The sequence below is a fragment of the Eupeodes corollae genome, chromosome 1 (assembly GCF_945859685.1).
Source record: "Eupeodes corollae chromosome 1, idEupCoro1.1, whole genome shotgun sequence".
Taxonomy (NCBI): Eukaryota; Metazoa; Arthropoda; class Insecta; order Diptera; family Syrphidae; genus Eupeodes; species Eupeodes corollae.
Genome location: NC_079147.1, coordinates 132693666 through 132765754, shown reverse-complemented (window position 1 = coordinate 132765754; position 72089 = coordinate 132693666). Strand labels below are relative to the sequence as shown.

Below are 72089 nucleotides of genomic sequence, written 5' to 3'. Positions count from 1 at the left end.
CTCGATGTTAAAAAATGTGTTTATTAGTCAATTGAGTTACACGATACCAAGTTTTAAATTGATTGATACATTTTTTCAGTGTTAAGCCCGTTGATCCTCAACAATCGCAATAAGGATGTACATTTGTTATACATTTACTATGGAATGAGATTGGACACAAAATGAAGAAAATTCAGTTAGCTTAAGATCATATAGTGCTTTAAAAGTCGATCGTTAAATCACTTTCAATAGGTGTCTTCGAAAAATTATTCTTTTTCAAAGACGGGTAAAACTTCAGTTCCTTACAAAAAAAAAAAACTTTCTACTCCAATACACAAAAGAAGGAATTAAATGTTTGTAAAATTTTAAGCATATATTTTTTACTCGCCTCAATAATCTTTATTTGCAATTTGTTTTTCTTTATACCTTCCATCAAGATTGCTGAAATTCGATATGCACTACGGCAGATGTTGCCGGTCTTTTGTTTTTAAGAAAAGAAGATAAAGACTTCGAGATGTGGGAAGAAGAAAAAGTTTATTTATTTCTTTTATTCTTATATTAAATGCATGCAAACGCATTTTAAATAAATGACATGAGAATAAGCAGAGTAAGGAATTGATTTGAAAAATGGAAACATCTGTTTTCCCTGGATGTGATTTCTTTATTCGTATTTAGCATTGATGGTAGATTGAACTTTATTTTGGTTTCTTGTCAAAGGAAAAAATAGAAAATATTCAAAATATAAGCTCCCTAACTATCAAGTCAATTCCACTTACATACATATGTCAAACTGACAGCTGATCATAGTTTTTAATTCAACTCAGAGCTGAACTTTTTCACCCGGTGATTTACATATGTATTTTTTTAGCACAATTCTATTTGATGTTTTATATAAAAGGGTTCTTCGTCAAATTTGAAAAGAAATTAGCAATATTTCCTCAAAATACAAAATTCAGGTCGAGATGGAATTGTTGCTTGCTTGATAGGTGTTTTTGTTTTTGCTACTTTTTGCACGGTGAATTGAAGGTTGAAGTTGGTGAAGTAAAATTCCGAGTTTGAAGTTTATGAGTTTATGACACTTGCAAAAATAACTAGTTGCCTTGGTCTAAATTAATGTTTAAAGAAATTTTTATTAATTTTGTAATTTTTGTGCTTTACAATGATTTAATTCACGATTTTATAAAAAAAAAAAACTAATCCAAAGGAAATAGGGGTTTTGGAAAAGTAGATATTTTATTACAAAATTCTATTTTCCACATTGATTTTTCTAAATCAAACAAGTGTTTCAAACCAAAAAAACAAGTGACTTGGTTTTGAAACATCAACCATTGCTTCTTGTTTATTTTTCAGTGTTTGGTAGTATTTTTTTCAAAATTTTACATATTGATAGAACGATTTTGCCTTTTTAAGATATTCGGAATAAAATAGTTGTAGCCAACTTCACTATTAAATCACACTACTGACATTTGGCACATTTTTTATTAAAGAAAGCAAAAAGCACAAAATCGATCGTGCACATAATTAAAAATGAACCTTATTTTAAGAAAAAGTTATTTGTGGACATTGTAACTTTAAGTTATACTTTTTTATCTACTTTTTTCCACAATTAAATTTAAATAGTTTAGTTAGGTCATAAAAATGGGCAAAAACAAATCATGTGACGTAAAGACTCGAAGTGAATTTTTGAGCCATCATGAAGACGGGAAATCTTATAGCGAGATTCCTAAAATTTGAAAGTGTTCAAAAAGATGGTTTTTAATGCTATTCAATTTTTTAAGAAAAATAACACCATAGAAAAATACCCCGAAAGCCGAGACCAAGGTCATCCTCTCATAGAGAAGATGCGCTCATTGTTCGGGAAATCAAATCACTGTCAAAAGAAGATTGTGTGAAGCTGGACTTTTTTTGGGTTCATAGCAAGAAAGAAGCCATTACTGACTGAACGTCACAAAAAATCCCTTTTGGGATTTGCTTAAATGTGTATGTAATGGTCAATCAGTTTAAACATACGTTTTTTCGGATGAAACTAAAATTAATAGGATTAATTCTGGTGCAAAGGCTTGCGTTCGCCGTCCGAGATCCCAAGAATATAATCCAAAGTATACTCGCCCAATTGTAAACACTTGCTAATAGGACTTCAAAATTATCAATAACCTGAAGCCAGTCAATATTTACTGCCTGGAGATTGAGAACTGACCTTCCATGTTCACATACAAAGCATCACTTTTCGATTCACCATTCAAAATACAAAAACCAAATCTCTTAAGTAATTCGATTAATATTCTCTCGTTTCTATTTAGTGCTTCATCTTAATGAATTTTGAAATAGCACATAGTTTTGGCATGAATCACCTATCAAAATGGTATTTTTTGATTTAAAATCATTTTAAAAAAATCGTGCAATTCCCAACAGTCATTTAATAAATTATGAAAGTTTGAATATAAAGGTACAATGGAATCAGTTTAATGGGTTGTATTATCATCTTAATATTTTTAAAAATAATTAACTATCAAATAGACCAAACTTTACAAAATCACTAACTTTACTTTTTTAATACCACAAAATATTAATGAAAATTATTATATATTATTACTTACTTTCCAGAATATATCTGGTATTAAAATAAACTAAAAACAAAAATATTTAGTAATTAGAATTCATATGTGTTGAATTCAAGTGTGTTGAATCGAAGCTTAAAGTACTGAATATAATAAATATTCTATCCGTCCTTGTTGTTTTGCAGGCACCACTGTTCTCATATTTGTTAATATAATTGTACACTGCCAGCCACTAGGAAGAGGCCACAAATTTTAAAATCGATTTTCGCTTTTTATGTCTCGTGGAAGCTTTGTATCCGCAAAACGTTTACTGCCTATGAATAGGTACCTATACATTGAAAATGTATAGAATTAAAGGTCAAATTGAAAACGGGCGTTGGAGTTTCCCAAGATCAAAAATCGTATAAAAAGTGTTTCACAAGGATGATACCATTGCAAATATTTCCGTGCAGGAATTTAAATGCGATTTTTAAAAACTTTTGAATAGCGAGTTTTGTAAAAAACTGTTTTGATTTAATTTGAGTTCCGGAAAGATTTTGGTAGGAATACCAACGGTTCAAATTATAATGCAAAAGAGTGATATTATCGTTAGAAGGAAACTTAGGATCAAATATGTTTTGAGGCAAGTACACAAGAGAAAATGTTGCATTTAGCAGTGAATGAAAACGCGGTCTTTTGGAAGGAAAAAAGTTTAACCCATTGTATACAATTTGAAGACAAAGACCAATTAATCGAAGCTTTTCGTTATTCATTGGTCCAAAATTTCTGTGATTGTTAAAAAAATGTAACTATTCTATTACAAACCATTTTATAGATGTTATGTCTAATTAATAATATAAAAAAAACCCTTATAAATCAATGTTGTTAAACCTGAAAATGCAAACATTCTATAAATTTGTTTGTTATTTCTAAAATATATTGCATGTGTCCTCATTCTAGTGACACATATTTTATACCCTTTTTAAGTTCATAATTAATATTTTCATAATGGGGAATTCTAACCATTGTTTCCTATTTACACTTATATTTTATAAATTTGTGTTGGAGAAATACGTTCCTATTCACAGGAAGTAAACGTTCAGGGTACAAAATTTTCACCAGGTGTAAAAAGCGAAAATCGATTTTAAAATGTTTGGCTTTATTCTAGTGGTTGGTAGTGTAAATACAGGTGGTGGCACTGCTAAGGGGATTAGGGCATCCACGAGGATTTTCTCAAAAAGTTCAAGGGAGTTCGAGGTAAATTTAAGAGGTACATCTTTTAAAGATCTTTATTTTGTTCAGTAAAATGATGGAATTATAACAATGGCTTACAATGCAAAATTAATAGAATAATATTTTTTCAATAATAATGGCCAGGGATAAATATTATGTAGCTTTGGTTTTAAATTGCTACTTCAATTGCACTACATCTCACTGCTTTTAAAATTTTAAATTATGTGAAATAGTATATTGAATAATAACTTTTAGTTTCCCAATGAATAGTTTCTAAAAATAAGAACTCCCTAGTTCCTGCATATTTTTTAAATTTGTTGTCAATATTGAACTGAAGAAAGGTATTAAAAAAGATCAGCTCAGAATAATATGCATGAGCTTATTTTTTAACACTACATTATCAAGTCTGTAGTCATATTGTCTCTGATATGTTATTTTTAGATCAATTCTTCAAATCACAATAAAACAAAAATGGAAAAACTACCAAAATATTCATAATAATAACAATAATGGACAACCATTAAACAAATAAAAAAGTATAGTAAGGACTTTGTATTTATTCTTGAAACCTATATAACCAACGGAAGTCGTAAACAATGGGTAAGGTTTTTTCCCTTCGTCTTCTGTTTCTCAATAGAAGACGGTGCTGGCTGATGCTGTACGATCATACAGACAAAACGTTTAAATCTATAGAGTATTATCCAATATACATACTCAAGAACTCAAAAAGGCAGAGATGATGAGGATTAAGAAAAGAATCTCAAAGAGGAAAGAGACAATCGCTTGAAAAAAAAGGAGCAGATGTTAAAGCCAAATTTTAGGTTCACAAATACAACTCTCAGTAAAGTTTTTATGAATAGTCTATAGTATTTTGTGATGCTGAAAGAGGTATTGAAAGTTTATTATAAAATTAAAACATAAAGACTACTGTTTGGTGCGCTCAGACTGATTTTAGTGTACGCTGTGGCAGTATGGGGAATTGCCTTATCTATAAACCGAATTCAGTTTGTCTATGTATAAGCTGATCGCTTCACACGACCTCTTTGGCACTGGATACCCTACCTAACACCTCTTGATACACTTAGCAATCAAATAGCTGCAAGCTCTGCTATTCCTCTCAAAGCTACTTCGCAGTGGGTTAACAATAATATTGGCCACTCCATAATTATTCCAAAGCACGCAAACTACACCATCCCTCAACATTAATTCGACAGAAACTTCTGGATTTCTGTACCTTTTATATCTTTCGGGAAGATAGGGCATTCCTGGAAAACGAGTCAGTCCACTTTTACACAGATGGATTAAAAACAAAAGAAGGGGTGGGTGAAGGTATGTGCTCAGAACTCCTGATTTAAGTCTCTCATTCCACCTTCTTAATCATAGTAGAGTCTTTCCATATAACTGTCGATAATTTCTAATGGAGATGTCACAACAGTTTACTATTCACCTTTGCTGGTTGCCGGGTCATAGAGACATTTCAGGAAATTGTAAGGTACATACATGAACTTGCCAGAAATGGTACAATACAACCCAATCAACCAAGTTTGGCTAATGATGGCATACCAATCGCGATATGTAAACTATTGCTAATTCAAGATGCCATGAAGAAGGCAAACATCAGGTGGAATAACATCACCACGTATCAAGTGTCGCATCGGGCCTTCACTAGATTTAAAGCGATAAAGGTACTTGCTATCTTTAAGCAGATCGCATATAAACTCGCTAATAATCAGTGTATAATAGTAAACCATTCCACCCACGCAGCTACGCGTATTGTCAAATGACTTTTGCAAAAGCTGTATGGATGAGAAAGAGGAGGAAACAGTTTTTCACCTCCTCTGTATATGCCCTACTCTAGCTAAAAAACGCAAGAATTACCAATGAACATTTGTCTATAATGATCTAAACGATCTCAATCAGTCTTAACAATCTCATTTCAACTCTAAGTTAATTTATATGTGGCCCACCACAGGTATTGTTAGGGATGGAGGGGATCCACAGTTGTTATGTCGAATTCAAAATGCTTGTTTATGAAGCACTAAAAATTACTCTTGGACTACTCCTCAATTCCTTGAAAGAACCATAGTTACCGTGAAATATACGTTTTGATGGCACAAGCAGAGATTAAACCCAAACAGTCTTAAGTACTTCCCACCGGGTTCCGTAAAATAAAGGCAAGTGAAATATGGCTAGTTGGTCTTATTACACATAAACAAAGTGAAATAATCCAAATTGGTTTTATTTCACCTTCAACATTTGTCATAAATTCAAAGAGACTTTGAAAAGACCCAACCTCGCACCTACCCCAAATTGCATAATGTGCCCTAGTAGCGAAGCACCATGCACCCCTATATTATTCACAGTAAAAATAAAATAGTCTTATTTCTTAAAATAATTTTGCCCTATTTCACTTGGTCAAAGTGCAATAAGACCAACTGTTAAAAATTGGTCTTAGTTCACTTTTATGAAGTGCAATAAGGCTAATTTCTTTAAGCTGGTCTTATTTCACTTGGCCTATTTCACGGAACCTACCCATTACGCCTCGGATACTTAAGTTCCACCTTCAGAATCCTATTGTGGTCATCCAGTGCTATGCCATCTTTTAATAGTAGTTTGTATTATTTTCAAGCCTAACATATCACTCAAATACCATGAAAAAAGCACTGTTCGATTCTCATTATAATTTTTATTGAATTACTAAGATTTTTATAGGATTTTTTTGTATCTACTTTATAATTCCAGTATATAGAATTCAAAGTCTAACTCCTTTATATTTAAATTCATATGCACTTATATGTAAGCGAAAATATAAATGACTTCAATTAAGAATTCAATTGCTTATATCTTATATATACTTCATGATTAAAATAACCTATATACATAAATGGCACAACTATAAACTTATATATCTAGTTACTACCCGCAATGTTTTTTCTTTTTTACTTCCCATAGGTCCGATTTGTCAAATTGAAAATTTTGAAATTTCTCGACGTTTCAAGGTCCCTAGAGTCGAAATAAAAGATTTTTAAAAAGATGTCTGTGCGTGCGTACGTTCGCGACGTTTTTTTCGTTGTCCATAGCTCAAAAACCATAAGAGATATCGACCTCAAATAAATTTTGTTATACAGATAATATGGCAGAAAGATGCAGAAAGGGCTCTAAAGAAAATGGGTGTTTTTTTTACCATAGCAGTTTAAAAAAAAAGGTGAACATTTTGGTAAACCCTTAATATCTTACGAACCAACAACGCTAGAGACTTAAATTAAATTGTATATAATTTATTGTAACGTGATACCAATCAAGTATAATTTTTGAAAAAAATCCAATTAAGGGTTTTTTTATTAATCAAAAAAAATTGTCACGTCGAAAATTTTACGAATAAAAAATGATTGTGTACAACGAACATAAAATTTTTAACATCAGGTAAAATTTTGAGAAAAATGGAATTGACGTTTTTTTATAAAAAATAAAAATCTAAAAAAACATACCTCACAGTTGGTAAAAATTGATTTTCGACTCAAATATTTTCAAAAATTTGCGATATTGGCCTTAAACTACTTTTATCTTTTCAAAAATATTGTTGGCAATATTCAGAAAAATTTTGAGAAAAATCGAATTGACAGTTTTTTTACAAAAAATAAAAACTTAAAAGAAAATTTAACAAAAGTTGGTATATCTTTTCAAAAAGATGGCTTCAAACTAATTTTAACTTGTAAGAAATATTGTTTTCAACAGTCGGAAAAATTTTGAGAAAAATCGAATTGACAGTTTTCTTACAAAAAGCAAACACCTATACCAAAAAAAAAAATTAACAAAAGTTGGTAAATATTGATTTTCGGCTCAAACATCTTTGCAAAACTTTGAGATATTGGCTTTAAACTACTTTTATCTTTTAAAACCTAAAAACCTTTAAAACCTAACAAAAAAAAAAAACAATACTAAAACTTGGTAAAAATTTACTTTCGATCCAAATACCTTTTTTAAGATTAAAAATATTCTCTTCAAACTTGTTTATTTCACAGAAAATATTATTTGCAATATTCACTATTTTTTTTTTTTTTTAAATCCAATAGTTCGTTTTTTCATAAAAATATAAAATCTACAAGAAATAGTACGCAAATTTGGTAAAAATTGATGTTCGTTTTTTTGATATCTCTCAAATTAATTTCATTCATCCAATTTGTACAAATTTAAGAAATTCTACTAAAATTGTTAAAAATTTGTTGTCGACTCAAAATCTATTTAATAAAACTAAATTTTCAAACCAACCTATTTCTTTATATGAAAAATATTGGTGGCAATTTTAAAATTTTTACGAATATTTCAACTAAGAACTTTTTTAACCCAACACGAAAACCCACAACTTTTAAGTAAGACAAATCGACAGCCGGGATGGAAAGTTATCAGTGTGGGTCGCATTCCAACCTCTTATTTACGTTTACATTTAAAACCGCAAAATGGATAACCCTGTACGTTTAAAAGGCATAATAATAGGTGATGGTAATCTCCTAGTTTAATCTTTTTCAGTAGTCTGCATGACTTATGCACCAAAGTGGTAAGTCTTATGCAACTCTGAACTAGTCTGCTTTCTCCCCGACATCAACCAACTCACCTTTCATGTCATTCTTGGACCTCTACACCATTCAGTTAGCCTTTAGGCATAATTATAAACATGTGGCCAAGAACTCGAGCCATTTTATTTTTTTATTTTTTCATGTGGAAGAACCAAATCATCGGAACATCTTTGAATTGTCTGCATCTGCCCGATTATTGAAACTTGTCCAAGATGTTGCCTTTTCTTAAATTATAATTAAGTTATAGTAAAATAGTCAAGTAGGAAGGAAGCAAGTATTTACTTTTACTTCTAAAGGGGCCTTACAATGACCTATAAGTAGTTATATCTATTTACGGAAACAATGCCGTTCATTTATTATGCTTGTAAACATAAGTTTATCAATGAATTTTGTGATAAAGTGTAGCAAACAGTGATTCTGGTGTAAATGATATAGGCACACCCTTTCGTGGGTGTTGAACTTATCTAATCGCAAAACCGTCAATAATTTAAGAATTTACCTATCATCTCCCTCTACTCTAAAGTCACCGATGAAGTCATTGATCTTAAGGAATTTGCTTTGCCATCAAAGACAGCACTTAATATTGATAAATAGAAACGAAGAGAAGGAAGTAGAAGTTGTATCCGTATCGTTCACAGTTTTACAAATAAATAATACTGAGTTGATCAAACCACCTGGCAATTTTAATAATCAAAACAAAATTTCTTCTTGATAAGGTGTCTGCTGAACCATGGAGGGAAGTGTTTGCTTCTAGCAGACAATATTTTATTAGACTATCTGAATTCGTTTCATTTTGTTTAGATGTTCTTTTTGAGCGTCGCCGATGTTAACATATAAAAATGATTCACAACCTTGCATTTTTTTGATTACAACACAATTTAGCATATTATGAAATATTTTGATTTCAAAATTTATTTTGTTTAAATGAGACCTTTAGTCCAAAACCAATTTCTGACCATTTTAGAATCATTTCTTGAAAGTTTTTTATTTCTTATGTCCACATTATACAAATTGTATTTTTCTAAGAAAAAATATTTTACAATACTTATAACAGAATGAAATCATTCATTAAAGACTTTTATTTATTCAAGAGATGTCGAACATCAATTTTTACCAATTCTGCGTACTATTTTTTGTAGATTTTATTTTTTATGGAAAAAAATTGACTGTTTTTTTCATAAACATTTTACTGAATGTAGAAAACTATTTTTTTGAAGTTTGAAGCAAATATTTTAAATTTTTGAAGAAGTATTTAAGTCGAAAATCAATTTTTTCCAAGTTTTAGTAATTTTATTGAATATTTTTTTTTGCAAGAAAACTGTCAATTCGATTTTTCTCAAAATTGGACTAGACGTCATAAACGTTATTTTGGAGATAAAATTATTTCTAGTTTGTAAAATGTTCGAGGTGAGAGTTATTTTTTTTCATTTTTTTATTTAATTGATTTTTTTTTCAAAACTGTATCACGTCACATTATATAATATTAAATTAAGTTGAAGTCGCTGGCATTATTGGTTCTTGAGATATTTTGGGTCAAGCTAAATGTTCACTCTTTTTTTAAATTGCTATAGTAAAAGAACCATCCACTTAATTTGTTTGCATCTTTCTGTATTATTAATCTGTATAGCAAAATTGATTTGAAGTCGATATCTCCACTGGACCTTGAAACGTCGAGAAATGTGAATATTTTTAATTCGCCAATTGGGTCCGATTACATTACAATAACTTCCTATAGACATTTTAAAATATCATAAACTTCTTAGTGGTATTGTTTTCGAAAGCTTTATTGTAAGAAATTAAATTCCTAACTAAATTGTTTTTAAGTTTGTTTTCTTTAGGCCTTGTCGTTTCCTACAATATAATTAGACGATCCAGATTTTTTGTTTTAGGATTGATATTGGACATTAATCATCGCTTATTTCGGGGACAGTGCGATAACTTGGCCGCCAAGATTTGATAATGGTTTCTTGTAGAGAAGACCAAAACAAGCATTTTTAACATAAAATGATGAGCTCCTTTCCCCACGTTTAGGAGTTAGGGGCTCTTAACAACGACAATACTTACAGTAAAGATCTATACCAGTTTTGAAAGCCAGAAGTCTCTCATATACTCGTAATCCAAAATTAAAATCTAATTATTTACATCAATAGTAAACGAACTGAAAATATAGAAATAGTTTTTTACTATAGCACTTTTAATAAAAGTTAGAATTTTGGTTAACCTAAAGTATCTTACTAACTAATAATGTTAGCAACTTGAATTAAATGTTATCTATATTATATATTTTGACGTGATACTAAACAAATATATTTTTGAAAAATATTTCAACTAGCCGTTTTTTTATAAATTAAAAAACTGGAAAAAAATTTATTTTCCTGGAATATTTACGACCGAAAAAATAATGTTATCTCTTAAATAATTGTTTGAAACGAAGAATAACGTTTTTGACATGTAATATAATTTAGCAAAAATCGAATTGACAGTTTTCTTACAAAAAATAAAAATAAGATTACTATAGCTTAATCAAAATTGATTTTCAACTTAAATATCTGTTTGAAAACTTAAGATGCTGGCATTCAGTTAAAAAAATAAGGAAAAATAGAATTGACAGTTTTTCTTAATGATAAAAACCTAAAAAAAAGAGGCTGGGATGCGACCCACACTGATAACTTCCCATTCCGGCTTTCGATTTGTCTTGCTTAAAAGTTGTAGGTTTTCGTGTAGGGTTAAAAAAGTTCTTAGTTGAATTATTCGTAAAAATTTTAAAATTGCCACCAATATTTTTCATATAAAGAAATAGTTTAGTTTGAAAATTTAGTTTTATTAAATAGATTTTGAGTCGACAACAAATTTTTAACAATTTTAGTAGGATTTCTTAAATTTGTACAAATTGGATGAATGAAAATAATTTGAGAGATATCAAGAACCGAACATCAATTTTTACCAAATTTGCGTAGTATTTCTTGTAGATTTTATATTTTTTATGAAAAAACGAACTGTTGGATTTTTAAAAAAACTTCTGAATATCGAAAATAATATTTTCTGTGAAATAAAAAAGTTTGAAGAGAATATTTTTAATTTTGAAAAAGTATTTGAATCGAAAGTAAATTTTTACCAAGTTTTAGTATTGTTTTTTTGTTAGGTTTTTATTTTTTGTAAAGAAAACAGTCAATTAGATTTTAGAGTGTTGACAACAATATTTTTTAAAAGATAAAAGTAGTTTAAAGCCAATATCTCAAAGTTTTGCAAAGATATTTGAGTCAATTGTCAATTTGACAAATCGGACCCATTACAATAACTTCCTTAAGGAAGGTAAAAACATAACTAAGACTTGGCAAACATTGATTTCGGAATCGAAAATCTTTTCAATAATTAAATCAAACTAATTTCTCTAATAGTTTTTGCAAAATCATTAAAGTCCAAAGTAAATACACTGTCAGTTTTTTTCATAAAAATTAAAATCAACAAAACATATGTAGTATGAAAGATTGGTAAAAATTAATGTTCGATATCTTTTCAATAAAGAAAGCTAATGACTTCAAAATAATTTCATTCTGTGCTAAATTTTCTAAGAACAATCCAGTCTGTATTAGGGTATACAAATATAGACAAAAGTACAAATTTTCAAGAAATGCTTTTAAAACAAACCAAATCTCAGTTTTCAATTTTTTCAATTCATTAATTTTAAGATTTCCATCTTTTTAAAGCTAAGCTTTTCCTTGGGAAATTTCATCAATCAATTATTTGGAGCTTACCCATTTTTCCCGGCTTATTAAGTTATCTTCTTAATTTTTACAAATTACAGCTCAGATAGCAAAACAGTCAAAAACAGCCAAACAAAAATTTCAAAATGTTCAATGATGTATTTGCCAAATCCTTACCCTTAACAAAGTCTTTCCCATGGTTCAAGAACTTTCAATTTAAAGTTTCTTTCACCCGTATTTTACCTTAAACCAAGTTAAACAAAAAAGAACTAATCGACATAAAGTTTATTGCAGCTTCCTCAAATAAATCGATTCGCACAGCATTTTCAAACCGTCTTTAAAAAGAACCATGTGAAACACGTGATTAAGCCACCAAAAAATCTGACAAACAAAATAAAATACTGAAATGAAACATAAAAGAGAAAGATCTTTTCTGTTTGATTACTGACCATCCGATACCTTACCATCAGCCAGACCCACCAGACCAATGTTAGCGAAACTCACAAAGCAAACCGAAACACAAAGTTTCAGATGCCTTCCCTATATCCATAACATATGCCAACTGCACTGCGCCTCCGACTGGGCCGCGCATCATCATTAGCAGAGTCATAGTCAAGGTTAATGGGGTCACTGCTGGGAGCGGGAGAAAAGCTTGTTGTGTATTTTATGAATTTCAGTTTGAAATAATGGTTCAATATTTTGTCTTCAATATAAAAACAAATATAGAAAATAAATATGATTTTAACAGATTTTCAATCATAAGCTAAGTTGTGATGAATATATGCCATTTGCGATTCACATCTTAGTTTAAACTTAAGAAATCTTTGGTACTTTTGTGTTGCCAAAAAACATCAGCATCAGCAGAACCAAAAATAAATGGCTTGGTTATAACGAAAAATGCTATAAGTAGTTTAGCACACATACATCGCATCGCATTGCATGGTATCTTCTTTTGGCCATGCAACGATTGCGGTGTGTGGATGTGGTATCGATCTGTACAATAACGAAGCCATGATGCAGGCTGTTGGAGGATTCACATGCTGGTCAAAACGCACAAAACGGCAAAACCCAAAACTGCATGCAACTGTCCGCAAAATAAATTGCCCGACAGGTGTTTTATCTCCTCCAAAAAGGGAAACAAAAAACAAAACCTAAAAAAGGAGAAGGAAAGATTTTAAAGCCATCGAGGCTTTATTTATAAAGCAGACTTTGGATTTAGGCCTTTGTATCTGTATGTTTGTTTATGAGTTCAACACAAAATGACTTATTTACACTTACAAAATTAAATGAACAAATTCTCACTGAAATGCACACAGAATTGTTGACTCACTGTGCTACTAGCCGAATTTCTAAAGTAAGTATTGTAAAAACTAAAGAGCGTCATACTGGTTATAAAGGTCCTAGCCTATATTCAAATACTGTCAAGGTTTATACATAAGGATAGGAAAAGTTCATTCCTCAGTCCCTTTTTGTTTTCTTTTTTGTAAGAAAAACTTCCTTATAAGAATTGACCTAAAAAATGCTTATTATAAATATGTATAAAGATTTGTTTGATCCAAAATGATTTAAAAAAACCCAAGAAGTATCATATGGCCTCATCAGTACCCGTTTGTTTTATAAACATTGCTTTTAAAAATCTTTAGAGAACTTCCTATTTTATATAATTAGGGGAAGACACTAAAAATTTAAAGCCTTCAATATTGAGAAAATATTCGCGGAATACTCGGATTTTGATATCGAGTTCGTTTAAATGCAGGGTTATCCATTTTGCCGTCTCAAAAGTATAAGTAAATAAAGCACATACAAAATATTTTGTTCATGGTATTTTTTTTATTATAAATTTTAAACGTTTGCATTATGTGTGAAACACTACATCATTTAAACGACTACCATTTTGACTACTTTTTGACACATATTGGGCGGTATCTCAGCCATAACTTGACCAAAGTTGATTTTTAAGTTCTCAAGAGTTAAAGATTTATCTGACAAAAAATACGGTTTTTCGCGTAACCCTACAAACAAAAGTCCAGCGGTGTCAAATCGAATGATCATGGTGGTCAGTTGATATCTCCACGACCAGAAATTACGCGAACAGGAAATGTCTCTTGCAATTAAACCATATTCTTCAAGTCGTATTCTTCAATAGTAGGCAAAAAAAAGTCGTTTATCATATGGCTATAACGCTCCGAATTGTCCGTGGCAATCCTTCCATCGTCGATTTCGAAGGATTAAGGTAAAATCAAACCTCCGGACCAAAGAGTGCCCCAAACAGTGACCTTTTGTGGAAGTTATGGCCTCTATTCAATTATTTGAGGAGCCTCAGAATCCTAAACACGGAAATTTTGTTTACTAATAGAAAATTTTGTTCGAAAAATCGCCGTCCATCGCCTATTGTTCAAGCAAACATTCGATGTATATACGACGTTGTGAATGGTCAGCTGGCTTCAGTTGTTGTGTGAGCTGGAGATTATTTGGTGATGTAGGTGTAGATTCATGTATGGACTGACATGCAAGGGGTATTGGGTTCAATCCCTGCCTGTGCTACTTAATTTAAAAAAATAATTTGCGCGGGTACTGCCTCTTGCGAGGAATTGACAAATCCTTCAAGAGTAAATCTTGTCATGACAAAGTGCTTTCTCAAATTAGCCGTTCGGATTCGGCCTAAAATTGTAGGTCCCTTCCATTCCTGACAACAGTACTCGCACACAGGAATGGTTGAGAGTTGTAAGTCACTAGGCCCTGGTTCACAACGGACTGTTGCGCCACCCAAAAAAAAAAAAAAAAAAAAGTTTAAATTCATAAGCAAAATACTCCATAATGTGCCCCAAGAACGACGAGGAATCGAAACTTTCTCTTACAGCAGCGATATTTTTAGTGGTATACAGGTATTTCAAGGGTGTGGCAGAATCACCATTTTTGTAGTAGATTTTAACATTTTGTATACGTTGTGCAATAGTTAAGAGATCCATTTTCGTAAATGTCAGACTTTCAACTGACAAAAAATGGTTTAATAACTTAGTTTGACAGATGTCTAATTCCAGCTATACTGTTGAAACCGCAAAATGGGTCACCCGTTATAAAAATTTGTGAGTTTCAGTTTAAAAATATGTTAGTATGCAGTTATTATTAAAAGCTTACAGTTTCGTAGAAAAATTACGACCCATTTTCGAGATTTCAAATTTCGAAACAATATATTATATATTTTCGTAAAAGTAAAATTTGACATTTTTGATTTTCAAATATTTTTGAGGCAGTAAAAGAACTTTCACAGAAAATGATTGAAATCGGTCGATTAATTCTTGAAAATACTTAAAAAGAGAATAAAAAATCTATCGGTTCGTTTTTGAGAAAATTCGAAGTCTCGTTTTTTAGTTTTAGTCTTAAAAAAACCCCTAACGAGAATCGGCTAAAAACCTTAATTTCTAAATGTGAAGTCAATCGACCCAATGGTTTGGACCCACCTCTTTCGACTTCTCTACCATTATAATGTCATGTTTGATTAAAACCTCCAGTTCAAAATTTTGTACTAATTCAATGCTTATGAAAAAATAATTTGTTTTCTGTTTACCAAAATCCATAAGTTGACTCCTGGATCCTTATTAGAAGAGGGATATATTTATAATTAATATCTAGCATCTATAAGTTTTTGAAGTTAAAGACAACACTGAGCATATGAAGTTGCTTAAATCGCTCTTTTACTCGTAGCAGCCCTGTGGTAATTTTTAAAATTATACTTTTGTGGTTTTTGGAATAACTTTTAGGATTTGAGTGCTCTTTTTTTGACTCCATATGTGCCTCCTCTATTTTAAAGAGTAACATTCTTCTTTTTTATTATAGTACACGTACAATTAATTTAAGAATATCATACATTTTTATTTTTATACATGCCATCTTAAGTAAGTCAGTTTTCTGAAACATGTTTTTGAAAAATACCAATCCTTGAGATATAGTTTTTATAATTTAAGGTGTAAATAATAAATTATTGAACAGATTTTTAAATACAAAAATTATTTTTGGTCTAAAGATAAAAACAGACGAGTTTTTTAATATAATCAAACAAAAATCATTTAAAATGGCACACAACGCAAAAGTTCTAGGAAACAAATACGTTTTTATACTTTTATGATTTCAAAAATGCAGATATTTAGGTACACTTTCAAATGTAATTTCGTTTAAAGATTTAGATCTCATTATTTTGCAAGATTGAATTATGAATCTATTGGGAAAAGATTACTAAAATAAATTTAAAGGGTGTTTTTTAAACTAAGAAGAAAAAAGAGGCTTTTATATTTTGTAAAAAAAATTCGGTTTTTCTCAAAATTGTTCCGAATTTTGAAAACAATATTTCTTATAAGTTAAAATTAGAAGAAATAATCTCAAACTTTTGAAAAGATATTTGAGTCGAAATTCAATTTTCGAGGTGACAATTTTTTTTTCAGTTTTTTTATTTAAAAAAACCGTTAATTGTATTTTTTCCAAAAATATATTTGTTTGATATCACGTAACAATATATAATATAAAATTTAATTCAAGTCTCAAGCGTCATTGGTTCGTGAGATATTTAGGGTTAACCAGAATGTTCACCTTTTTTTAAACTGCTATAGTAAAAAAACCACCCACGCAATTTTCTTGAGAGCCCTTTCTGCTAGGGGCCTTGAAACGTCGAGAAATGTCAAAATTTTCAATTTTGAAAATCGGACTTATAATAATAACTTATTATGTTATGAGGGTTTGTCATTATGTTTAAAAAATTATTTCGAGCAATTGGCTGGCTCGAATAAATTCAAGACGAGAGGTTTTTTTTGCCGTATGTAGTCAGCAATTATACGGGCCGAATATACTCTTCTAAGGCGTCAATTGTCCGATTTCGTGGACAAGCGACTTAACATAATCTCACACAAATATTTCTGCGGTGTTAAATCGCACGATGCGAGATGCAAAAGTTTTCTTCAATAAATGTATGCGTCGCAATAATCGAAAAAACGTTTCTAGGTCCCTATAATCTATATACATTTTTTTAGAGAGATGTCTGTACAAGCGTGTGTACGAAGATTTATACGTTGTCAAACTTATTCCGTCTTTTTTCAATTTTCAATATTCAGTAGAAATTTAAAAAAACATTGAATTGGCAATATTCATACAAAAAATAAAAATGCATAAAAAACACTACTAAAACTTATTACAAATTTATTTTCTACTCAAATATCTTTTTGAAAATTTAAGATATTGGCTTCAAATTAATTTCGTCTTATAGAAAATATGGTTTTCAACATTCTGTAAAATATAGAAAAAAAAATGGAATTATAAGTTTTCTAACAAAAATTAAATATCTAAAAAAATAACTAAAATTTTTAAAAAATTAATTTTCAACTCAAATATCTTTTCAAAAATTAAAAATATTAGCTTCAAACTAATTCTCGCGACCAATTGAAGGTATCGTCTTCAAAATATAATAAGATATTGTTCTTAGAAAAATCGAATATGTATTTATGTATTTATATAAGAAATATAAACTTTTAAGAAATGCTACTTAAATTGGTGAAAATTAGTTTTCGAATAAAATCTCGTAAACAAAAATAGAATTTGAAATCAATATGCAAAATATTGTTGGTAATTTTTATCAAGTATTATGAGCATAAAGAACGATATTGACTTCAAATTATTTATCTCACACAAAATATTGTTATGAATATTTGTTAAAGTTTAAAGCAAGATAAATTGACAGACTGGATAGAAAGTTATCAGTATGGGTCGCACTCTTGATGCTGCAATAAGACATTAAGAAGTGATTTCAGCTGTAATGGAACTTAAAGATGGGAAAGCATGCAGACCGAATGGCATACCAGCACAACATTCCCGAATATAGACAAGAAGGTTTATACGTTTTTTGTTGACTTTAAATCTGCATTTGTATAGTAACGGAATGTCATGGAAGTCCGAAAGAGTTATACAGAATCTATAATGGAGAAGAGGTGTCGAGAGGGTTAAAACACAATAGGGAGTCAGACAAGGCTGTGCATTGAGTCCGAGTCTGTTCGCCTTGTATATTGAAGATCTTACAGACCTCTTACCAGGTGGTAAAGACTTCGCCAAATAAATAATAAAAGCATTGCTGTTTGCGGACTACAATTCAACGAAAGAAAAATGGTTCTATAATGAAAAGGTCATTGAAGTTGTCAAGGAATTAAAATAAATTAGAGTTCACTTAACGAAAAATTTGACCATGGAAATTAATCTAAGAGAGAACTGAAACTAGTTATGCTACTTGGAAAAAATGTTTTTCTAAAAAAAAGTAAAGCACATAGCAGCAAGTTTAAGATATTTGAAGCAGTATCTGAGTCTGTTTTGTTTTACGCGGAATAAACTTGGGGAACGAAACAATACGTACAGTTGAGAAACTTCTCCGATACTTTATTAAGCGAATATTTAGACTATATCAATTTTGCAGGCTAGCTCTACTCTATAGAAGTAGAATTATAATTGAAAGATTTTGAATATATTATTAAGCTATATGTCATTGTAATATGTGATTCGTCAACTAGGCAGACGGAATTAAAACCATGCTTTTTGTTTGTTTGTAAACTTAAAAAATTGTAATCAAAGTTATCAAAATAAAAGCCAAATCTAATCTAAAAATTTAATCAAAAATATCAACTTCGGACAAATTATTGCCACAAGTCTTGAAAAACACCCGTTATTTGGAAATACCTACGCATATTGAGCTAAAAATATTCAACAAGTTTAAACGCAACAAATCAACCCTCTTCTTCAACTAAAATGTATAATTGCTTTCCATTTTTAAATATACAAAATCGCGTCGCAATAAAAATTGAGAAGAATAAAATGGATAGCAAGTATTCCAAACATATAATAACTTGTTCCTGTAAGGAATATGGAAACCGCACAGCGTGAGAATCGTTGATGCGTAATTTTATATTGCCTTTGGCTGGTAATCCACTCTCTTATATATATATATACATAGTCTAACAACATATGTACATATGTACATACAAAACGGATTGAAAGTCCTTTCATGTTATTACAGATTTTAAATATCAACCATCACATCGCCAATAAAAGGGATGTCCCCCTTTTCTTTTTTGTTAGAAATAGTTATTCCTTTCTTTTGCGTCTTATCGAAAAGTCATTCAATTACGTAACCTTGATATATTTCTACGAAGGGTTGGTTGCATGGCCATTATGGGTTTGTGGTGCGATGATTCTTGAAAAGATTCCTTTTGCTGACACCGTTCTTCGTCATCATCGTCTTTTTGACGCTATGCGATGTAGGATAGTCACCCTTAAATTTTTCAATATACTAGAAAAATGAAAACCATACGCGAAAGCAACAGGATAAGACATCAATACGCACATCCGCGGAAGGATAACAAAAGTCTTTTTGAAGACGCAATATAATACATCAACTCTGAATTTGATATATTGTGTTGGAATTATATTTTATTTGGATTTTTATACATATATTCCTGTTACAATTGTTTAAAAAGAATAAAAACAGCAAGGTTATACCTACGTTCCTATGCACATCTTGTTTATAAAAGTGAGTTATCCTTTTTTGGGTAGTTCTCAATTCTCGCTGTTGCTCAAGGACAACGTGTATAGGACCTGGTATCATGTTTTTATTCAAAGTTGAATGATTTCTTGTTTTATCGAATTATAAAATAGTAAAAGAGGGAACATACAATACATTCCTATAGGTACCGATACCTATAGTAGGTATGAGTTCTTATTGTTCCGGTTTTACCAAAAGCCGTTGCTATTCTGAGAAAGTAAAATTGTTAAATGAAACTAGGAACACGTGTTTGCTATCAACCCATATAGGACAATAAAATTATCATAACTAGAAATTATGATCCCATTCGAAGGGAATTAAATATAAATTTGAATTAGTTTTACGTCCGACTCTTTAGGTATAATTTTAAAAATGCAAAACACCTAGAAGGATTAAAAAATAAACAAAAAAGAAGCCATGAACGTGAACATCATTAAAACTATACAAATCACTAAAGCTTAAAAAAGGCGGAAGTTAGTAAATTAAAATTAAAATCATTTTTAAGCGTCTGCACACAGTTTTATACTTATGCACCATAATTATTACATCTTTTGTTAATCTGAATTTCATTTTGGATTATGATTTTAAACTGAGGAATATAATTTCAAAACATTTTTATTCTATGTTAAGTATGCGAAAGTTGTTTAAGCTCAGATTTATTAAGCTCGGATTCATGAAAACTTGTTATTTTCTATATATGTTTGAGAACTTCAAAGTGAAGCTTTTTTTAAAATTAACCTATTCCAATATTTCGTTTTATTCAAAACGCAACAAATATATTTTTTTTACTTGAGCAAATCAAAGTAGCTTTAAGTGAAGAAAACTTATTTCGTAAACTCCCAGTCAAAAAATAGTAATCAGTTTATTCTTTTTTAATAATAGGGACATTTTTGTAATCTATATTAGGATTGGTTTTATTGGTAATGTTTTTTTCGTATATTTTTAATTTTAAATCATTAAATTTTTTTTTTGAATGGTGGATTCAGAAGGGGGTGGTTGATTTTTTGTGTTAATATTCGTAGGAATTATCTTGAATTAAAAACTTATCTTATTGCTTTGATGACACCCTCTTATATTTTTAATTGTTTATCTTCTATATATGAAAATAAATTTTTGTATTTTACTGTTTTAAACTGCGAAAATCCAGCCCTATTCCAATCGCTTAGCACACATTTATCAACTTTTGTCCAATTAAAAATCCAAGGGGGGCTTTAACAGTTGAATTGTATAAGTAAATATTTCATCTTAAGATTTGTTAGTAATTTAACGATATTTTGAAATTATTATGTTTACCAAAACTGTTGAAAAAATTGATATAAAATAAATTAGCTTTCCATGTGAGAGAACAGATTTCACCATTTAAACACCGTTTCGTATCGGGAAGAGCAACAAATATCAATCTGTCTCTTTTCTCCAATTTTATTTTAAATAAACTTGAAAAAGGTCTCCAAATTGATGTAATTTACACAGATTTTGCGAAAGCTTTATATCACTCAATTTTGTTGAGAAAATTAATTTCTTTTGGTTTTCATTTAAATCTCTTGAAATGTTTGGACTCTTACCTTAAGAATCGTATTCAATTTGTTAGAATTGAAAATATGGTTTCAAGTAAAGTTTTGGTAACCTCAGGTGTTCCCCAAGGTAGCCATCTTGGGCCACTTCTTTTCCTAATTTTTATCAATGACTTATCTGATATTTTCGAAAATTCTGTTCAACTTCTATTTGCTGATGACTTAAAGTTTTTTAGATGTATACAGTTAATTACGCATTGCCCTCTGTTGTAAAATGATCTTCGTAAATTATCTAAATGGTGCTCTGTAAACCATTTATATTTAAATGCATCTAAGTACGAATGTTATTTTTGTTGTCGTAACTTTTCCCAAATTATCTTTGAATATGAGATTAATAGCCATGTTCTTGATAGAGTTTGTGAAAAGAAAGATCTGGGCGTAATTTTCGAATCTTAATTAAACTTTATTAAACGCATTAGTAAAGATTTCAAAGACTCTTTTGCTCTAAAATCACTTTATTCATCTTATGTCAGATCAATATTAGACAATTGCTGTGTTATTTGGAATCCATTCTATAACATTCATTCAAACCGAATTGAAATGATTCAAACAAAATTTACTAGGTTCGCAATTTGGAAAATAGATTTGAACATCGAAACTCCATCATATACTACTAGGTATATGCAATCACATGTAAATAGACGAAAAATGTATTCAGTTATGTTTATAAGTGATATTTTATCGTACCATATAAGGTGTCCATTTCTTTTATCCTTAATTAATTTATATGCTCCATCGCGACAACGGAGAGTACGTTCTTTGGTTCGTGAAGATGATCAAAGAGTTAACTATGCAAAAAATTAATCTATAACCCGCTGTGTCAGTAAAACTAATCTTATTGCGTTTCATATTGAATTTGACTTTCATCTGAGAAGATCTTCTTTAAAAATATAGATTGTTATTGTATTTTCATTTTAATTGATTTTTAATTTTACAAAATAATTTTAATGTTGTCAAATTGTTAATGTTTATTTTTATTTTATTAAAAATATTTTGTTGTGTGTAATTCGCTATAATTATTTTATAATCACGATGTATTAGCATGTATTCGAATTCGGTAGTCTAACTATAGATTTAAAATCTCTAAATGATGTATGTCAAAAACAACTAAAATCGTTCTTTTGACAAAATTTAGAATTTGGAAAAACTTAAGTAATGCCTTAAATTATGTTCATAAGATCTTTTGTAAGAAAAAGAGCAATTATTCACATTGAATATTAATATAAACCTTAAATAGAATATCTGCAGTTTCATATTAAGTTGCTTTTAAATACCTGAAAATCATCTCAACACCTGTTTTTTTTTACGCACAGCCTTAAAAGTGTTTTTTTTTCAAAAATGTTTCTCTTTTAAACACAAAAACTTTTAAGATCCCAAAATTTAAAGAAATCTATTTTTTGAAGACAATTTGCTTTGGATGCTTTACAACTGAGATTTTTAGAACACGAATTTTAAGACCATAAATATCTCAAAAACAGTAACAGTTTTTTTTTGTTAAACTAATTGCTAATTAAAAACAAAATTAACGTTTCATATCTATTAATTTATTATAAAATCTGTGAATCTCTAGAGAACTGAAGTGAAAAGACATTCTGCAACGTGTAATTTGCGTGATAATGAACTTTAATGCTTTGTGCTCCTTAAATTCAAGAACCAAACATTTTTTTTTACAATTTTTAAAACTTTGTCAAAATATTTATAAAAAGTTCCCGAAAAACAGTATTTTTTAGAACTTGTCTTCTAGTATCCGCTCCAATGTACGAGTATGAAGACTAATAACGATAGTAATAATAGAGTCCCGAAAATTGAGCCTGAAAAAAGTACGTCTAAAAAAAGCCAGACAATTCTTCATAACAGATTCTGTTGTATTTTACGAAAAAAAAAACGCATTTTCCTAGCAAATTTTCTCATTTTCTGGGTTTTTGCATCTATATTTTTGAAGTGTTCCTCGCATTAATAGAAATAAAAAAAAAAAACAGAATATATTATTGTTGGAAAAAAGCTACGTTTCAACACAATTTCTAACATTTCTGCCTGCGTGAAATACATCAAAATCTCTAAACTATTGTATTTTAACTCTTAAATATGTTATATATAAAATCCTGTTGGAATTTTGGAATGCTTTCATAGGAGTCGTCCAAATTAAATAGTTAGACCATATCTTGCTTGACGACAGTGTTCTAAATTAATCAAATAACTAAAGTTTTTATACATTATGTTATTTAAATTTTGTCAGCCTGCTTTAGAGAACATTTAAGAATATTTTTATAAGGTGCTCAAAAACGTATCTTGATGTTAAGCGTGTGAACCCTTTCCCTCTTATTCAAAGTTTGGATCCACCCTTGATTTTTTAAACAAAAGTCCTATCGTTCTTAAATCTTTAAAAGAAATAGGTACAAATTATTACAAACTTAAAATTTAGCCTTCAAACCAAAATCGTTTTTTTTTCCAAATTTTCAAAATAAGAAAGGAAGAGTATTAATATTATACCCTTCACCTATTCCGTGCTGAAAATTTTTAGATGAAATCTGAATACGAAATAAACGCAAAATGTTTTTTTTTTTTGTGGAGCTTATTATAGTCCAAACTATAATTCACAAGCAATCGAGCGCTTCCACGTTCTGAAATAAAAGCGTTTTCATTATCGCTATAACAATAAAAATATGATCCTAGGTCTCGATCTAACAAAGTTGTTCCAAATATAAGTTGAATCGCAGGTTAAACAACTGTATTACTTAACTGTACCTACAAAATAAGTCTCAGTTTATCGGTTTTTCTTTAAAAATGATTGCAAGGAGCTGATTTTACATTTTTAAGTATAATATCGGTAAATGTTTAAAATTATAAGATAAAAAAGAATTAGAAAAAAAGACAGTTATGTAAAATTATTTGACATCGAAAGTACTTATTAGAATACACGACTAAAACTGGAAACAATTTAAGGTCTCCTCAACTTCGCCCATTTTGGTTTTAGAAGCTTTCACTATACAATTTTATATTTGATTTTATTCATAAAATTTTGATTGAGTTTTAAATTTATTGTTAATGTGATATAAAGTGGATCCTTATAGCTTTCATATGACAGATTTGTTTCAAATCAAAGAGAGAAATAATAAAAAGTACAAGTTTCAAATACATACAATTATGTTAAAAATAGCTGCTTAACCACATAACCTTATGGTCATAATGATTCTCTGAATAAAGTTTTTTTTGTATTTTCTGTGTGGTGATGGAACCTGCATAATATCTGCACTATACCTTCCCCAAAAAATGCAATACAAAGCTGTCATTAAAAAAGAGGACCATATACGGGACGGCCGGTCTTTTAGCAGAAGGTACAAAATATCTCATCATATCCAGATAGACATTCGCGCGTGCCAATAGCAATGGGGTATCCTGCCACCGAAACAATTATATCCTTTCGTGTTTTCCTTGTGTTAAATGTGTAGATGAACAGGCAATCGAGCAGAGCAAGTTGAGGTTTTCAAGGTGCACTCCACTTCATCGTAACGGGGACCTAAAGGTGTTTTCATTACGAAGTTTTATTTGTTCCAATATATGATATACATGATATTTTTAACATATTTACAGGTATGTTATGTGTATGCACACAAATACATATGTTCGTATTTGGAACACATACAAACAATGCTCTTAGGTTGTATGAATTTAACATTACCTGAACATTTTCTTGTTCAATGAATTGAATATCAACAAGAAGACGAAAAGTTTGAAACATCTGCTGAATAATTTCAGGTAACAAACACAATACACAACATATATGCATGTAAGTATGTAAGATTGAAGAAGTTATACCTACCTAAGAGCTATATAAGTACACCTTAAAGATTTTCTGTTTTTTGGACATGGACTCCTTACAAAAGTACCTTAAGTTATAAAAGGATAAGCATTGATCGTCAAACCGCTTGTATGTTAAACAGCCAGAAACTATCCCTGTCCAAAAATAAAGAAGAAGCAATATACGCACCACAGCCGTGACTACCGTGATGATATTTTATGTCACCTGGTAAAATCGTTAGGAAGATGTATCACGTATAATAAATCTCAATTCGCATTTGTTTTCAACTCAAGGGGCATTTTATAAATCCTCGTCGTCGTTTTTTAACAGGAACAGTAAGCAGTGAAGCATAGTTAATTAGGTATATTCTCAAATTTAAGAAAAAGAAAACCTAGACAAAAGAGACACATAAATATACAAACGAGACACATAAAAATAGAACAGAATTTCAGTAGGATAGAAAAAGTATATTAATACTGTGCAAGGGATAAGTTGGCCATGAATGAATTGATTTAATTGGGGTCTTGAATCGAAAAGAATAACTGACAAAATATTTTCGAAGATTTCTATTAAATGATCTATATTTCTTAAGTTGTTCTTATAATCTGTTGGAAGTTGGCTTAAGAACAACAAACAGAAACTAAGAATTGAAATTTGTACATACATATGAAATGCATGAATATCAAAACTCTTAGGCGGATTAAACTAACTGCTTGTAATTTTCGGGTAAAGTCCCGAAAGAATATCGAACATGTATTTGTTATCGTATACATATGTATGTTTAATTGGTTGTAAATATTATTTTTTATGAATCTCATTTAGTTTTGAATTTTTTGATTGAAATGATTAATTTACACTGCTTTTTACAAACGAAGGTTTTAACATCAACTCTTTTATTTTTGATGATCAATATACTCGTATGTATGCTAAGATGTTGCTTCATTAGTTTTGAACTTGGAATAGCGTGTTGCATCTTTATAATATTTTCACTGACGTCTTTAACAGCATTGGCAAAATTGAAGCAAATAAAATAAATGTCAATTATTCTTAAGAAGGTTGAAATTAAAGGCATGATAGTAAACTGGGGGTAAGAACTAAAATAATTTTAGTTTGAATTAGTACTTTGCTCAAGAATGGTCATTTCTCTTTTCAGTATTTAAAATTAAAATAGATGAAGATTTTTTAAGGTAGATAGGTAGGGTGTTAGGCTAAATATTGCTCTAAGATATGCATCTACCGACAACTTGCAGAAAATTTGTGTTGATATAGGAACAATTTTAAAAATCTGGGAACAAATTTTATATGCAAATATTTTACAATTATTATTTTTAATTAGACAATGAACTGCGTTTATAAATATTCATCAAGTTCTAAATTAACTTGAAGAATTATATCATCGAAAACCTTGGTTTCCTCATCTAATCCTATAACTAATCTTAAAACATGACTCCGCATATAAACACTGGAAACGCTTCCGTTTACCTGAGTATTTAAATGCGTATCGTTTTGCCCGTAACCAAGTTGTAACTACAATTTGCTCCGCGAAGTGGAGTATGTACTTTAACAAGTTGAATCCATCGATCTGTCTGTGAAACAATCTTCATCATTTCCGATTGCTTCAATATTGTTGAATGAATTGTGTACCATTTAATCATTAAGCTTCAACCAACCGAATATTAAACGATAACGAAATAACGATTTTTTCAACAATTGTTTCTGTTTTAGATCAGTGGATAGTACGGAAGTAGTGGAAAGCATTTTATCTATCAAATCTCAAGTGCTGTCAGCCTAGATGAAATGGATCCAAAAATCCTTTAGCGCTTATTACCTTTCGTCCTACCGCACGTTACTCATGTTTTTAACACCATTTTTAATAAAAGTGCATACCTACTAACCTACAATAGAAATAAGCTAAAATAATAATTCTCATAACTCTAAAGAAACTGATTATAGACCTATTGCTATGTTACCTTTTCTATCTAAATTATTTGCAAGAACTTTACAAAAACAGATTAACCTATACCCTGATTCGTTGAACCATCTTACACATCAACAATCAGGTTTTCGAAAACCAGAGCTGCTTGACGGCATTGTTAAATGCGGAACGGAAACGGAAAACATCCATCCTGCCTTGGATAAAGAAAATATAAGCTTTATCCTTTTATTTTTTTCTAAGGTATATGATACAGTTGAACATTCGGTTTTATGAAAAGACTTTGCATACCTTTAATTTTTTTAACACTGCCGTTAAACTTTTTTATTCATATTTAACAGGTCGCTAACATTCAGTTCAACTGAACAACGTTCTCTCTAATCTTCTTACTACACTTCATATGGTGTACCACAGGGCTCAATACTAGGTCCACTTTTATTTTTTCTATATGTTAATGATTTGATGTCCCTTGATAAATATTGTTCTACACGACGTTCAGTTATATATTATTTATCCCCTGGGGCTTTTAGAACACACTGTGTGTTATATTAATGAAGATCTCGACAGAGTTTTAAGTTGGTCTCAAAATAATAGCTTAGTCATCAGCTCCTAAAAATCAGTTTCCATTGTCATATCGAAAAAGAATTGTTGATGTATCATATTTTTCACCTATGATTCTGCAAGGCAATACCTACTATCTCGCATCTCGAAACTGCTAAAAACCTTCGAGTAATTTTTAATCGTACCTTAAATTGAAATAACTATATCAGTTATGCATAACTGGGTATGGTATGGTTGTGAAATATTTTCACACTTTGATTCCATAAGCAAAAGAAAACTTAATATCGTATTCAATGATCTTGTCGGTTACATTGTTAGCTTATATGATAGAATCTGTAATTTTTGTAAGTGTGTTCTATATATGAGCATTGAAAACTATTTTAAATTTCGTGCGCTTTCTATGCTCACAAACATCCTCCTGACCAATCACCCGCAATACCTTCGAGATGTAATAAGTACTGTCTCATTCCTTAGAACTCTTACATCCGAACGTTCATGGAACTTAGTCACTTGAGAGAAATAAATGAAGCTACAAGACTAAAGAAAAGCATTAAGCATTAATCCCTTCTCTGAAAGTATCTTTCTTTCAAATACTGTTGAACTTGGTAAGTTGAATTTCTTTAAATTTTCTTTATTTCTTAATTGTTTTCTTTATAATATTTTTTTCTTCTTATAAAGGTATTTTCTAATTTTTAAATTCTTAAACTATTTAATTTTTGTATTATTGTTAACTGGTTCTTTTGAACTTTTAAAATTCTTTGAATATTATCGTAATAATATTAAGCAGTTTGAAAGCTTGTATCTATTTTATAAGACAATATATCTAAACGTATATAAGCACTTCACGAAAAAATATAAATTGGAAATTGATATGAGTGAGAAAGTTAGTCTTGCAATCAATCTTATCATACACACAAAAATAGTGTAAAATTAGACATCATTGGAAAAAACTTAACTATTGGAATAGTTATTTACAAAGTTAACCACAGATGGACTACTACCATCACTGGCCTTTCAACAAAACTGATTAAGCTAAATCTTTTCACTTTGTAGATTAAACGACAGCTACATTAAGTGTCTCCTTTTTGGACACTGCTCATTAGGTTGTCATGCTTTCGACTTGGAGAGCTATTGTATATGATATTTGAATAATAAGGCCAAAATGGCCATATTTTAATTTTGTAAAGTGTAAAAAAATCAATTTCCAATAATTGAACAAAGTGAAATAAAGTCTGGTTTTATTTCACTTTCAACAATAGCCGTTTTTTTTAGTATTCCATATATAGTACAATGAGAAATCTAACTTTATTTTTGAAAGTTGATACAATTGAATATTTGCAAGAATAATTTACCAAAAAAATTCCAAAAAAAATAGCGAAATTCAGCCCAGGGGTGAAATAGGGTACGCTGATTTTTAATAGATGACTATCAAGATCATCAAAATACCTCTGTGTAAGATAATAGTTGATTTCAAAGTTTTAACCCCAACCAATTTGACAAAAACTTCAAGAAAGGGGTTTGTTCGTAGACTATACTACATTAACATGTGGTGTCGAAGTGAGCTTGAAGCTTGCCTCAATTCCTTATATACCTGAATCGAGTTGAAATAAGATTGATTCCCCGACCGGAATCGACTCAAAATTTGTGAAGAAAAACCTGTGTGGAGGAGTTTGTTTTACAGATAATTCGTTATGGTCTGTTTATTTGCATGTTTGCGTACAAAAAATATAGTTTTGTTTTATTCAAATTTAAAAAAAAATTTGCACATGGAGTAGGTAGCATATTCTTATATGGTGCTAAACTATTCAGTTCTTCATTGTTTAGCACGAATCAAACTATCTCATTTGCACTTCATAAGAAACATCGAAACACCATTTGCATTTTAGAACGTGCTGTCAAGATTATTCATTTAAAAATCTTCTAAACCAAAAAGGTTTATTTAATCTAAACTGAGATACAGCTTTAGTTGAAAAATAGCAAAACTTAATTAAATAAATTGGGTGGCGCAACAGTCCCTTTGAGAACTAGGGCCTAGTAACTGACAACTCTCAACTATTCCTGTGTGCAAGTACTGTTGTCAGATATGGAAGGGACCTACAATTTTAAGCCGAATCCGAACAGAATATTTGAAAAAGCACAAAGCAAATAAGCCCAGTTAGTCCATTTCCATTAACAAAACTAAATAATATCAACAGTCACAGATCGATTTTTTCCCAATGGAAAATACGTGATTCCAAATGCACAACTCCACTTTAACCCAATGAACACAGCCATCGAGATACAAATGGAATATCAATCGTACAAACATTTGAGAACGAAATCACATTAGATCCATTCGAGACTCGGACAATTGTCAAATACCCATCCGTAAGATTCTACTTAAATTTTTATTGGTAGTATTCATACTACGGATATTCTTTTTGTTATTTGTGTAAAATGCTACTATACTATTGATAGATTTTCCAACAAAACACGGGTAATATGGTTTGCGTACACTCAATCTCGCACGTACCCCACATCTTGTGCCCAAGCAGGAGGGTTGCTTACATACCTAACCGTAAAAATAAGTTACTTTTATTTATCAAAATAGTTTAGCCTTATTTCACTTTGTCAAAGTGCAATGTAACCAACTCCTGAAAACTGGCTTTATTTCACTTTTGTAAAGTGCAATAAGTCAAATTTTTAAAAGTTGGTCCTATTGCACCTAGCCTTGCTTCAAGGCACCAGTTTCTTAGATTCTGCGCGCATGTTCTTTATAATCACAATAAACTACGACATTTCATTAAAAATAACTTGAATTTTTGTACGAAGTTTTCTGGTGTTTTTATGTATTTAAGTTTCTAACATCTTCTCACACTAAGCACAAATGAATGCAATGAAAACACAATTAAAATTTCCGTTGTCATTTAAGATCTCACACAAAACGACCAATTTATTTTTTCAAAATATGTAATTTTCAAAACCTTTCCCATTCTTGTGGCTATCGCTTTATCTCATCATCGGAAACTTTCGGGAAAAATACCAACCAAATTCAACCCCTTCTAAATATAATTATTTACATACTATATGAGAAAGTACATTTATGTAAATTGATTTGTTCACTATGCTTTTATTTCTTAAAAATGCTTGCATGTTTAAATAGGAACATTAGGTTTATACATATATAGATATGTATGTAATGTGTATATTACGTTACAGTTTGTACATCATCATACAAATAAATGTCCTAATCCGGAAGCGAGGACAAAACAGAAGTTTCGCCTCTTTTTGGTGTCCAGGTGGTCTCACAATGAGCAACAAACATTGCAAAATCCAACTCTGAACCTGTTTTTATTCTTTTCAAATAAAATCTACATAATTTGCAAAAAATAAAGAGGAGATAAATTTTAAAGAAATGGAAAGGTAGTGCTGTTTTTTGAAAGACATCTGCATTATTGTACCTTTATAATTATGTATCCTTATTTATAGAAATAGTTGAATACATTCTTAATATACATACATATGTATGTACTATACAAGATAAGGAACTTTGAAGATCCTCCGTCTGGCAAATATACAGTCCCTGGCCGTATTATTAGACGCACTGCAGAATTTTTATAAATATTAGGTTATACGCAATACAGCCAAACTTCTCTATAACGTACTTCTACATAACGAAGATCTCTCTATTACGAATTGATTTTGAGTACACATCTTTTTGGTTCCTTTTTTGGTGTGTTTTGATCTCTTTATAACGAATTTCAATAAAGCAAATTTTTCTCTACATTGAACAAATTTTGTTGCCGGAAATCAAAATCCATACGTTTGTATTATATTATAATTTTCTGCTAAAAATAACAGCATGCAGAGAAAAAAAAACTTATTACAGGATTTTTCCAAGATTTTAAATGCAAGCATTCTATGTTGAGGCTACAGTGAATATAATTTAGCAAAGTAGCATTTCTCTTGAGAAAAAGTTGTTGATAATTAATAAAGATGAAAAAGGATTGACTAAAAAAACAGATATTACTAAGCAATTTGAAATTACTCCCAGTAGCTTATCAACAATTTTAAAAAACAAAGCTGCGATTTTAAGAAATGTAGAAGACGAGGAATTAATCACTAAAAGCACATTGATGAAGCAATGCTGAAATGGATAATCGCCGCTCGTCGTAGGAATCTTCCTCTGTCTCTGGACCATTGATGAGGCAAAAACCCAAGGAGTTCACCAACGCAAAGGGGCGCGAAGAATTCGAAGAAAGTACAGGATGGTTGGACAAGTTTAAGAAACAACCAGAGTTGTTCAAAAAACCATAAATGGGGAAAGTGCAGATGTTAACATACAGGAAATACATGATTCGGTTATAAATGTTTTGCCACGATTGGTAAAAAATTTCAGCAAAAACGACATCTTGAATGGTGATGAGACTGGTTTGTTTTTCAAATGCTTATCCAATAAAACGCTGGCATTTAAAAATAAGAAATGCTTTGGTGGAAAACAGAGCAAAGAGATAATTATTGTCCTTGTAGCAAGCAATATGACTGGGTCGAAAAAGCTTAAATTGCTTGTTATAGGGAGGGCCAAAAATCGAAGATGTTTTAAGAAAATAAAATCTCTGGATGTAGATTATGAGTTCAACAAAAAAGCATGGATGACAAGTGAATTTTTTAGAAATGGATTTTATAGTTGGACAAAAATTTCTTCGCAAAAGAGGAATGTTCTTTTTTTGTTAATAACTGCACGGCGCATCCTAAGACTGTAAAAGATAAATTGAAAAATATTTAGCTTGCCTATTTTCCTCCCAACATGACTCCTTTACTTCAGCCAATGGACCGAAGCATTATCTAGAACTTAAAACAACATTACTGAAAACGTATTTTTCGGTCATAGACTTGTAAAATGGAAGAATCTTATCCAAAATCACTGCCTTCTTTAAATAAATGTAAAAAAAAATGTCTGTATAACGAATTTTCTATATAACGAAATAATTTTCTGGTCCCTCGCAAATTCGCTATAGGGAAGTTTGACTGTATTTTTAAATATTATAGAAAAACAAATTCTATAAATCTGTTGTTTTTTTTATATACAAAAGTAGGAAATAGTTAATATTCTGTTTACTAAACAATTTAAATGCCTGATTAAAATAGCTGAAAGTTGAGATTCAACATAAATCTAAAGTGCGTCTAATAATATGGCCAGCGACTGTAGAAGCATGGAATAGTGGTACTATGAAAGTTATGAATTTATTAATATTATTAATATTTGTATAAAAATCTGACATTAAAACATTATAACAATACTTGTTATGTTTATTAACATTAAAAAAATAAATATCTGATAAATAGTTTTTCTACAATTTTGAAAATAAAATACACACTTTAAAGTACACAAAATAGTTTATATATTTATTTTTAAGGACCATTTCAGTACAATTATAAGTCTTAAATACAATTCCAAAATCTAATTTTCCATTCATGCCTGATCGGGTATCTTTTTGTTCAATGGTGGATTCAGGAGGGAATCCCCCCAGGGAGATTATTTTTTTATTTTCGTAGGAATTCCCTTGAATTCAAAGCAAATCGTATTGCGTTAATGAATATGACCCCCATTATATTTTTAATTATTTTTTTTAACTTCCCATAGGAAGTTATTGTAATGTGTCCGATTTTTTAAACACATTTATCGACGTTTCAAGGTAAATAAAACATTTTTAAAATTTTTAGAAATTTACGACGACTCTTTCGTCGTCCATAGCTCAAGAACAGATACAGATAATAAAGCAGTAAGATGCAGAAAGGGCACTCAAGAAAATTGCGTGGGTGGTTTTTTTACCATAGCAGTTTAAAACAAAGGTGAACATTTTGGTTAACCCTGAATATCTCACGAACCAATGACTAGTATATTTTTGGAAAAAATCCAATTAACTTTTTTTTATAAATAAAAAAAACTGAACAAACAATGTTTGTCACCTCAAAAATTTTACTTATAAAAAATGATTTCATCTCCAAAACTATTTAGTGCAACGAAAAATAACGTTTTTAACATCTGGTAAATTTTTTTAAGAAAAATTAAACTGACAGTTTTTTTCTTATAAAAAAGAAAAACCTAAAAAAACATTTCTCAAAGTTGGTAAAAATTGAATTTCGACTCAAATATCTTTTCAAAAACTTAAGATTATGGCTGCAAACTTATTTTATCTTGAAAGAAATATTGTTTGCAACATTTTGTAAAATTTTGAGAAAAATCGAATTATCAGTTTTTTTACAAAAAAAAAAAATAAAAGCTTAAACAAAGTTGGTAAAAAATGATTTTCGACTCAAATATTTTTTCAAAAATATGTGATTATGGATTCTAATTAATGTAAACTTATAAAAAATATTGTTTTCAACATTTGGAAACATTTCGATAAAAATCATATTGAAAGTTTTTTTATAAAAAATAAAAATCTAAACAAAAGTTCGTAAAAATTAATTTTCGATTAAATATCTTTCCAAAACTTAGAGATAATACTAAAAATTGCTTTCGACTAAAAATCTATTTAACAAAACTCGATTTTCAAACTAAACTATTTCTTTCTATGAAAAATATTTTTTGTAATTTTAAAATGTGTATGAATAGTAATTCAACTGACAATTTTGTTAACCCAACACGAAAACCTTCAAACTTTTAAGCAAGAGAAATGGACAGACAGGATGGGATTTAATAAGTGTGGGTAGCATCCCAGCCTCTTTTTTATATACATATGAGAACAAAACTTGTATTTTAAGTTAAGTTTTATAGTGAAGACGTCATCTAAAGATTTTTTATTTAACGATAACCACCAAAAAGTGATTTGCTTTCAATAAAAAATAACATTTTTGTTCTCACTCAATTTAGTATTTGGAAAAACTAAAGTAACGCTTAAAATTATTTTGATAAGATTTGTTCGTAAGAAAAAGAGCAAATATTTATGTACTAAAAAATAACCAGGAAAAATAGATTGTTAATTTGATTTTAATGAGACAGCTATAACTTTGAGGTAGTTAAGGACTTTGTCTACCTAGGCACCGCTATTAATGCAGACAACGACACCAGCGCTCAAATCAAACGAAGAAAAACTCTTGCAAATCGCTGCTTCTTTGGACTTAGAAGGCAATTGAGAAGTAAAGTCCTCTCTCGAGCATGTAAAATCACCATCTATAAGACACTCATCATCCCGGTTCTCATTTATGGCGCTGAGGCCTGGACCCTGTCAAAGAAAGATGAGAGCGTCTTAGGATGCTTCGAGAGAAAAATTCTTCGGGTAATTTTTGGTCCCGTACGCATAGATGGAGAATGGAGGAGAAGATATAACGACGAACTGTACGGGCTGTACAGCGACACTGACCTAGTTAGCAGAATTAAAGTCCAACGGCTTAGATGGCTAGGTCATGTAGAGCGGATGGACATCAACGCTCCAGCCCGGAAGGTCTTCGAATCCAATCCTGAGGGACGGGCGGCGCAGTAGAGGAAGACCGCGACTCAGGTGTCGCACTCAGGTGGGAGAGGACCTCAACCAACTTGGCGTGCGAAACTGGAGACAACTAGCTAGGGACCGAGCTGGCTGGAGACGCTTGTTGGTTGAGGCCCAGGTCCGCCCCGGACTGTAGCGCCACCTTAAGTAAGTAAGTATGTGCCCCAGGGCTCCGTTTGGTCTCCGACTCTCTTCCTTATATTCATAAATGATCTTTTGTCTGAAACTTCTAACCCACTACATTGTTTCGCTGATGACAGTACCCTCTGCTTTTCATATTAGTTTTTAGATTCTTATCCTTGTTTTTCGGATGTGGACTACTAACGGCAGCGTATGAAAAGCTCATTAAATTCTGATCTTGAATCAAAAACAGTGTATAATTTAATGCTTCGAAAACTCAATGCTGTCTACTGTCACAAAATGTAACCCTACCCCAATGCCACTATCCATGGGTAGTACATGCATCGACGAGATTGAACAACTATCAGTCCTAGGTATGTGCATCAGAAACCACTTGTTGTGGAGTGATCACATAATTGATATCGCCAAAAATGCTGCTAAGTGCTTAGGTTTTTTCCGACGGTGTAAGAAGATTTTTACTCCATTCTGGTATAGCTATAATTTACTATGCTTTTATTCGTCCTAAACTCTGATAACTCTCAAATTTGGACTGGAGCCCCAATAACGTACTTCCGTCTTCTGGATAGAATTGAAAAAAGAGCTCTAAAAATGATAGGAGATCGTTCTCTTACCGAGACATTTGCTTCTTTTGAACACCGCCGCAAGGTCATTGTCATTGTTTTATCGTTATTTTAATAAACAATGCTCTAGCAAAATAGGCAGTTGCATTCCCCCCTTAAACAATTCAACTGTAATACCCGTATTGCTAGGAATGCCAATCAATTTACCCTTGAGCCCATCAATATAAAATGCAATATAGAAAAGATCCATAGTTCTTTTGGAAGTTGCTAAATGTTTTCCACTATCCGAGTAATATAAGAATAACTTCTTCTACTGTTATACTAAAACAAGTTATTTATTTGCTGATTTTTCCAACAAAATTTTACATCATAAAATCCTAAACACAGTCATAATTCAATCCAACACTAATTTGAATGTGATATTCATTTCTTAAGGCTGACTGAAACGGAAGTAGTGCAAGAAACCACTCTTAAAAATCATTCCAACTCTTTAGCTCTGCTTTCCCTCTAGTACATTAGGCGGAAAAAAATTATAATTAATTTTCAAACGCCATCTGGTGTTTTTTTGCTAAAAAAAAGCTTTTCTTCCCAAAGAAACTAAGGACATCTATCATGAAGTAAAAGAAATACGAAAAAAAATTAAAAAGCTTCTCCCTATTTTCACTTAACCTACAGAAGCGTTAGCACCATTAAGGATAGATGACACCAACTCGTCTTTACTAATAGCAGTCAGTCCATATCTAGTAGGTCAATGATAATAATATGGACTGCTAGTCGATTCATATTCACATAGAAAATTTAATTAAAAGTGTTTCCACCTGCTTAACTAATTGAGTTTATGACTACATATTTCCGTATAATTATTAAATTTCATTGACTCAACGTACAACAGTAAAACTTATATTTTGTCTACATTTACAATTATTTATTTTGTAATCCAAATTCAAATTTAATAGAGCAACATTTAATTTTACTACTTATCCAAGAACTTCTGTCAAACTTGACAGAGTAGAGTATCTATTACAAATTGAAAGAAGGGGAGAATGCACCAGTGATAACTCTTTTTAATCGTTTAAAATACTATACATAAATATTTGACAGTACAGTGTTGTGATAAAGCTAAACGAAAGTGTAATAAAATGAAAAAAACCTAACAAAAGCTTAACAAAATCATAAAATACTTTCAAACAACCAAAACACATTGTCCTAAAAGAAAAAAAAAACTCAATAATTAGGAACTGCAAAAAAATAATATAAATGTTTGTACTAGACTCACACTCAAGGAAAATCACGTGTCAAAATTACACACCATATACTACAAAATATAATATCATACAATACTTCCAATCTTTCGTACTTGTCAACCTTTGACACTCATTTGTTTATATTTTAGTTTTTGTAATTTTGACATTATACTCATAAATATGTATGTAAAATCCACCAATGATTACTAAAGGGTGGGCTGTTTTTCTTTTTGAAAGCAATGACAGCTGAGTTTGTTTGTCAATCGGGGCTTTTCATCGATTTCAGATTTTTCTATACGTAGAAATATAATTGGATCTCTATTATCTAGAAAACAAACCAACTAAATATATCAATTTATCCATTTTACGGTTTCAAAAGTTAACGTTAATAAGACAAATAAAATATTTGTCTTCGTGGTATTTCTTTTTATTACAAAGTTTGAACGTTGTAGTTGTGAAACACGACATGACATTAAATGACAATTACGCAAATTGTAACGATTCTTTTGAGGTAATTTTCGATCAATTTTTGACTCATATTGGGTGGTGTCTCAGCCATAAGTCGACGAATGTTATTTCTTAAGTTCTCAAGAGTTAAAAGTTCATCTGCATAAATGCAGTCTTTCAGTAGCCCCACAAAAAAAATCCAGAGGTGTCAAATCGCATGATCTTGATATTTGATATCGCCACTTCGAGAAATTAAGCGGCCAGGAAATGTGTCCTGTAATGAAGCCTTATTTCATATGACCACAAGACTTTGAATTGACAGTGACAGTTGTTCCATCGTCATTTTCAAAGAAGTACGACCCAATCACACCTCCGGACCTAAAAGTGCACCAAACAGTAACTTTTTCAATTACTTGAGGATTCTCAGAACCCCAAATACAACAATTTTGTTTATTCGACGTATCTACGACGTTGTGAATGGTCACATGTCTTCAGTTGTTGTGTGAGCTGAACTTCATATGGATATAGGTTTAGATCCAAATGCAAAATACGCCATAATGTGCTATAGACATTCCTAATTCTTGAGAACGACGAGGAATTGTGCTGCCGCATTTTCGACAACACTTTACTTACAGCAGTGATTTTTCCAGTGGTACGATCAAAATGTTGTAAACCTAACCAGTTTCTTCACAATTTTTTTAATTGCTTGCGTAGTTAGACGATTATGTAAAGCATAATCTTCTCTTAAAGCACGATATTTGGCTGTGGCAGAATCACCATTTTTGTATTGGGCTTTAACAATTTGTATGCGTTGTGTGTTAGTTAAATGATCTTATTTCGTATTTGTCAGATTTTTAACTGACAAGCAAAATTTGGTGTATTAACTTAGTTTGACAGATGACGAATTCCAGCCCTATGGTGTTGAAACCGCAAAACGGATAATCCGTTTTAAGTTTAATTCCTTGTCATTTTTCCCAACCATTTATGTTTATTTGCTATTGTTAAGTTAATATCAACCTTTCGCAATTACGTTAAGGTCCCCGCATTTTGAATCAGATTTCGTAAATAAATCTAAACTTGAATCCAATTATTCAGGTCAGGTAAACATTTTAATTTAGTTTTTTCATTTTCATACTTTTTGAACCCCGTTTTGAATTTATGATTAATTCATAAAAAATTGACATTAGCTTTCATAACGCATTGCAAATTAATTTTAGCATGACATGTGTATGTGTAAATTGACGTTTCAGCTTTTAGGCAAACAAGAATGACAGCTGTATAGAGTTTCTTTACTTCCTACGAAATCTATGAATCAGAGAATTGCATGATATGTAAGATACATGCAAATATTGTATGTTGTATGAATTGTATGATGTTGTATAAATTATATGGTGTGTAGAACTGTCAATTTAGGCCCAGTTTGTTTTTAAAATTAGTAAATTGTTTTAGCTAAAGCTATTATCATATCACTAACCACCGCACAGACATTTAATTTTATTAAAGAAAGAGTTTAGATAAGATAAACAATCTAATTTTGCTGTTTTACTTATTAGTCTTGCATCAGTTATACTTTTCATGCATTTGTTTTTGATAACAATCGTAAAACAAAACTGCACTATTTCACTCCACTACATTTGCATATGTAAATATAAACAATGGACATCAGTAGTCTTTTAAATATTGAAAAACTAGTTCCAAGGAATTATCTTAACCTAGCAACTGCTTCGAGTAGGTGTTCCGAGCAATCTCGACGAATTCTACTAGAAACGGTAATCAATTCTTGATAGTGATCACAAGATTGCAAATATTTACGTGGCATTAACATTATTATAACTTAAAAAGCGTAAACTTCCTGAAAAAGGATGGAGCGAACCTGCCATCGAGAGTTTTATTCAATACCTAGCTTCACTAGACAGCAACAACTTTGTCAGTAAAGCAGGACTAGGCGAAAGAGAAGCTCGTATTGCGTGTAGTAAGTATGGTCAAAATTCAAATCATATTCAGTTGAAAAAATCATAGCAATTCCTGTCCTTAAGGTCTTGTGGCTAAACGACACTATAACTTTGGCCATGGAGTGGGACGATCGGGCGATCTTCTTGAACCTCAACCAAAAGCTGCAGGATCCACACTTATGTCTAACCTCACAAATAGCTTACTCCTTGATCTTATACATTGTTTAGGTGTTAGGAGCACACAATTTTGTTTCCTGTGTCCAATGGCCACAGGTATGACGCTTAATCTATGTCTTCTCACCTTGAAGAAACAAAACCCTAATGCAAAGTATGTTTTGTGGTCTCGAATCGATCAGAAGTCCTGTTTTAAATGTATAACTGCAGCAGGAATGCAACCTGTCATAATAGATGTTATCAACGGACCTAAAGGTCTCCAAACAAATTTAAAAGCATTCGAAAATGAAATTCTTAAGCTTGGTTCTAAGAATATTCTATGCATCTTCTCGACTACTAGCTGCTTTGCACCTCGAAACTGTGATAACATACTAGAGCTTGCCAAATTATGTAAAAAGTCAAATATTCCGCATTTAATTAACAATGCATATGGTCTACAGAGCACATACCTTACCCATCAACTAGAACAAGGCTACAAGGCTGGACGCATCGATTTGTTTGTCCAGAGTACTGATAAGAATTTATTGGTTCCAGTTGGTGGTGCAATTGTAGCTGGATTCAATGAAGAAGTAGTACGTGCAGTTGCTAAAACATACGCAGGTTTGTGAAGATCCGATTTGTTTTATCAGTGAATTGCTTTAAGTTCTTTTTTAAATTTGGAGGACCTTTGCAGGGAGAGCATCATCTACTCCAACAATAGATGTACTCATGACATTGTTGTATCTTGGTAAATCGGGTTATTTGGATTACAGAACTAATCGTTTGACTTGTTTTGAGTATTTACGCTCGAGGATGATTGAATTTGCCTATACTCACAATGAGAGCATGCTCCTCACCAAAGAAAATCCTATTTCTCTAGCAATGACATTGAATACATTTCGCTCTTCAGAGAATCTGTCGAAATTTGGATCAATGCTCTATACCAGAGGTATTTCAGGTGTACGTGTTATTACTAGTCTTGAGGTGAAATCAATTGATGGCTATAATTTTCTCGGTGATTTATTTCTTTACATGATTTTTATGTGTGCGATTTGTAATGTTCTAACTTATTTAATTTAGGATGGGGAAGCCATTTTTCCAAAGCAGATGCACCACACATCACAGTTGCTGCAGCATTGGGTGTTACGAAGAATGAAATTGATACTTTTATGAAAAAGCTAAATGAATGCTGGGTAAAGTTTTCTTCTGCTCTTAAATAATATACAGTAAAACAAAAAATAAAAACATTTGTACTTGATAGTTTCTATTAAAAAGATACAAAGAAAAACATAAGTTATGTAGTAGGTTAGTGCGTTGGACTGTCATGCCAGAGGTCTTGGATTCAATCCCTGCCTGTGCCATCTAAGTTTTTTGACCGGTACTGCCTTTTGCGAGGAATTGACAAATTCTACAAGAGTAATTCTTGTCATCAAAAGTGCTTTCTCAAATTAGCCGTTCGGATTCGGCTTGAAACAGTACTCGAAGGTAAGTTTTTGGCAGCTGGCCAGTCAGATATTAGAAGTTTGAATTAACTTTAAAGTTCCTTATGTGGTCTGAACCTGCCAAATGTTATTATTAACCTTATATTATGGTAGACGTTTACTTACATCAAAGGAAGTTTCCTGCTTCACGTAGAATTCACACCAATAGGAAAATAAACGTGCTTGGAAATTCGAAAATTGGTTATGTTTCATAGCCAGGACGGTAAATCAGAAAATAGCAAAAATTGTGCAACGGAACCCTTTCACAGTTCATTCACGATTTTAAAACGGAAAAATGATTTATAACGTTAGCAAAAAAAGGAAAGAAACCTGTACGATAAGAATCCCTTCTTATCTTCAAAATTTCAAAAGATTTTTTTTGACAGAGATCACGAATACTGAAGTCAGCAACAAAACCATCAGAAGAAAAAGCAAAGTAATTACCGAAAAAACCCGTCCAGCCGTGCATAAAAAGTCAGTGAAAAAAATATAAATAAAAGAGTTAAGTTCGCTGATAAACCTATAATATTAGTAATATTAGATATGTAGGTCTCCTGGTAGTAAGGTTTAATTACACATTTTTGCATTGCTAGGTTAGACATATTATAAATTTGAACCTCCGTCGGTTTAAGAAGTTTCTACCCCTTCTGATCTGGCTTTTATGTATAAAGCCTATATTTGTCCAAAACTCGAGTACAATATCCATATCTGGGCAGGTGTTCCAATAACACACTTGAGTCTCTTGGACAGAATTTAAAAAAGAAATCTAAAAATGATAGGTAACCGTTGTTTAACTGAAACTTTTGTATCTCTTGAGCACCGCCGGCGTTATTTTATCGCAATTTTTTTAAAGAATGCTCTACCGAAATAGCCAGTTGCATTCCTACCCTCAAACAATTTAAGATTAATCGCCCGTTCTTTTAGGACTACCCATCAGTTTACCCTTGAGCCCAATTTCGGACGTACTGTAAAGTACAAATTCTTTTTTTTGTGGCACTGCACGTATGTAGAATGCTTAACTAGACTCAAAATTTCCTACTCATTACAATGTGCAGGCATTCAAAACCAATGTGCATCGATATCTCCTTTCCAATCTTATCCTCCCTTCCAGATTGCTTGTACTGTGTATAATCATTATAAGGGTATTCATATACCCTTGAGTGCCCGTACAATATAAAAAAATAATAAAGAATAATTATAATAACAAATCTGAACAAAGTATTGTGGGTGCTGAAGAATTTGAGTCCTATACAACTTCTTGTTGGTTTTAAAAACGCAATTCTTTCTTTTGAATATTGACAAACGGAATATTGCTTAAATATTTTCTTGTAATTTAAAAAAAAAAAAAGAATTTTATATTTAACTCACTTTTTTATTATAACCATAAATTATATGATAAATATAATATGTAATAAAACAAAGTGCACATGCATATACAAAATCTAACACTAAAAACTAATTGGCTATTGGTTTATCGCGAAATCACATAATAACTCCATCACTCGTTGGCTGAGAATTTGCGTTTTTCCTCTCTATAGCAGCTATGGCTTCTTTCATCTGCAAACAAAAAAAAATTAAAATCATAATTTACAACAAAATAAAACCATTAACTGTGCCTCTTTATTTTTCTTTTCAAATGTTTCCTTCATACGAATTTCAATCTTCGTCAGCGATGCATCATACTCGGATTTAATTCGATTATATTCCTGGATCATGTGATTTTCCTTATCCTCAGCATAACGCTACAAAGATATCAACTTATAGCTACATAATTTCGTTTGAAATATATTTTAACTTTAAACTTACTTTATAATTAACTGCTGTTTTTTTGGCAGAATTATATTTCGTTTGCCAGGAAGCAATTGCAGCTTCATGAACTTTTTTCATTTCTTCTATTTTTGCCTCCCACTCGTATTTGATGTTGTCACTTTTTCTTCGTTGTTCCTCCCACTGGGTCATAACGGCCTTCATGGACTGGCGTTCTGCTTCTATTTGAGAATTTCTATCGTCAAGCTCGCGAATCAATTCGCTTATTCGTTGCGTTTTCAACTTAAGCTCATCCCGACTTTTGTGTAGGATTATATTTTGTTTCTCAAACAATTCATTATACTCCTTATCTTTATTTGCTATTATTTCTTCAGTTTTCTCACGTTCCGAGAGAATGGCATGTTTGAGCACTTGAACCTCATTGTGCCTCTGTATCAGCTCGGTGTTGATTTTTTGAACGTTTTTTCTCAAATCATATAATTCTTCTTCCAATTGAGTCGTCTTAATTTTATAACGTTGTTCATTGTTTCTTATTTCGATTGCAAATATTTTTGCCATTTCATCACGAACTTTTGATTCCACTTGACGACGATTGAATTTTGATTCTAGTTCTGGAGATGTCTCAACGCTTATATCTTTTGACTCTGGTTGCTTATTCGATGAAGATCCAGAATTACTTTGATTTTTAATATATTCTTCGAATTGCTGGGCTTTTGCTTTCAATTCAACAATCAGTTTCTCACGCTCATCGATTAGGACAATTTTATCGGATAAATCACTAATGTGGTTTTTAGCTTCATTAAGTTCAGATTTAAGAGCATCAATTTCTTTTTGATAAACCGAACATTGGTTTGAAAACTTTAAAGTTTGAATTTCTAGCTGAAATATTTTAAACAACAAATGGTAAAGGTCTTCAAGTTGATAAATTTACATAATATAACAATCAATTACGTATATTTATGAAAATATATATATGTATGTGAGGATGAATTAAGCACAAATCCAAAAATGTAATCATACCAACGCATTTATGAAATAGGTTCAAAAACAAAACTTAAAGGATTGATTTGCACTCTACAAATAATATTTGTTGTTTATTTAGTTAAGTAAAAAGGTTTACTCCAACTGAGAACTTTTTAACCTGACAAAATGCTTTTTTACAGAGTCTTGATTATTTTCAAAACTTATTATTTATTTTATTAATGTTATAGTAGAAATGTAGGTAGTCGATAGGAAGAACGTTACTTTCCTGATACTCTTACACTTTCCAAAGGCATTTGACACCGTATACCAACAAATTTTACTAAACTATTGAATTACATTTACGAGTTATCATAATATAACCTATGTGTATGTATGTATATTCCTAAGATGGATATAAGAATTATTAAACGGCGTTACACTCCTTAGTACGCACCATCAATACTCACTAAATTATTAGGAGTTCACTTTGGTTATTTTCCTTGACATCGAAGGTGCTTTCAACAACGTGGACACTTCTGAAATGACAACTACACAACTCCTCTGAATGTATATTTCGCTTGTTAATTATTTGATGTGGGCAACTCTTTTACTAGACGGTTTCTTAGCAGATTGACACTGTTAGATGGTGTTTAGTCTCCTTTCCTATGAAACCTGGTGGTAAATGAAATCCTAACTGGTCTGGATGGGGAGAATTTCAGAGTGATTGCTTATGCGTATGATGTTGCTATAGCGGTCTCAGGAAAGCATACTAACACCGTAAAAGAACTCTTAAACAAACTAATATTTTGAGCTGATCGGTGGACTGGGGTCAACCCACACAAAACCGATTTTGACCTATTTTCGAGAAAATACGAAATTCCATATATTAACCTTCCCTATGGGGCCAGTCATAGCTATCATTTAAATCGAACGGGAAAAATTTTTGAACCGATATTTGACGGTGTTTCCCTTTGATTAGAAATTAAAATTATATACTGATAGATCGGAAATCACACAAGGAATTTTTTTGAGAAAAAAAAGTGTAATTGCACATTTATTTTTCTCTAAAAATGTATTTTTCTATTTTCCTTTCCTATGTATGAGCGTACCACTTCGCATGACCCAACCTGCGGTACTGGATACCCTACAATACCTAATACCTCTTGATATGCATATACTAAGCAAGTTCAGCTATTCAGCTCAAAGCTTAAGGTGGAGGAACGTACTCTGAACGGCTTAAACTAAGAGTCTTAGTTTAGTTTAGTTTAGCCATCCCATTGTAGCGTGTTCCAGGTGGAACTTTTGGTAATAAAAGAAGTCAAACGGCTATAAAATCTCTGGAATCTGTTTTTAATAAATAAATAAATTGGGTGGCGCAACAGTTTGTTGTGAACCAGGGCCTAGTGACTTACAACTCTCAACAATTCCTGTGTGCGAGTACTGTTGTCAGGAATGGAAGGGACCTACAATTTTAGGCCGAATCCGAATGGCTAATTTGAGAAAGCACTTTCAGGTGGAATAACATCACCACGTCTCAGGTCACAATCATCTGGTCTAAACTAGACTTTACGCGTTCAAGATGCTTGCTATCTCTAGACAGATCGCATATAAGCTTGATAATCGGTGTGATAACTGCACTGCACATGCCACACGGCTAGGCGTTTTCTGAAATACCTTTTGCAGAAGTTGAATGGATGAAGAAACGGAGAAAACAGTTATTTGCTCCTCTTTACATGCCCTGCTCTAGCTCTAAAACGCAAGATTTACCTAGGAGAATTCTTTTATAACGATCTGAACAATCTCAATCATATATCAGTCTTTCATGTTTCTCAAAGGGCTCAAATTGGTTTCATAAAGCTTGGAAGTAAAACCTCACAATTCATATGGTATCGCAATGGGCCATTAAACTGGCGTTAGAGTATCTTACTCCATCACGGACAGCCACTTTAACCTAACAACACCAAGGTAAAAAACTGGACTCTCTTTTCCAACTTGACAACTTCAACATATAGCCATTATTTTTTAATTTATTTTTGCATGTAAAACACATTGGCCTGGTTCAGTCAACATAAAGGACTTCATTTGCAGTCAACTGCATTCTTTCAACGTGCATTTTGACCAAGGCAACTAGTAAGTTTTTCAAATGTCATAAATTTCAAATTCGGAACTTTACTTCACTAACCTCTACCTTCTGTTGATCGTGCAAAAACTATCAAAAACTTTATTCTCCACAAAAACTCCTCAGGCAAACTACAAGTTAATCACGATTTGTATTGTACAGAAATAATACAAATGTCTTTTCCGATTTCACAAGAAAGCCTTTGAAATAATTACTGGTGTGCCCCAGGGCTCCGTTTTGTCTCCGAACCTTTGCCTCGTTTTTATAAATGATGTCCTTGGTACTACTTCTAATCCAATACATTGTTTCGCTGACGATAGCACGTTTAGCTTTTCATATTCGTTTCCAGACTCACAACCCTCCTCCTCGGATGAGGAACTTGCAACGGCAAAATATAATAAGCTCATTAAATTACGATCTAAACAGCATTGTACATTGGGGAATAAAAAACCGTGTGGAATTTAATGCTTCGAAAACCCAATGCTGTCTTGTATCGTTAAAGCGAGATATACCCTCTTTGCCATTATTTATGAGTGCCACTTAGGTTAGGTTAGGTTATAGTGGCTGTCCAAGATGGAAACGGACAGACCAGTTAGATGGGCCATTGTGATACCACATGAATCTTGAGGCTTACTCCTAAGCTCAATGGAACCAGTTTGAGTCCCTTACGAAACGTGAGAGGATGATTATACTGATATGATTTAGATTTAGAGAAGATGAATAACTGTTTCTTCCTCGTACATACAGCTTCTGCAAAAGTCATTTGAGAATACTCCTTGTCTCGTGCCGTGCTTTTCTATTAGACCGTGTCCGGTTATGACACCTATTACCGAGCTTATATGCGATCTACTAAGAAAAAGCAAGCACCTAGAACGTTTTAATACGGATATCAGATATTGATATCACGTTTTCTTTAAGCCAGGACAAGACTTCCTTTTTCGCCAAAAGTTCCGCCTGGAACACGCTACAATGATTGGGAAGGCGGAATGGGTGGCACTTGCATCAACGAAACTGAAAATCCTGACATCCTCGGAATGTTCTTCAACAAACACCTTTTGTGGAGTGATCACATACTCGATGTCGCCAAAAATGACGCAAGATGTTAAGGTTTTTTGAGAAGATGCAAGAAATGTTTTTCTCCTTCTGATCTGGCTACAATCTACAAAACCTATATAAGTCCGAAACTTGAATATAACTTTCATCTCTTTGATGGTGCTCCAGTAACTTATTTAAGACTCTATTCAAAGAAGACATTTTAAAATTATTGGTGACATCAACATCGTCAACACGATTACGTCACTCGAACATCGTCGTAAAGTTTCTTGTCTTACCCTCTTTTACCGTTATTTTAACGTACTTTGCTATAGTTAAATTGCCAGTTGCATTCCACCCCTTCAACAATTAAACCGTAATACCGGTGCTGCTAGGAATGCCCATCAGTTTACCCTTGAGCCCAACTTCGGCCGTACTATGAAGTACAGAGATTCATTTTTAAGCCGCACTACGCGAATGTGGAATGCCTTGCCACATTCTATCTTTACTGATCAGGAATTCAAAATCAATGTACATGGGCACCTCCTACCTAACCCTTCCCTCTTTTCCTAATGCTCACACTGTGTCTTTGGCATATTAAAGGTATACAAAACTTCGCTTATTATAACAAAAAAAAATACATATATATAAGGGTTCAATTAGTGTTAAATAATTAATTACCTTAGTGCACTCTGCCACATATTCAATACATTTAGCACAGTTCTTCGAAATATGTTTTGTATTCAAATTATACGAATCAGCTTTTTCTGTAAATTAACATAAATATTAAAGAAAAAATTATATATTAAATGTTTTTTTTAGAGAAATTAACCTTTTTCTAGCTTTTCCCTTAATTGAGACAAATCTTTTTCGTATGATATTTTTTGTGTTTCAAGAATTTTTGTTAGTTCAGAACATTTTAGCTCGGCTAATTGCAAAGCCTTATTAAGACTTGCACACTCTGCCTTTTGCTCTTTCAACTCATTGCAGAACTCAAAGTTGCGAAAATGTTTAAGTTCTATTGCTATTGATTCCTTTTCATGCGATATTTCAACATATAAATTCTTTAAACGATCGCATTCTTTTTGTGAGTCTTCAAGCCGAAATTTTAACTTTTCAATCTCCAACTGCAGCTCCTCGTTTTTCTTGTAATTCGCTTTCAAACTATCCCGTTCTTGTTTGAGTTCCTCCAAGTCAACTTGAAGATCTTTGAATTTTGAATCAAGTATCCCCAATTCAATCTCTATATTTGCCTTTGCTTTCTCTGCTTCTTGCTTACTTAACAGAAGTTGTGTGTTATTTTCCACTTTTTCCATAAGAAGCTGTCTTTCTTCTCGTAAGCGACGTAGTTCTTCGATTATTTCTGTTTCTTCTGAATTGTTTTCATCATCAATAATTTTTGCACGCAACTCATCTAATTCCTCTTCGATCAGCTTAAGTTTATTTTTAAGTCTTGTATTCTCTTCCTGGCACGTTGTGATTTTAACAAGGGCTAAATTTTCCTCATGTTTTAAATTTTTTATTTCATGATCTTTGCGGTCTAATGTCTGTTGCATTACGCGAATTTCTTCTCGCTTCGTCTTTAAGTTGATAATTGCCCGACGTAGTTCTTCTTTGAGATTATTTGCTCGTTCAGCAGTGGGAATAGGAGTGCTTCCATGCATCCCACTCATTCTTTTAAAACTTTCGTCATTGTTTTGTTGAAAAATGCTATCCATTGCGTCTAAATCAGCTGTAGCTTGTTCGTAGCGGGATCGTAGTTTCTCAATAGTTCCTTCCATGCTCTGTATTTGAATTTGCAAGTCAGCTACCAAACGCTGCAAACGGACATTTTCTTGAGAATAATCATGCTTACAACTAAGTTCAACGCATTGTTTTTGTGCTTCAGACAATTCTCTAGCCAGATCGTTTATTTTTGATGATTTTTCAATAAGCATAGTTTCATGACTTTGCTGCAAGGATTTATAACGGGAATTCATATTTTCCAGGTCAAGTTTCTTCCTATCAAGCTTGTTGATCACACTATCTAGTTGTGCTTGCAACATAGCCATTTCGGCACGATGTCTTTCATCGGCATGCTTCAGTTTAATTTCTATATTGCGATCGTTGTTTGTGTTTATGTTCTTTTCGACCATTAAATATTTATGCTGGACATCAGCAAGCATATTTTGACATGTCTCTAATTTTCCAATCATGTTGCTATTATCAGCCTCGAGGGATTTTATTTCTGATTTGAGATTTTGAACTGTGTTCTCAAGGTTCGAGCATTTCTCTTTGCTTTCGACCAATAGCTCGTGATGGGATTTCTTTGAGCGTTTTTCACGTTCAAGTTCTGCCTCAGAAAATGCTAAACGCTTTTCCACTTCTTCGCGCAATTTCTTTTCTTCGTGCGCAGCTCGAGCCACGTTTTCAAGTTCACTGAAAGTTAATATCAATTTTATACATTGTAATCAATAATTTACCTTGTAAATTTATTTTATCAACTCTTAACTCTAATATGCGTTTTTAGTAAGGTTGAACTCATATTGCAGTCTAAGCTTTTGCAATACTTAATTAAATAAAAGCATCTTTTCAACTAAACTTACTGCGTTTTTGAATCGAGCAACATTTTTAACTTTTGCACTTCTTCTTGCAAACGAATATTTGTGGGGAGCTGGTTTTGTTGAAGACGATCATTTTCTGGCTCTAAGTACCGAATACCATTACAAATTATGGGTTTATCCGAATTTTGAGGAAGTATTTCTGATTGAAACTTAGAACTATCTATTGTGTTGTCATCATAATCGATCAGATCATCAAAAGCTGATTGAAGATCTTTATTCAGCTAAAATAAGTATAAAATGAAAAGGCTAGATTTATAGGAAAAGTTAGTGCTTCACAAAAACAAACCTCTTTATCTCGCCTTTTTTTGTCTTCAAGATCTTCTTCCTCTTCGGCTCTATTGATGGAATTGTCAATATGAATACTCTCTCCACCTTGGAATATACTAAAACCCGGTGTATTCATTTTGAATTTATGTTTTTAAACAGAAAGGTTTTTGAAAAAAGTATAAACAACAAGCATTAACCGTCAAAAATCATAGATTCTATATCACATGTTTATGAAGAGAATGTGTACGATGTCATCCTTCTTATTAATTTAAAATTAATTGAAGTTAATTAATATTTTTCTAGTTTTTCTAATTTATTAAAATTTAACAAACAAATAACAAAAAACAAACGATAATACAAATTTTGTATAACGTTGCTTTAGAATTTAGACATTTGTTATGTCATTTTGACATTTAAAATGTCGGAGATGATTAATTCGATTGCAACTTAAACTGGGCCTATTTCAGAGCTACTACAACTTTAATTTGATAACATTTTTGTGTCACAGATACATTACGTTTTTCTTTTTTAGTTCAGAGCAGAGCTCGAACTGTCAAAAAAATAATTGTGTTTCTTTTTGAGCTCTGAGCGTTCAGAGCTTCAAATTCGTGTTTCTTTTTTAGTTCTAAACATGTTCAGAGCGCGCTCTGTGAGCTCAGAATAAAATAACAGAGTAAACGGAGTAAAATGCTGAGCACAAACAATTTGATATCTGAAAGCCGGGAAATAAAAAAAAATCATCATCAAAACAATAAAAATGGCGGAAGAGGCTGGTTGCTCTGGTGTAGAAGGTAAGATAATTTTGGAAAAACTAATTGCATATAGCATTTTTATGAATCAAATTTATTTCAGGCGTCAAATGGACCAACGCTATGATTGTTTTATTAATTAATTTGATTAAGGAGAATTTTGAATGCCTTCAAACAGACGACATTTAAAATCATGACAGTTTAGTGCTCAAGTTGTTTCATAATTAAATCAGAGAGCTCTGAACATACTCTGCTCAGAACTCTACTCTACTCTACTCTGTTCTCCAGAGTATGCTCAGAGCTCAGCTCTGAACTAAAAAAGAAAAACGCCCATTGTGTTGAATAGGGATAAATGAATTTACATGAGTTCGATGGCTAAATTTAGATAGCTGGCAAAAAATAAAATTATTGTAAAAAGTAGCTATTCAACGCATAATTTCATTAATTCATCAAATTTTTACCAAAAAACTACAAATTGAAAATATATTTTGTGGTTCCTTCAAATTCAACCTTAACACTAACAAAAAGGTATCTGGATCACCATCTGTCTGAAATTGAGGCATCGAATTTTCTATTGATATATGTACATGTATCTACCGACGATCGTCTGGGACTGTTCGTAGAATATTTTTGATGTTACATTTGTGTAGTACAATAAATAATAAAACTGTGCTACTATGAGAATTTTGTATTTGGTATAAACACAACAGTCTTATTTAAGAGAATTCGCTAAACAGATGAATAGTTATACAGTGCATAAGGATTTATGTAGGCTCTATGTAACGTTGCGAAAATTCTCATTTATAAAAAATTCTGTAATACATTTTAGTTATACAATGCTTATGTCAAAAAAAAGTAGCAAAATGGAGCAATCTATTCCATTTATCTGTCTATCAAACCAGCTGTTTGTCATAACAAACACAATATAGAAATTTGTGTTGTGCTTTTGTTGTGCAAAAATGGAATCCAAATCAAAAAGGTCTCGTACCCCGAATTGGGATTCGTCCGATAAAGTAAGTAATATCAGTGGTAAGAACCTTTGAATGAAATCAATAAAACTTCTTACATTTCTTTTAGATACTCCTCCGACAGCTTATAGAAGACAAAATTGAAATTATTGAAAATAAAAATGTTGACACCAACACATCCCGCATAAAAAGAGACGCCTGGCGTGAAATAACCCATAGGTATGTACAAATATAGATAATCTTTGTTTTTTACTAATTTGTTTGCAATGATTTTCAGTTTCAACAGTTTAAGCGCAACGATTAGGGAAACATCTCAAATTCAGGCTCAATGGCGAGGAACTAAAATGAAGGCCAGAGCAGAGATGTCGGCCTTCCCAAGAAACCTGAGAGCAACAGGTGGTGGATCATTTAAACGGAAGGTAGCACATTACATGCATTTCTCTTCGTCATTGAATAATATTATTTTTTTCTTTATCAGATTAACTGCAAAGACAGCGAACTCCTCAAAAATGAATTGTTTCAGTTCGCTATGGCAAATCGGAGAGCCGAAAAAGAGTTTATGCAGCTTGAGCACGACGAAAAAATGAAAAGCATAATAATGGAGCGGGAGATTAAATTAAAAACATTAAATATGGAACATTTGGAAAGGGAGAAAATGCTTGAGATGGAAAGGAGGCATACAGAAGAAATACACCAGCTCAAAATGAGAAAATTGGAAGAGCACTTTTCGCTGTAGTGTGTGATTTTTAGCTATTATTTTCCATTCCGTCCATGATGAATTTGTTTTTGTTTTTTATAAGTGTTCTTTTTGTTTCATGTTTTTCTTTAGTTTTGTTAGTGACGTTAATGTTTTTAATAGTTTTAAGTTTCTTTAATGTTTCCCAATAAAAATATATTTAAAAGACACATAAGAAAATGAATGTTTTATTAATTGCGAGTGGAAAAGTATTGTTCAATAAATACATGCCGTGTGAGATTTTGGTTGCTTCCTTCCTGTTGCGATCTTTCTTGATTTTCAGTTGAATCTGCTTGATTGTCATCGTTCATATCATCATCTATTTAAACAAAAAATATTATTAAGGTTTTTAATTTTGTTTAATTTTATACTTGTGAGTGGAAGAACATCCTGCAAATCAATTGCCAAGTTATGAAGAACTGCTAAGTCTATAATAGTTGTTTTGGCATTTTCTAAGGAGCACCTTATATTTCTTAACAAAATGCGGAATCTTTGCTTCCACACGCCAAAGCATCTTTCCACCGTGTTACGAGTAGCTATATGAGCTATATTGTATCTTATTTCAGGATCCGTTCGAGGATTCAAAACGGAGGTAAAGAGGATATTAGTACAAGGGTACCCACCATCCCCAAGCAGACGACCATTCAACTCCCCATCATCAAATCGTTGTTTGATTCTGCTTTCCCTAAAAATTCGTGAGTCATGAGTGCTGCCTCTCCAGCGGCAAACAATGTCATTAATTTTAAGGGATGCGTCGCACACTACTTGCGTATTCAGCGAGTAGTACCCTTTTCTTTTAATATAGTACTGCCCTGATGGGCCACCTACTTTTTGGATCCTTATATGGGTACAGTCAATGGCCCCAACCACCTTTGGAAACTCTCGTATTTGAGAGAATTTGTTCATAGTTCTTATCTGGTCCGAAAAAGAAGTTGGCATTTTAATGAACAAAGGTCTTTTGGTAGCTAATGCTCTTGCCACTCGCTTGCAAATTTGGCAAAGCGTAGGTTGGCTAAATCCATGGATGTCTGCTCCATCGCTTGAATCTATAAACAAATCATAAAAGGTACGGATTTCGAATTGGTGTGAACATTTAGTACAAACTTACCTCATTCCGTCCCCAATATCTTATTGCAGCCAAGCCATTACTTGGATATCTATGGGGATGTGGCCTCTTCTATTGTCGCTGCTAAAATCCGAACGGATAATTTCAATTATTTTTACTATATTCCTTTTTGAAAATCTATATATTTTTTTTTAAATTCTTCGTTTCTTAGGCTCATTGGGTTGAACCTTTTTTTATAAACTTTCCGACTTCTCAGAGTTGGTAAATTAAATTATTAAAATCGTTAATAAATGAGCTAAATTTTAAAGGCATTATTGTTTTCTTTTAAATTTAAATAATGGAGAGAAATCAAAATGACATTTACGAAATAATAACAACAATAATTTCCTTATGTAGGCTCTATTCAACCTCAAAACGCCTTTAGCTTATTATGGGACTATGCAACCTTGCATAAGTTTTATAAATAGCATTTTTACGTTTAGAGGCATTATAGAGATTACATAACTTTATGTAGGCTCTAAACAGCGTTTTTAAATAAGACTGATAGAGTTTAAGGTTGTATTCTACTTCAAATGATAAGTCAAAGCCAAAAATACTGTTATATTTTCAAACTTGTTGTTTTGTGAAGTGATTCCTCAAATTGGATGTATAATATAATAATAAAATTAAAAAAAATTGAGACTGTTTCTTTATCCAAACGATATCATTCCTAAAAATTATTGTCGCTTAATTCAAATAAATTGAACCGTGTTTTGTATATATTTCTTTTTCTTTTGCAGTACACCAAATAACTTAAACTCCTCTAAGAAATCCATATCTTCTTCAATTGGAGTATCAATAGACATTTTTATTTGATATAATTTCAGCTTTTCAATTCACAAACAAAAATAAATATGACATTTGGCTGTGATAACAACTTAAACACAGCAATTTCTATGTTTATCGTTAAACCACAGATTAAGCCCTAAACTTAGGTTTAAATTTATTTATAAATAGCCTAAACTCAGGACTTGATTAATAACAACTTAGCAAGAATATGCCCCATATTATTTAGTTAAACTGGTGTTTTTATGATAGTTTATATCACGGTCCCTTTATGATTGTTATCAGAAATTGTCGTGTTTCCACACTTACTTCAGAAATTTAAATTGATTTGTATGAACCTACATATTTGCAATGAATATATGAAGATATTAATTTCTGCATTATAGGAAAATAGAGAATTGCAGAAGTAAAAATTATAGCAAGGACAAAAGTTGTCACCTTTATTATAGCATCTTCGCCTGCATCACTGTTGCAACAATTTTATGAATGTAACATAAGCATTTAAATTTCTTCATTTTAAAATTTGATTTTCAGAAAATATTCTAAAACTTACTTACTATTTTATAGTTTTTGTTGGGTTGTTTTGATTCATTTCATGTAAGCTTGTGGCAATAATGTACTGTGAAAAATGTATAATATTTGTACAGGAAGTAAAAAAGAGTATCCATTGTAAAATTCTCTTCCTCAATCCACTTTTGTTGATCTATTCAGATATGTACGTGTTAATCAACTTTTACTCAACTTTTCATTTTTATAGCACGGTACAAAAACCAAATAATTTTGTTTATGAATCAAATATATTCCAACGCTTTGTCTACCCGGAATTACGGAGACGGTGACAAACAATTCCAGTCTATTTTTTAGGGTGTAAGTTAACTTCATTCATATTTTCGGTTTTCAAGGTTTGCTATAAAAAGGTATGTGCACTAACTTTTAAACTAAGGGTAGAAAAATAATTTTGTTGGTATGTTCCGAAGATTTGCCAGTGGGAAAACGAATGGTTTAAGTTTTTTATTTGAGGGTGTGTTCCAATAAATAAAGAATTTCTTATATTTTTGTAAACAAGAGTATAATATATAATAATATAATAAATATAAGATAATAATTTATTTAATTTTCTCCGCAACGCAATCTTCGTCGGAAACTCAATTTCGGTCCGATGTAGATTTGCATGTGCAAATAAACCGATATATCTATCATCCGATGTTTTTGTTATAAAATTAAGAACATTTGCGTTAAAACCATTACAAATACATGAAGTTGTGTGACTTATTTCTTAAGAAAAGAAAAATTTTGCAGTTATATTGCAATATCGTTTTAAAGAAATGTAATAAGATTAACCGATTTTTAATTCAAAACTATAGAACATACAAATGCATTTCCTATTCTTTAGAGTAGTTAAACATATACAAAAAATCATCGGTCTCCGAAAGCAGTTTCCGCATTAAAAACCTGTCGGAGGGCTTCGAAGAAAAATTTGTTTGCATCTGTCAAAAATCAAACCAATACAAGTACTTAATCGCAGAGCATCGCATTCAAATGGCATGCCCTGAATTTCGTCCAATGGAACTTCCGATCGACAACATTAGTAAAAATCGTTATTTAGCCAATTCTTGAAAAGCTGTAATTTCGAAATCCTTAGATTTAAAAATTAAATCTCAATCAATGAACATTTGGATGCAAATAACGTAATAAATAATTCAATTCATCGTACTTAAGAAAACAAAAAACTTATTTTTCACTTCATTCATTAAGACATTATTTTGTTACTTAAACTAATTTTAATATTAATTATACCTAATTTAAATTATTTCTATTTTTGGATTTTACCAAAAATTGATTCCTTACTTCAATCAACGAAAACCGGATCTCAATACTGATTCATTTCTACAACAATGCGTTCTCTGGAGCTCTGGACTTAAAAAGGATTCTATTTTTAGCTTGTAACACAAGTAAGGATATAAATAATCGAAACAACATTTGTATATGATAGCAAAGTATATCTCTTACAAAAATATAATATAACATGATGTTTTCCTCTAGATTTCAGGATTTCATACAGAGCACATTGTTGGTAAACCGCATCTGAACTTAGCTGTAAATCTAAACTTGTACAAAAATAAAATATCTGAATCTAAAATGATTTAAATATTTTCGGTTTTATTGATTTGTTCATGTTTTTTTTCAAGATCAAAAAAAAAAGTTTTTTTTTTCGATTTGTTTTTTTTTTTTTTTTTTTTTATTATTATACAGACTGTCCATTTAAGTTCATAAACGCACTTATATTGGGACATTTATCTAATTTCTCGGCATCGATTTGGAAAACCTTGGACATTCGTCTCCAAGTCTGTGCATCGAAGTAATAAAAGGTTCCTCGTTCTTTTGTACCATTTTTTTCATATTGATTAAGCCCCGGAATTCGAGTTATCCAAATTTTCTCTTCTATGTGATACCGCCATTCACGATTATGTCTATATATAAAAAAAAAACAAATATTTAAAATATATTGTATTATTTCGCCAACTTTATAAAGAAACAAATTTTATACTAACAATTCAGCAGCAGCCATTAATTGCATAACATCACCAATGTTCGTATAGAATAGAAAGAACAACAGGTCTTCTTGCAATTTTTTCAGAACGGGGTGCGACAGTTTATCTCTTATCGCGAAGTTGATCAAGTATTCAGGCGGGACACTGTAATCAACATCTTGTGCTCTGGAAATGAAAGAAAAATATTCGAGATTACTTAAGTTGCTTTTTTGAACACATAAATAAACAAATAATTTATTAAGTTAAATTAATCAGTTGTTAGAATTTATTATAAACCATATGGGTATGAACTTGTATAGGAAAGTAACGATAAAGTTTAACATGCAAATGATAGAAATGGAGAAAATGGTGTACACCTGAGAACTGAGTGAGATGTAAACACATACAAAAATATTCTTCAAATGACACTCTTAGTGATCTTTTTTTTAACTTCTTGCAAGGCGCTAAAAATTTACTAAGAATCGTTGATAATAGCAATACTTGTGATAACAAATATTTTAATAAAATTAAAACATTTATTTTTGAATACCAAACTTTTCACACCTTTAGGTTGCTAGACCAGTAATTTAGAAAAAATATACTAAACCCCATGTCTCTAATCTCAGAAGATTCATTGTTCTTTGGCCCAGATGAAATAAAAGCCTTCATTTTTAGATGTTATATATATATTTCTTTTAATACTATTTAAAAACTCTTAGCTTAGTGCTGTTATTTTAAGATATAGATTTGAAACTAAGAATATCAAGTCCACATTGCTTTTATTTGAAAATGTTCGCCTCTCTTATATTATCAAAGAGTTGATAATTACTTGCTCTTGGCTTAAAAATTAATGAAGTAAAACAATCTCCTACGTGCACTTACAAATAGATACTGCAATATGAACTCATATCTATAATTACCAAAGTACAATGAACTACTGGTTTTATTTAATAATTTTGTAAGATGATTCAACTCAATTCAATTCTATTGAACAATTTCAAATTAGAATTTTCACAATGCATTGTTGAAATCTTGAAAATTTAAAATGATCCATACAAATATCTAAACAAAAGATGTTTCTTGAGTTTTTTTTAAATGTCGTAAGGTAAGTCGGTCACAAGAATGTTTTTTTTTCGGAAAAAGGTTACTGAGAATATTACATTTGTTTTTGAAAGAATCTGGTATATCTATTCAGAAACGACATACTTGTTGGAAAATAACTATACAATTTTTGTTGTGACAGCTTTTTTGACTATTATCTTATTGAATCAAATTTGACTTTCAATTGTCGTCAATCACCTTATCACTGCAGGATACTAAAGGCATATTTATCTATTAAAACAAAATATAAAATAATAAGCTAAATAAATGTTTTCCGATGCATCAACAAGGTTACAAAAATTACTTTACAAAAGTATATATGTAATTATATCTCAGCCAAAAACTATTTTTTAATTATCTCACTGGACTTAGAAAAAGTATTTGATAGAATAGAAGTACATTTGAGGCATTGAGAGCAGAAGTGGCTTAACCCCAAATTGTAATAATTATTGGGAAAATCACGGTTAAAGAAATTGAAGAAAAACATTTGTTTATTATTGGTTTCCTATTTAAAATAATGCCTACAAAACTTCAGATTTGGCATGTCTGGAGGAATATCTCTTATTTAAAAATTTTAATCTTCTGTAAATGTGTGATTTACTGGGTTTTGTGTGGCTTACACCACTTCTGCTTTCTGGATACAGAAATAATTTTTAAAAAGTAAGTTGGTTACACAAAAAATTAAAAATACAAGTTATTACATTTTTTTTATTATGAATTTCTTAGTATAAAATAGTAACAAGTTATGAATTAAGACTGCTATGAAACTATCACTCTTTATTATCATGTACTAATTCAACTAAGCTAACGTCGCTGTCTGTAGAAACAGTTGTCAAGTACCTATAAAAGTCCTGGTAACTCGGGGTTTAGTAAGTCGAGTAAATCTTTCTTTTTCCCTTCACTTACGGCATTTCCTTTTGGAAACGTTAATTCGAGATCTGTGATTACTGTAGATAATCTTTTTTAATATCACAATTTCAAATAGCACGTCTTCGTTATTACTGTCTTGTTAGAAAAGAGACCCCCTTTCAAAAATTGAAGCCATTGAATCTTAAGCCATTCCACTTTTCCTTTATTAACATCCCAGATCCATCCATAACAATAATTTTAAATGGATCCTTCTTTCTTGCTGCTGCTATAACCCTATACCAAAAATGTCTTTTAAATACTTCTTTTGTTTTTTGATAAGACCGAAGTCTTGATCACAAGGTAAGTAAGAATTTCTACTCAATACAAATTTGTGACCAATTTTAAACAATATATTGGCCCAAAATAATATTCCTATTTTGCGGACCACACTGTTCTTTGTACATAATTAAATTTGAGGTACTCACAAAATTTTTGATATAATGCAATAAGCTGCAGCCAATTTCTGGGACACCTCTTGATCCAACCGACTAATCCCAAAAATATGTAAGCTTTCTTCTTTATCATGTCATGGATACCTAGACAATTCGTCCAAAACTGCCTCTTATTATAGCGCATACCCCTTGAAATGACTGGAGTTGGCAAGGTTTTCATAAGATCAAATGCAATTACGGAAGTGTCATTAGATTCCATTGCTTTTGCCGCATCATCACTAATGCCATATCTAGCCGACTCCGCTTTATATGATATGGCCCAAAAAAATGACTTGACAATACCCAAAACTACCTTTGCAAATTTATTTTAAGATATTAAAGATTGGTCTACTTTTTCTGGAGCTAATATATGAATACAAAAATGTAAAACACTTCACATATATGTAGAAAAAAACCTTGTGCCAGTTAAAAATTAAGTTTAAATGATGTAGAATTATAACCTGTTCATAGGTGTATAGCAGGATTAAACCTTAACAATAAATTTAAGTGATCAGAATTTTGTATTAGACTTAAAAGGAACACTTTCTGCAAAGCTGAATGTAATGAAATATTTCTCATGTAAGAAAAATGTTAAATTCACATAAACACACTAAGTTATCTTACAAATATCTTAATATTAAACAAAATACATTATGGGTTCAGCATTTAAGGTAACTGTCCAAAATTAACACTAGACATAATAAAACCAACTAATCATCAAGCTGTAAACCGATCAATCAACACATTCAAAAATTAAAATCCGGATTGCTTCACTTGACGAGATATGAAGAATCAACTTTAACTATTGTTTCCGTCAAGATTCATTATAAATAAAGATACAATATAATTTTTAGCTTGCCTACTAAAATGAATGGTATTCAATCGTCTCCAAACCCTCCTTGGATGTACAGACCGGAATCCTTTGAACTGTCAGTATACAAATTCTCTTAAGAACACACTCCAAAAAATAAGTACCGGAAATTCATATTCTCCAACGGTTCAAAAACTGAAAAATATACTGGTTTTGCTGTAACAGCACATAATGGTGATCTTATTAGACTTGGTCTACTGTCTGAACAAACATCATTTTTTCCCTAGAAGCTCTTGCTCTACGAATCCTTAAAATACGCTTGCAACACAAAAGTTCACTGGGTCGTATGCACAGACAGACTCTCAGTCACCACCAAAACAACAGTTCTCCAGCAATTACGAGTCTTAGAGATAGTGTTATCAAGATAGCACACAAAACTAAAATTATGTGGGTTCCTGCTTACAAAGCATTGTGGGTAAAGAATACTTTGATAAAGATCCTTATTCTGTTAGTAAATCACCAAATATTTTTTACAACACGTTTATTGTCTCGGATATCATAAGAACAATTCAATCAGAATTTCAAAACCATCCACAGGCAGAGGTCGTTGACCTATACTCATCACTACTCTGGTATTAAGAAAAACAAAACACAATCTATATACCCAATTGTCACACAGAAAGAAACAATTACAATTCTTTCGTCTGCGTTCAAGCTAAACTTCTCTGATTTATCAAAATCTTCTGAGAATGGAAAATCCTCCAATCTACCTACATATTAGAGATAGCCACGGCCGGCGCGGCGTTCATTTGCTCGAAATCATTTTTAAAACCTGATGGAAAACCCTTATGTTTAAAATAAATCTAAATTATTTTACATAACATTAAATTAAGTGCGTTAATTCTTCTTGAGAAGCACACATCTAAAAAAAACAAACTTTATATTTTTAACAACATACCTGCAGGGCTGATCCGCAAAAGGTCCCGCGAATGTAGGATGTAAATTCTCTTGTGAATTTAAATTCAACCCTAGTCCAGTTAAATCCTGTCCCATGGCTAAACTCACTAAATTTGGATCAGACTCAGCCGCCCTTATAAATGTCAGCAAACCAACCATTCCAAATTGATTATTAACCATGGTCGCTGGGATGTTTGTGACTTTACCTATAATTTAATTTAAAACAAACTCAATTAAATACATACATATATAATAATAATTTTTCAAATTTAACAAATATAAATATCAAATTTTACCATCAGGAGAGGTTTGTACTCCTCTTTTCACAATTTTATCATTGCTGGAATTGTCGTTTTGATGATCCATACCACCCCCAACACTCAAGCCACTACCAACAATTGAGTTCATAGATTTTTCCGTTCCGTCCAGGTTGTTTTCCGATAGACCGGCATTTGTTGTACCATCGGAATTCTGAGTGCCAGGGAGCGCAGGAAAATCTTCATTAGACATTGTAAACTCTGATTGTTCGGATGTTGGTTGTTTTACCATCCCAACTGCAAGAAAACGAAATAAACTTGATTGTTGCATTTCGCTGCCTATAGAAGTGAACGTTATTAATTTTAATTTAATTGTATAGTGCTCACTTAAATTACGAGTATGCATTCGATCCAAAACCAAAATTAAAATAAAAACAAAAAATAACGAAATAAAAACGCGTCTATTACAAGCATGCATGACAAACTCAAAATTACAAAAATTTTACTTTAACGAGGGTTGAAGTTTAAAAATTAGCTAAAAATAAATTTTCTTTCTTACCTATTAAAGTATTTTAATTCATGTTTTCTTTTTGTATGATTCTAAAGATTCAAAGAATGATAAGAAAAAACTATGCAAATGGAAAACTGAAATTTGTTTACAAAAAAACTTCTTAACAATGAATACATCTCGGAAAATCACATCGAACATTTAATAATATTTGTATTCATACTGGCTATGATTCTCTGTCGGCTAGTCAAAGTAAAAAAAGATTTTTTGGCGCAACAATAGTACCAATAAGAATTTTGTACTTAAAAACAATTGTTGATTGAAATTGCATTGGTATGATCTATTAGTTTTGTTTGTGGCTTTCGAAAAACTTTCAAAAACTACTTTTTTCCATTAAAAAATGTTTCTACTTAATAAAGCCTTTACAATTTTTTATTTGGACAAATCTAGGATCCCTTATCGATTTAGATGTTAATTAAAGTAACTATAATTCAGTAGCCGACTGTACGTAGTCGTTCCATAAATTCTGTTACAAAATTTTAAGACCTTGTTGCTCAAAACATTGATCTGATATAAAATGATTATCTAATTTTTCTAAATATGTATTTACATTTGTAAGCAAAGAATGAAAATAGAATCGCAATAATTGCCTAACACTGAGAACCGCGATATTGTTCGGGAATCGTGTTCTCCTCCAGTTTATCATATCTTCAAGCGAAGATGACGAAATTATTTTCCACAAGATGTACTATAGAGAGTTGTAGTAGAGGGTTTGGGAAATTGTTTAAGAAACCCCTTTTAATGAAGTTAGATGAATTCTTCTATAAGATTCTGGTGAGACAAACAAAGGGAAGACAACACAAGAGTGCCTTAGGGTTAATGTAGTAGATTTTAAAGAAGCTTAAGATTGGATCTCGATCAGTCGATATTTTAATCCCCAAGTTTATTTGTTGTGGTTAAAATAAGAGAGCATGCCTGAAAGACTTCTTACGCGAATTCTTAAACGGAAGGAGTGTCAAAAATATTAATAGAAACAGAGCGTGCCACTATAGTTCGATGGCCACAACGTTTAATGGCTGATATTAGAACTGAGGTCGGCCATTTTGAGTAAAACTAATAATATGAATAAATTTTACTTAATCTTTTTTAACTGGAAATGTTTGCATTTATGCACTACCGGCGGCTAATAGACCAGATTCGCAGATTTTAGGAGAAAAAAAACTTTTTCTCTTGTATTCTAAAATCATGTTTCATTTCAGACACAGACATAAATAATATACACTTACAGTACATTTTAAACACTCTACAAAAAACAATTAAAGCATTTCCTACCGTTTAATAACATTGTGTCATCAGCTTCAAAATTTAATTCTAGTGAAGTTAAAATATTCGAAATCCATTTACGGCATGAAGGGGCGAGCAACGTGCGTTAATTCGGAAGATCAAGTTATGCACTGAATAAAATTTGAGTGCGCGTTAAAAAGTGAAACAAATTGAATTATCACAGAACCTCGTGAGCAACTTATGAAAAACGTGCCTTCATTCGGAAGGTAAAGTTATACACTGAATAAAATTTTAGTGCACGTTTAAAAGCGACAAAAATTGAAATATCGCAGAATCTCGTGAGCAACTTATAAAAAATAAAGAAAACTACGGAAAGCATATGAAAGAACGACCAAAAGGAATGCCGTCGTCTGCTGAAAGGAGATTAATTGCCCAACTGGCGTCAAATTCTTTCCAGTTAGCTGCTCAAATGAAGACCGCGTCTGGAACAACAGCAAGAATTTTTAACCTTCAAGGGAGTGATGAGAAGTTCCTCAAACATCAAGCTCCTGAAATTAAAGAAGTAGCCTACACTCAATTCGTACAAAAATGAAAACTAATTATTTCTACATCGCCTTCATAGCCGTGATAGTGGTGTTAAAGAAATGTTTGGGCTTATTAAGTGAACGGAATACGAATACAAGGTTGATAAAATTAAATTCTTGTCCTTTTGAAAGCTTTGATATAATGCTTTTAAACTTTAAACTAAAATAAATATTTTTAAATGTGTTCTTTTATTTATATTAACCTGTTAACAAAAACTAAGTTCTTTGAATGTAATGTTACCTTGAACCTTATGTTTAGAGTTCAGGGCAACCTTAAATTTGGGTGGATCTAAACATGATTATACCTAAAGTTTTTGTAAATTTAACATACATACATTATGTCGAGCTTGGGCATATTATTAAGGAGGAATAAAAATATGATACCGATTTTGTTTGTTTAACTAATCTCATCCGAAACGTTAAAAACATATTTGTAAAAAAAATCACTATTATTAAATAAATCATTTTTCCCGAAAAAGCTGCACATATCTATCAATACATTGTCATATTACATTTAATATATTTATAACAAAATATGTAAACACTTTAAAAAAAAAAACAAGATATTCATCATAAGATACTATGATACAAACCAACTTATTAAACATAAAACCCAAAACCACTATTACTAACAAAAAAAAAAAAACATTTTAAACAATAAAACTAAAATTTAAGAAAAAAAAACTTAAACATATTCTTAAAATTATTATGTATAGAAAGGTATCATTGAAAAACTCACAAGAGGTAAAAAAATTACCATAAGGTTTACTTCCAGGTGGCTGTAGGGGATTCGTCTGAGGCAGTGATTGGTCGTTCTGGCCACGAACATTCGTCAATGAGGGAAATTCTGAGAGATCAAGCAGTGGCGGTGTCGCTGTATCACCACTTCCACCAAAAACATTATGGAAATTATTAAGGGAATTTCCAGTTCCACCAGAACCGTAACCGCGGGTTGACTGCATGAATGATCCCATGTTTGACTTAAATAAGGAAAACAAAACAAATAAAAATAAATAAATACGTTTAAAAAAAAAAAAACTATTTGTACCACCATTGGACCACCACTTAATCCTTGCATAGTTCGCCTTTCAACAAATTGTCTTTGATTGAATATATTCGGTCGACCACTGCTTGATAACGCCGGACCTCCTACCGAAAGTTGGGCATTCCGATTTGGAGATAATTGCGGTTGTTGAGATTGGCCATAATTTGCCCCTCCTATAGGTAATTGGAGGCCTTAAACAAATTATTTTTAAAAACTAATCGTTTTTTTTGTTTAGGTTCAATATCTAACTTACCTGTTGGAAACATTCCTGATGTAGGCGTCACATGGCCGGATAACGAACTACCGCCGAAGCCACCACCCGTACTTCGACCGATTGATGAGTTAGCTATACTTCTCGGGGGTTGTTGAAAGTTTAAATTCGCCATAACCTTGAAAACAACAATTAAAGAATATATTTTTGTATTTGAAAGAATTTTCAACATAATCCCAATGGGCGATTAATTGAATGGTGCAATAAAATCACACTTAAGCTAATACACAGAGTACAACGAGTAAATTTAACTTACGTATTTTTTCTTAAATTTTCTGACTTTTATGAAATTCGGAAACAGTAACTTTGTAAAAATATATACATATGTATGTATGTATATAGACTCAAAACGTTAAGCGATAAGATAAGTCAAGCGTGTTATTAAATTCTGACAAATTAAGAGATAAGCACATTTGAAGTAATTAACAAGAATAATTACAAAAATTATTTTCGTCTGTGGTATTTTTATACAGTAGTTGATTTGTGCAAGAAAGCGAGATTTTCGAAAGCACACAATTGTTCTTATTTATTTTTTTGAATGAGTTTATTCAAAAATTTGATTGTTATATTTTGGGAAAATTTGAAGGAAATAATTGTGAGAAAAAAATATTCCTTGTTTTTTTTTCGTTTAATTTGTGTGGGGAGTGTATATAGAAGGAAAAACGGTACCGTTTTTTTTTAGATAAATAAAGAGCCAGAGTTGGCAAATGATGACTACTTTTCGTAATTATATTCAACTTTCATTTCAATAATAAATAATTAACATTTTTTCTATTACAATTACACATAATTTGTATTTGAAAAAATATAAATTTTAATTACTTTTAATTATAATTGAAACATAAATACACATTTCAATTACTTGTAATTGTAATTGAAATAGCACTTACTATTTATTCGTAATTAAAAATTGTAATAGTTTTTGTATTCAAGTTCTTGAGGGAAAGCACTTTTGTATTACAGTTAAGGAAATTCTTTTCCTAATTTATTTATTTTTTTAATTCAATTTAATTTAATGATGATGATTACTGGATCTTTATGCGTTTTCGGCCATTACTTTTGTTTTAAATTACATTTATCAACTTACATTGGAAGTAATTGACATTTAAATTCTTTAATTACATTTTAAAGTAATTAAAAAGCGTATATAGATTTCGGTTGAAGTATTTGTTATTGATTTTTTTGTAATTATTGAAAGATTTATTATTATTTATTTAACATTACGGCAGACCATTGAAAAAAATCAAGAACACCAAATCATCACCCACTATCTTTTCATCGATTTCAAGGCCGCATATGGCAACATCTACAAATTACTAGCATATGCTGATGTGATGACATTGACATAATCTCATCTCAGAATAATTCAGCGTGTTGCCAAAAACGGGTTTAACGGTTATTGAAACAAAGTACATTCCGCTATAAGCGCAGAAAACAACACCAGCGCTGAGATCAAACGAAGAATAACTCTTGTCAAACGCTGTTTCTTTGGGTTAAGAAAGCAATTGAGTTACAAAGGCGTCTCTCGAGGGACCCTCTCGCTTTATAAGACCCTTATCATTCCCGTCCTGCTATACGTTGCAGAAGCATGGACTATGAGAAAAGCGGATGAAAGTACCTTGGGTCGTTTCGAGAGAAAAGTTCTTCGTGTGATCTACGGCCCCGTATGCATCAAAGGGGAGTGGATGGAACGACGAGCTATACGGACTGTATAGCGACATAGTCTTAGGCAGAAGGGAAAAAGTGTGGGTCACGGAGAGCGCATGGAAACCAATGCTCCACAGGGCAGTGCAGTAGAGGAAGACCGCGAATCAGGTGGCCCGCACAAGTGGAAAGTGACCTCACCCAAAGAGCGCGCAACTGGAGGCATCTAACTAGGGACCAAGCTAGAAGGAGAAGTTTGTTGGGTGAGGCCCTAGTTCACACCTTAAGTAACTATATTTATATAAAAAAAATAGTATTTTGATACTAAACTTTATTTTGCATTGTACAAACCATACAATCGTCAATAGTGAATGATTACAAGGAATGGAATACAATGAAGTACTTCCCTAGTTCTAGGAATATTTGTATAACTTACAAAATAACAACCCTCTAATAACCAATTTTTAATTTGTAATTGCTCATAACCATTTTGCTATAGGAATTTTTGCATAAATATTATTTAACTTTTTTATGTTTTCTTTTTCGAACAATATTTAAAACTTTCATTAATAATTTTCGTTTTCGTTTTCGTTTCGATGCAAATAGTCAATTTGCAGTTATAAAATCGATTTAATTTAAAATAACCTATAACATATGCATAATTTTAATAAAATGAAGGTTTTTTACCTGTCTGAGAATTGCACCCGCAGAAGAATCTTGTTGGTTGAAACGCAGGTCCACATCTGACAGTAGCGCCATCCAAAGTTAAGTAAGAGACTATAATTAGACTCAAGATGCGCAAGTGGTATTTGAGTTGGCTTATTTGAAGTTTGTCTGAAAGAAATTACAAAACAAAATATTATTATAATTTGTATAACTATTTAAGTAACTGACGAACTTTTCTAATTTTAAAATGGTACGGGATTCAATTCCCTACAGAAATAAGCACATACAAAATATTGTTGCCCAATGATTTATAAGTTCTGACCTTTTTTTTGTTAAGGTCTAAATTTTTGATGATAGTTTTTTGTTTGTAATTTCGAACAATATTTTTTCTACAGTATTAAAAAAAATTTAAATACTTAATTTGTTATTGGAGGCACTGTTTTAATAACTAAAAAATAATGTTATGAAAACGCAGGAGAATGTGCATTTTGGTCTACTTATTAGGTAGTTAGGTTAAAGTGTCTGTCCGTGATGGAGTAGTACACACTAACGCCAGCTTAATGGCCTATTGCGATACCACATGAATCTTAAAGCTTTCTTCTTAGCTCAATGAAACCAGTTTGATTTCCTTACGAAACGTGAAAGACTGATAATGTTAATATGATTGAGATCGTTTATATCGTTATAGAAGAATTTCCTAGGCAATTGTTGTGTTTTTGAGCTAGAGCAGGGCATGTACAGAGGAGGTGAAGAACTGCTTCCTCCTCTTTCTCATCCATATAGATTCTGTAAAAGTCATTCAAGAAGCCTAGCCGTGTCGAACCTTCCTATTAGACAGTGCCCGGTTATTAAATCGATTATCGAGCTTTGTATATGTGATCTGCCTAGTAAACATTAGATTTTATTGTGGCCTGACACGTGGTGATGTTATTTCACCTGATGTTTACCTTCTTCATAGGGTCTTGCAGCAACGGTGAATATTAAACTGTTGTGCCATCACCATTAGAGATGATCTACAGTTTTGGACTGTTATAAAGTTTGTAGAGACAGAGTCCAGAGATTTAATAGCGGCCTGACTATCAGGACAAGACTTCTTTTATCACCAAAAGTTACAGCTGGAACACGCTACAATGATTAGGAAGGCGGAATAAGTCTGAGTTTAAGCAGTTCAGAGTACACGCCTCCATCACCCGTCATTTTTTGATCCATTTCAATAAAAGTAAATTGACTTATCATCAAGGAATGTCCTATCCTCCCAGCAAAATCTGGAAGGTATAGAAATCTTGAAGTTTCTGTCGAATTGCAGTTAAGGGATGGTGTAGTCTGTGTGCTTTCAAATTGATTCTAAATACTTAAGAATTACGCAGTGGCATTTTCTAAAGCAATCCACCATACTACCACACCGTACATTAAAATCGATCTAATGGCCGATGTGTTTTAGTTACTTACTTAAGTAAGTTTGGGTTGTAAGCCAAATTTATTACCAATAGCTGTTTTGCAAGAAAAGAGAGCTACTTCTTTCTTGTATAGTACGTTTCCAATTTATCTTATTTTTTTCTAAAATAACATTTAATAAAAAGAACGTTAACATTTATGGAATTTTGTATTTTCACGAAAATAGGACTAATCGGTTTTGTGTGAGTTGACACCCACAGCTTAAAGTTTTAGTTTGGGTAAGGCATTGTTTTATTTTTCACTTTTAATGAAATGAATAAACTCCAAAATAAGTTATCTTTTATATAAATGACCAATGACCAATGTTTAGCGGAAATACTACTTTTTTAATTCGATTTTGCAAATCAAATGATTGCATATAATTGCGTGCGTAGTGCCCACATTTAACATATAGAATTGTGGAAAGCTTAGTTCAAAAACCTCTTTTTGGGTTATGTTTAACTGTAAACTATGGGGCTTAGGAAGTAAAATACAAAAATATTCTTGTTTTTAACCGTACTTTGTTTATTTATTAAACTTTTAGGACAAAATCAATACTCGTAAGTACTCCAATCATTTTCATAAATTTCCTTTCTCGGCACTAGGTAGCCCAGGTACTATATATTTTGGCCAGTTCTCCTTTATGAGACTATTTTAATGACACAATGAAGAAACTTTTGCCTAGCAGCAGTCAAATGTTGGGTGAAGCTTTCGAGCATTTAGAATTTAATGATCAACACGTATACATGTACTAAGCGAAAAACTAACAATTATTCAACCAAAAATGTTTGCTTTCAATTGGCGCTATGTGGCAGGTTACGACGACGTCGCATTTCTACTGACGACCTCTAAGATAACAAGATTTAATTTGAGGAAAGAAATAGACTTTAAGGATTGCATGATAATAATTATTACTAACAGTGATATTTTGGCCGGCACAGTTTTTGAAGTAAACCAAACCGTGGTTTATGGATATGAAATACTAAAATAAAGTTCTGTTATAAGTGCGTTCAACAATTTAATTGTAGAACGCTGATTTTCATAATCTAGCTCAAAAAATTTTGAAGACACAGCTAGGGCTAAGTCTTTCCATGATGAAATGCGAACATAATGAACAAAAATTCCATAAAAGGTTAACACGACTTAGGCTTCATTAGTCGAAAAATCTATGGACAAATAAGTATTTCTAAATGATAAACCCAATAAGAGGCACTTAACAATGGAGGAGAATTTATTGCTCCATCATTTTGCAAAGAAATATATGTACATATGTACCAACAACTAAAAATGAACAAATGCCACTTGCAATTTCGGTTCCTTAAAGTTAAACTACAAATTTTATAGACTAATTGTTTTGACTAAGTAAAGCAGAATAGTAGATTTTTCCGTTTTATACACATTACAGATCGTCTTTGGCTTTCATTCAAAATATTTACTCTTCAAAAACTGGTCGCGTTCATCTGTGTTCGACTATTGTTCACTACACAAATATAAATGCAATCTTGTACTAACATGATCCAACAACTTTTGTTTAATTAAATAAAAAGTTATGGAAAACTTACTCAATTTATAAATTTTCAGACAACGATGACTACCATTCAATGTTAAGCAAGCAGTGGACACCGCATTTAACATTCCAACACTTTCGTCTCAAGGATTTTCTTGTTTGCCTTCGTTTGACAGCGAGATATTATCCTTGCACACTACTAAGCTGAAATCTTATTGTTTCTGGAATATATACAAATGTATTAATTAAATAAAAACAAAACAACACTGAAATAAGATCAAGTAGCGAACAAATCAAAGAAAATAGAAAACAATAGTTGCAGTAATCAGCAGAAACCAAATCAATTTGTTATTTTTTTGTTTTTACGCTGCCAATTTTTAACTTACTGCAAAAGAAAAAAAACTATGCAGGTACAAGTGTAAGATGCTCGTGTTAGGCAAAGAATTGCATCAAAAATACTTTACAATTCCATGAAAAGAAATAGATTTGATTGACATCAAGTTTAATGAATTATTTATTAAAAGGGACACTAAAGAAATGTAACTTTTTACACGCAAAGCGAAGAAGAGAAGATAATGAAGAAAGCCTTTGCGCACCAAGTTTTTTTTTGTATGAAAACATACAGGGAAATCTTTTCTCTTGGTATTTGTTTATGGATTCAGAATCAGAGCTGATTGGGGAATCGGATAGATAGTTATATGCGTCGACCTAACACCCAATGGCTAGACCACGCACAAAATTCGCAAGTAATTTTAAAGTTTAATATTAAATGTTAAGTTCCATCTTTTTGTTCGTACTATAATTTTGACATTTCCCGCTTCATTGGGTCAATGATGATACTTTAAAAAAGTTTCTCAAGACCGAGACTCCATCGCCATCGCCAACGCACATCACTAGCTTCTTCATTTTCTCATGCTTATTGCTTGGTGGTTCGGTTTTTTCGTTTCGTTTTTCTTTTATTTTAACAGAGCTCTCTCTCTCATTGTTTAATTTTTTCTTTTTATTGTTCGAACGAAAGGCAACTCACAATTTTTTCTTTGTATTTTTCCTCTAATTTACAGCAGAATCAATGGTGTGATATCCTTGATGTTGTTAGATCGGGGTTAACTGAATTTCATTAAAGATATTAAGTAGTTTTTTCAAAAGAAAAAGAGTTTCAAATGTAATAAATTGGTTTTTCTACAATCGGGGAAAAATTGTACACCACTCTTCCGCAAAATATAACTCATAGCCGAACTACAGAACGAACGAAACACTCATACAGATGTGATTACTGTCGAAATTTCGTATGTGTGTAGCTGACAGTCGTGTGTGGATACACTAATACAACTACGAAAACTGACAACCTTGTAATAAAAGCTTTTTTAACATCGAAAATGGCGAAATTTCATCGAATAAAATTTTAGCGAAAGCTTGCAATATTTGTACTCAAAATATAAGTTTATAAGGTGCATCATTTTATTGTTAGAGACAATTTGAAATTTAATATAATAAGCATTGGGAAAATTAAATTAAATGTTTGGGAATTTGTGCCGTTTTATGTGGCGATTGCATTGATTAAAATCAAACATATTTGAAAATGAGAACTCACTTCATAGTAGTTTAACATTTGAGTTGAACTTTTCTATGTTTTACTTTCAATTCAAATAATTTAGAGAATCTATATGCATGTCGATTACAGAACCTGATTACTAATCAAATGTCAATTTTGACATTTCTATCATAGTTAAAATGTCAAAAAATCCCATCCTCAACTCATTTATCACATTATATCTTAGAAATATAAAAAATGTCCCATACAAATTTCTCACTTTTGCTGTGAAAAAATTTGATAAGGCAATTTTTATGATTCAATTTCTCTCGGAATCGAAATTGAAAATCAAGTGATTGTTTACAGGGTTCCATCATTCGATCCATTTCATAACTTCATATACTTATCGAAATCACTGAAAAAGAAATCAATCCACTTGACTTATGTCATATCAATCAATATACAAATTTGCTGAGTGTCATAATTTGTATGATTTCTTATATTTGTTTTTCTGTTTTTCAATAAAATAAATTTAAAATATTAGTGTTTTTTCTTTTAATTGTGTTGTTTTGCATTACAAATAGCTACTGCTTTATGTTACTTTGCGGTAAA

The 72089-nt window shown here is 31.5% G+C and overlaps 5 protein-coding genes across 12 annotated transcripts; 2 read left to right on the top strand and 3 right to left on the bottom strand.

Moving 5' to 3' along the window:
• The first annotated feature begins 38755 nt into the window (after window positions 1-38755).
• Window positions 38756-40723, top strand: LOC129938969 (O-phosphoseryl-tRNA(Sec) selenium transferase). The gene is made up of 5 exons (XM_056046812.1): window positions 38756-39094; window positions 39168-39297; window positions 39362-40051; window positions 40125-40445; window positions 40511-40723. Exons 1-5 carry the CDS (start codon window positions 38981-38983, stop codon window positions 40648-40650), a joined length of 1395 nt encoding a protein of 464 aa, XP_055902787.1. The 5' UTR covers window positions 38756-38980; the 3' UTR covers window positions 40651-40723.
• A 1547-nt stretch (window positions 40724-42270) lies between these two features.
• On the bottom strand, window positions 42271-50034 carry LOC129941818 (repetitive organellar protein). Of its 2 annotated transcripts, none has more exons than XM_056050552.1 (7): window positions 49682-50034; window positions 49378-49616; window positions 47625-49210; window positions 47474-47559; window positions 42718-43557; window positions 42523-42653; window positions 42271-42468 (listed from the first exon to the last, which is right to left on the bottom strand). In XM_056050552.1, exons 1-7 carry the CDS (start codon window positions 49796-49798, stop codon window positions 42465-42467), a joined length of 3003 nt encoding a protein of 1000 aa, XP_055906527.1. In that variant the 5' UTR covers window positions 49799-50034; the 3' UTR covers window positions 42271-42464. The 2 variants fall into 2 exon arrangements, with proteins under 2 accessions (XP_055906527.1, XP_055906526.1); XM_056050551.1 differs by having other exon boundaries at window positions 42528-42653; window positions 49682-50033.
• A 1232-nt stretch (window positions 50035-51266) lies between these two features.
• LOC129940228 (STE20-like serine/threonine-protein kinase) lies at window positions 51267-52234 on the top strand. Its single transcript, XM_056048486.1, has 4 exons — window positions 51267-51424; window positions 51489-51598; window positions 51657-51798; window positions 51858-52234. The coding sequence occupies exons 1-4, from the start codon at window positions 51371-51373 to the stop codon at window positions 52113-52115; spliced, it is 564 nt and encodes a 187-aa protein (XP_055904461.1). The 5' UTR covers window positions 51267-51370; the 3' UTR covers window positions 52116-52234.
• A 53-nt stretch (window positions 52235-52287) lies between these two features.
• On the bottom strand, window positions 52288-53228 carry LOC129944781 (putative nuclease HARBI1). Its single transcript, XM_056054446.1, has 3 exons — window positions 53224-53228; window positions 52487-53154; window positions 52288-52434 (listed from the first exon to the last, which is right to left on the bottom strand). The coding sequence occupies exons 1-3, from the start codon at window positions 53226-53228 to the stop codon at window positions 52307-52309; spliced, it is 801 nt and encodes a 266-aa protein (XP_055910421.1). The 3' UTR covers window positions 52288-52306.
• A 2913-nt stretch (window positions 53229-56141) lies between these two features.
• LOC129939493 (regulator of gene activity) lies at window positions 56142-71218 on the bottom strand. 7 transcript variants are annotated; one of them, XM_056047520.1, is made up of 10 exons: window positions 70974-71218; window positions 70002-70167; window positions 67027-67173; window positions 64678-64813; window positions 64431-64615; window positions 64137-64359; window positions 61043-61342; window positions 60748-60952; window positions 56559-56723; window positions 56142-56477 (listed from the first exon to the last, which is right to left on the bottom strand). In XM_056047520.1, the coding sequence occupies exons 3-10, from the start codon at window positions 67096-67098 to the stop codon at window positions 56252-56254; spliced, it is 1512 nt and encodes a 503-aa protein (XP_055903495.1). In that variant the 5' UTR covers window positions 67099-67173; window positions 70002-70167; window positions 70974-71218; the 3' UTR covers window positions 56142-56251. The 7 variants fall into 7 exon arrangements, with proteins under 7 accessions (XP_055903495.1, XP_055903499.1, XP_055903493.1 ...); XM_056047524.1 differs by having other exon boundaries at window positions 61043-61300; window positions 70974-71216; XM_056047518.1 differs by having other exon boundaries at window positions 64428-64615; window positions 70974-71215.
• Between the last annotated feature and the right edge of the window lie 871 nt (window positions 71219-72089).

Coding starts and splice junctions, on each gene's coding strand:
- LOC129944781 (XM_056054446.1), bottom strand. Junction 52,435..52,486: donor GGATGTTCTTCCACTCACAA/GTATAAAATTAA, acceptor TTGTTTAAATAG/ATGATGATATGAACGATGAC.
- LOC129940228 (XM_056048486.1), top strand. CDS start 51,371: ATGGAATCCAAATCAAAAAGGTCTCGTACCCCGAATTGGGATTCGTCC. Junction 51,425..51,488: donor ATTGGGATTCGTCCGATAAA/GTAAGTAATATC, acceptor CATTTCTTTTAG/ATACTCCTCCGACAGCTTAT. Junction 51,799..51,857: donor GTGGATCATTTAAACGGAAG/GTAGCACATTAC, acceptor TTTCTTTATCAG/ATTAACTGCAAAGACAGCGA.
- LOC129938969 (XM_056046812.1), top strand. CDS start 38,981: ATGGACATCAGTAGTCTTTTAAATATTGAAAAACTAGTTCCAAGGAAT. Junction 39,298..39,361: donor AGAAGCTCGTATTGCGTGTA/GTAAGTATGGTC, acceptor CCTGTCCTTAAG/GTCTTGTGGCTAAACGACAC. Junction 40,052..40,124: donor AGTTGCTAAAACATACGCAG/GTTTGTGAAGAT, acceptor GGACCTTTGCAG/GGAGAGCATCATCTACTCCA.
- LOC129941818 (XM_056050551.1), bottom strand. CDS start 49,798: ATGAATACACCGGGTTTTAGTATATTCCAAGGTGGAGAGAGTATTCAT. Junction 49,617..49,681: donor AAAAAAGGCGAGATAAAGAG/GTTTGTTTTTGT, acceptor TACTTATTTTAG/CTGAATAAAGATCTTCAATC. Junction 49,211..49,377: donor TTGCTCGATTCAAAAACGCA/GTAAGTTTAGTT, acceptor ATTAACTTTCAG/TGAACTTGAAAACGTGGCTC.
- LOC129939493 (XM_056047518.1), bottom strand. CDS start 67,098: ATGGCGCTACTGTCAGATGTGGACCTGCGTTTCAACCAACAAGATTCT. Junction 64,616..64,677: donor ATCAGGAATGTTTCCAACAG/GTAAGTTAGATA, acceptor AATTTGTTTAAG/GCCTCCAATTACCTATAGGA. Junction 56,724..60,747: donor TTTGCGGATCAGCCCTGCAG/GTATGTTGTTAA, acceptor TTTCATTTCCAG/AGCACAAGATGTTGATTACA.